At 33.4% G+C, this 72,089-nt stretch overlaps 1 protein-coding gene across 1 annotated transcript; it reads right to left on the bottom strand.

The window, feature by feature from the left end:
• Window positions 1-27,449: 27,449 nt before the first annotated feature.
• LOC145164124 (cysteine-rich receptor-like protein kinase 2) lies at window positions 27,450-57,768 on the bottom strand. Its single transcript, XM_079082848.1, has 8 exons — window positions 57,368-57,768; window positions 30,596-31,017; window positions 30,088-30,207; window positions 29,861-29,976; window positions 28,411-28,621; window positions 28,073-28,304; window positions 27,841-27,994; window positions 27,450-27,692 (listed from the first exon to the last, which is right to left on the bottom strand). Exons 1-8 carry the CDS (start codon window positions 57,766-57,768, stop codon window positions 27,450-27,452), a joined length of 1,899 nt encoding a protein of 632 aa, XP_078938974.1.
• Between the last annotated feature and the right edge of the window lie 14,321 nt (window positions 57,769-72,089).

Below are 72,089 nucleotides of genomic sequence, written 5' to 3'. Positions count from 1 at the left end.
ATAAAAATACGATCCAATTCCAATGGATCCTATGCCTATTCAACATTTTGTTGATTTTTATAGTTCATTTTATGTTTGAACATGCAAACGTTTTGTTCATATAGAACTAAAAATGTGAATCAGATGCCCATCTTCCCAAGATTTTAAATTGAAGCTTTCTTCATAGAATCAGTAATTTGCAATTTCTTTACCCAATGAATTATATCTATAACATGGTAAGAAACTTGACTAATACACAATTAGGATGAGATTGTTACACCTGGACTGAGTAGGAAAAATTGGAGAGAGTGAGAGAGTGAGAGAAAGAGAGCTCACCAGTTATGAATAGAGGGAGATAGATATACTCAAAAGGCACTCCCAATTCATGTAAGCATTTCATCGAACAACCGTTGTGCACATTCTATAGAATGGGGGAGAAGATGAATTGTGTCCCTAAATGTTGGTCATAAGAACATACATTCAACTATCCATGTAACCTGCTTCAAAATCTCATCCAATCGATGAAATAACAAGGGGCAAACCGATTGAGAGAGAGAGAGAGATATCTGACGATGTGAGAAAGGAGGTGGCGGCGTCAGTCGGTGAAATGGGGGGGGGGGGACGTGGGAACAAACATTGTCGTAAGTAAGAAGTAAGGCTTTCGCCAGGACCACTATTTTTGATGAATTCTTCTCAGACTTTGTTGATAACGTGATGACTTAGGTATAGACAATGTTGGTCGCCGAACTTGCCATTTTCCGGATCCTTGAAACTCTCAGCTGACACAAAAACCCTACATAGTAGAAATTGGATTTGGCGATGATGAATCGGAGATTGGGGAAGGTTTAGGGCTTGCAGATGGTGGATGAGAATGACGGTGAAACGATGGGAGAGATTGGTTTACATCCGTTTATATGTGTAATGGTATGCGTGTCTCGTATTGCCACTCATATTTTAGGGTAAATTAAATTTTTACCCTTGTAGTTTGATGACATGTATTGCCATTAAAAGTAACTTGTGGTTTGATGACATGTGTTGCCATTAAAAGTAACTATGGTGGTGTTTGTTTTTTTAAAACCACTTCTGACCACTTATTGTTCCGCCGTGCAGCACACGCGCAACACTTGGCTCTTCACATATGTTTGTTTTTCAGAAGACTTCTGACTTAAAAACTGTTGCGTGTATGCTGTGTGGCGCAACACTGAACCCTCTGCTTCAAACCTATTCACACCTTACTTTAAATTATTACACCAGTCTGCAGAGGTTAAAAAACAAACAGACTTATTATTAAATGTTGCAGTCATTTGGTCCCCATCTTCTGCTACAGAGGGTTGTAGAGGTGATATGTCACAACTAGCAAATTTAGGGTCAATTATAGTCTAGATTGTAACCATGTTCAATGAATATACAATGTAACCTTACTACCATGGATTCTTGCAAAATCAAAAAGGGGCCTTATAAGCTAAGGTACACTTGAAAAATTCACATTGAAAATATCTTTGAATGATCAATGCAAATCAAACATGAATCAAATAGTTATAATACAAGAACTTGTATTTGTGCCACAACCTTGAACACACGAATTCTAAGGCCACCAAAATTGAGTTACCTATTAACTAAGAACTGAAATCACCAAGTTAAGATACCCTAGGACCGAAAATACAATTGACTAAGTCCATTATGGCCGAAAACTCCATGAAAGGCCCAATAAGGCCGAAAACCCAAAAAGGGAACCCATTAAGACCGAAATCAAAATGGTTGGGGACTTAGGACCGAAATCACCATGGAAATGGGATGATTTCGGTCATGAAAAAGTAGTTTCCAGAGGCTAGTTTTCTATTAGATTTGTTGTACGTCAAAGATTTACTTGGGAGAAGGGATTCAGCTTTACACAATTTTACCCAGCAAACAACTATGCAGAACATTCCAATGACCATCAAATATCAATACCCCTTCTTTCCATTTAAGTCACATCCAGAGAAACATTCCTACCATTCTCCAACATTCATTCTTTTTTGTCTCATTCCCTCTTAACAGTCCATCTCCATACAACCAAAAATTCTCTCAAGAACAAGCTAAGTATTCTTCAACAATCATCATCTAAGTGGTCCTAGATTTTTGGTAAGTAATTTCTGATGGGTTTTATGCATAACAAACAATCCTATGTGTGCATGCAACCCTAATTTGAGGATCTATGTTTTCACTATTAGACATACAAGCATTGAACACAAAAAATAGGAACCCTAGGAGGCACATGTAATTTTCAAAATTAACATATAATTAGGGTTAGGATACATTCCTTGATTGTTATATTGTAATAACAATCAAATCCTTGAAGATCTTGAACTTTGGTAGCAAGCGCCACAAGTGTCGCGCCTCTAATGGCTCACAAACAAACCTAGCAACCAAGGATTACTATGGAGAGAGAGAAGTAGAGTAGAATTTCGGCCCTTAGCCTTTCTTGGAGTGCCTTAGACGAAATCCAACCATATAGGGGTTTATATAGGTGATAATGAAGGTTTAGGATAAGACAGATGTATCTTAGATAACCCTAATCCCTTAACTTCCTCCCTAAGCCTTCCAAGGCACCCTTAGAGCCCAAGGAAACCCTAGGACACTCTAGATTTCGTTCCCCACCTCTAAGGGAGGTTCTAGAATGCTCAATGCACAAATTTTGAACATTGTCACCTTTAGTCCCTACAGATTCAATTAATTCCTTTAATCCCAAAATTAATTCAAAATTAATTTCTGATTAAATATTAATTAAACAATATGATTTCTCATTAATATATTATATCCATAATATATTAATAAATCATTTATCTTGATTATTAATTTATTAACCAAGCAATAAATTAATAAATCATTCTTCTCTCTCTAACAATTATCCTATTCAATTGCCAGGTTTGAAGGCAACCCAAAAGGACATTGCTACTATCAATTCAAGTACATAACAATTATAGTTATGGGCTTAGACACCTAATCCAACAGTCTCCCACTTGGATAAGTCTAATAACTATAATTGCAAGTATAACTTCAAAAATTGACAAGCAAATTTTAGCTACCAAAAGTCGCTGTCGAACTCTGACCTAGTCAATGACGTGTCCTTAGCTAAGGGATCATATATTCCTCTATTCTCAAGATATCGTATGAAATGAGACATGGATTTCAATCATTCTCTCTGTTCATGTGTTGTTTCCTGATTTCCGATTTATGACGACTGACTAATTGAACAGATCAAATCAGTCCAGGCTTGGCCAAGCGCTTTGGGTGTCATCACTAAATCATCGAGGGGCCCACAAATATCACTTTTATCCCCTTAGGGTAAAAGGAACGGATAAACATCGACTCATATGCTTGCTCTATATACTCATCAAATCACACACAACAATGCGTTTTATAACACCAAGTTACTGGTGCGTTTACGTATTATCAATGTGCAACCGATTTGCAAACTGTAACTCATATCTCTTTGTTTCAAGAATATAAGATATTATCGTCTCACAATCACTCGTGATAAAATCCATGAAGTGATTCAAGTGAGCGTGGGTTTAATCCAATACTCTAATCTTATAAAGCACTCATGAACTCTGCAACAAACTTTTGCTATGTCTAAACACTTTAGACAATCTACAGACGGACTCATGACAGTCTTGCTTCATACCTACTCCTAATGTATGAGCGAGTGTGGATGTTTGAATAACCTAGTTATTCTGGAAGTCAAAACATTCAAAGTGAAACACAATAATAATACTTAATCCTATATGACCCCAAAACTTTTGAGTATAAATAAAACACCTTTTATTTAGTCACCATATTGATTACTCATTATTCATTGTATACTGTTTCAGATAATCAACTTGACACTTGAATTATAACAACAGTTGTCCCATGCACCAAGCATGCACACTATGTTTACCTATGATCCTTTCTTTGTGAAATAGATCAATTGGAAAACATTTCCAATGAAACTCATTTCACAATCCCCAAAACTCATTGTTAGTGTAAGAATATAAAATTCTTGCCACTATTAGCATATGTTAGATTCTAACATTTTATGCAACGATCCTTTCGTAATGTCACTGCACAAAAGTCACCAAGACTCAGCCAATGAAATTACAAAGTTCTCTATCGGAGATTGTTTCAAGACAATTCCATAGACGTGAAGTTTCACATTCAAAGTACATTCCTTTGAACATCCTTCTTGCATAAAAGTTCCTAATCTCGACATAGATTCTTAATATCCAACTCCCATTTATGGAAACATTCCATATTTGCCATATGACAACTCATTCTAAATAGAATCTTATCTATTCATAATAATGTCGATATGGTCCATCCAATACTATACTTCCAAATACTCACAAGCGACAAATCCTTAGGAAATATTAGATCGTCCTTTGACAGTTGTTTAATCATTTTAGTCAAATCCGGTTCTAGTCCCTTTTCCCTCTTAATGCTCTAGGCATTTGGAAAATTTTAGAACGGTCAAATATTATAGCATATGCAATCGATCCTATACCCGAAGCGTATGGGACACGATTTATAATGTCTCACATAAAGACGTGATACTAGACTAGTCCTCTGCTATAATATTTCTAATTGCCATGTTCTCAAAATTTTGATTATGAAAAAGAGATGTTGTAATCATAACCAAATTTTGAGAATGCAATTATCCTTTCCATATATAGAATTTCCTTATGTTGAACCATTCCAACATAACATTCATATATATTTGACTAAATTTGACTAAAAACTCACAATCTAAGCTTTTAGATTTGAAATGAAGTATAATATTCTCTCCCTTAATTATAGTAAAACAACTCTTCATCCCTTGCAACTTTGCAAATTGAAATTCTTGTTTTCTATAATTAGTATTGTTAATTCGCAAATCATAATAATCATGCTCCCACTAACATGATAATTATCTTCTTACCAGTATAACACTTATGCTCCCACTAGCTTTGACATGTATTCAGAAATAAGTTGGACTTCTAGAAATCAATACTTATTGACTTTCTTACCGAAGTTCATATTTCTGATACAAGATGCTTCGATAAGCTTTTATCTAAGCTCATACACCTTTTAGAAAGCTCACATGTGTGTCTAAACAATTTCAAAACTTATAGTAATAAGTCTTAATTGTTCAAACCAATTGCCAAATCTCACAATTCGAACTATGAAGAGGGATGGCGTAATCATAATCGAATTTGAGCATATAATTTACACAACTTTTATCTCCTTAAATTCTTTCTTAGTGAAAGCATTTCCTCTCAATCATTTTCATGAATTTGAGAGAAACCTTATGACACTTAGATTTTATGGTGTATGCGTTCCTATCCATGTGAGTTTGCCATAACCATAATCGTAAGACAAGGTTTATGAAAAAATTAAAATCATATTGACTGAACTCGTTCAATCTCAATTTCTTGCCTCATGGTAGCACGAGTTCCCACCATGTCTTCCAAGTTGATAAGCAGCTCACCTATTCAAATCAATGTAATTTCCATTGATCAAGGTGCTTTGCTTTTATGCATTCAAATGAGAACTCATAGAACTCACATGCATAGCTAACTCAATTGGAATGGAAAGGAAATAAGATTATGTCAACCACGATAGGCTATAAACCTCAAGTCGTGTGCTAGTGATGATCAACTAGGTTTATTCTTGATATGTTCCTGAAACTATTCAATACCATTAAGACTCCCACTGACTCCTTGACATATAAGGTTCTCTTATCAAGAAACATTCATTGACAAACATATATTCAAGAGTTAGTGTAGCTTTTAATCAAGTTTAACACTTCACACAATTGGTCCTAGTTGGTCTTTGTCTTCTACAAGACATCACAACTTACCAATTTCAAATGTGCAAGAATAAGAAAACTTTTTCAAACTCCACATTTGATAAGTGTTATAAACCTTCTTAAGACATGTCACTCAAGTTACAATCTTGGAGTATGACTCTAAGACTCGATATTTGAATGAAGTATGATTCACCTTTTGACTTAACCATTTCAACAATTCCGGTTCCTCTTCTTAGACATACTAGTGCACTAAGATTTACTTGGAGGAATAATTGTGATATGGTTTCACAATCATTAAGATGCTCATACAACATGATACTCAAGTACTCTCCCATATTTTCAGATTGGAGAAACTTTTATCTTTCTGCCTAATCGATTCTTCTTATTCGTTCTACCATTCATTGAAACTTTTTCAACAACTTAGAATTACACTTAATCTTATAAGTATAACCATATTTACTAAACTATAGTAAATCATGACGAATAATTCTATTGTTCTTTGTGGTGGACTTGACCAACGCACAACCAAGTGTACCTAATCTCCTAGTCCTTTACTTGACTCTTTGTCAAGGAATTAGTCTCAATTTTGCCAAATACAAAGGTCCTCATTCTTCACACAACACAAGTTGTATGATTCCAAGTTTCTGTCCAATTGAAACTTGGGTGATGAGAAACTTTCTCTATTTGGTAAACTTTAGACACTTACCACAAATAACATAATTAAGAATCAAATCCATTCACAATATTGCTAACAAGAAACATTCAAACACCAATTTTCACGAAAACCATTGCAAGGAAACATAAATAAGACAAAATCAAAATTTATTTTATTGCGGAAAAATCTTGTCCTTACAATGCGATTACAAATGAAAACTGTGTAAATATTCCTTAGCAATCTATCCTAACTCTAGAATAGCAGCTCAAAAATCCGATCTTCGAATCCATGCAATCGAAATCGATTTCTTCATGATCAGATTCAGCTCACTCCTTCTTTTAAGCTTCCTCTCTTTTCTTCGATCCTACAAAACATCAAAATGTAATCTTATCACATCATGTATTAAGAATCAAAAAATAGGAACTTATAGAGTTAGTTAATGGATTTTACCTGAAGTAGAGCCATACGTCTTGACTCTCCCATCTCTTAGATCTCTCAGGTAGTCAGGGCAGCTTCGTCTCCAATGCCCCTTCTCTTGGCAATAAAAGTAAATAGACTCTTTCGGAACAGCACATGGAACAATCTCAGACCTTGACTCTCTCTTATGGTCAAAATTTTTGACCATGGCAGGCCTCTCGTTGCCATTGCCTATGTCCGTGGAGGTTTGGAAGGCAGATCCACCAATCAACTTTGCTTCTCCAGTGCGCCAAATCATTGCTGATTCAGCAGCAACAAGCAAATAGGTGAGATCGATGAGGGTCACGTCGTGGTCCATCATATAGTACTTTCTAACGAACTCACTATACGTGTCAGGAAGCGACTGAATAACCCAGTCAACAGCCAGCTTCTCACAGACAACGACTTCCATCATTCTTAACCTGTCAATGTGTGACTTCATCTCTAAGACGAGTGCACACACCGACTTTCCCTTTTCGTGTTTACTTGCCAAAAGGGCTTGAGTGAGCTTGAACTTTTTCAAGCCTTTGAGCTTGTGGATCAGGGAGAACAATAGGAGGAGGTGGAGGAAGTGAAGCATGATTTCTATTTCCACGATCCAATCGTAGAATATCATCTTCAAGTGGAAAGCTTTTTTCAAAGGATTCAGGAAGACCATAGTTGTCAGAACTAAACATCTACAAAACGAGAGAAAATTCAAGTTAGTTGATTGAGTCCTTAATAAAACACCCAAATGAGATATTAAGGCTAGGACCCAACACAATGTTTTACAACATGGAAGAGGGATGCCGTAATCCAGTTGTAGAACATTTGAAGGTAGGTAAATGACGATTTACCAATTTCCACCATGAAAAACGAAAAAGATTTTAAGTTTTAAATGAATTAAAACTCCTAGATCTTTTGAGATTCATTGAACTTTTCAATGGCATGTTTAATCGCGATTATGCCCTTCATTTGTGACTGGGATGCCGAGGATCACAAATAAGGTGTGAATAACCATGCGAATGCACTTGGTGCCCTAAAGTAACTCCATGGAATAGCATCATTTTCACATTTTACCTAAAGTAACTAAGATTTGGGAATTTGTAAAAGTGTTTAGTTACTTCGTATTATACTTATAATGGAAGGTTGTGTCCTATCCTACCCATTCGGCTAACGACCCTCCACTAGTCAAGAGTGCGGTGGGTAAGAGTGGATACCCAATGGCGGTCATTTTACAGGCCGCTTCCTTAAACACCCCTTATAGACCAACTTCGTGAATGAGGCCTACTAACGGTAAGACTGACTCTTTACTTATACATATATAATATTAGACTTTTAATTTTATATAGTATAAGGATGTATTTTACACTTTTAAAATACTAGGTGTTTTTATTAATTTTCTCTTTTAATTAAACTTTTAATTAACTTAATAAAACCATAAGGGTGTAATTTGAACTATTTTGATTTAATAATTATTCGAAAATTAAACAATTAATTAAATTATTAAATCAAATAAGGATTACCAATTTAAATTAAATATATTAAATTAATTTAATCCTATATCCATGGATTTCGAAATTTAGGCAGGGATATCTTTAATTATCCAATTAAACAATTAACAAGATAATTACCAAAAACAACAACCTACTAACTAATTCCTTAGATTTCGAAATCTTTTGCTTGGAGTGGAAGGCAAGGCTTTCAAACTTGCCTAAAAATAAAAAATCCTAAGGTTAGGAAACCCTAGATTTCGACTCCAAGGTGGCCAAAGGAAAGGGTTTGCAAACCCTTAGGGATTTTCTAAAAACATGGTTCTTAAACCCTAATTTGCGAAAATTTAAAGGCCTTAGGGTTTAATAGCCATAAACCCTAATTTTGTCTAGTTCAATCAATTGCACCAAATCTAATTGAAAACAAAAAACCATATGCACTGATACCACTGATGGGTTTTATGCATAACAAACAATCCTATGTGTGCATGCAACCCTAATTTGAGGATCTATGTTTTCACTATTAGACATACAAGCATTGAACACAAAAACTAGAAACCCTAGGAGGCACATCTAATTTTCTAAATTAACATATAATTAGGGTTAGGATACATACCTTGATTGTTATATTGTAATAACAATCAAATCCTTGAAGATCTTGAACTTTGGTAGCAAGCGCCACAAGTGTCGCACCTCTAATGGCTCACAAACAAACCTAGCAACCAAGGATTACTATGGAGAGAGAGAAGTAGAGTAGAATTTCAGCCCTTAGCCTTTCTTGGAGTGCCTTAGACGAAATCCAACCCTATAGGGGTTTATATAGGTGATAATGAATGTTTAGGATAAGGCAGGTGTATCTTAGATAACCCTAATCCCTTAACTTCCTCCCTAAGGCTTCCAAGGCACCCTTAGAGCCCAAGGAAACCCTAGGATACTCTAGATTTCGTTCCCCACCTCTAAGGGAGGTTCTAGAATGCTCAATGCACAACTTTTGAACATTGTCACCTTTAGTCCCTGCAGTTTCAATTAATTCCTTTAATCCCAAAATTAATTCCAAATTAATTTCTGATTAAATATTAATTAAACAATATGATTTCTAATTAATATATTATATCCGTTATACATTAATAAATCATTTATCTTGATTATTAATTTATTAACCAAGCAATAAATTAATAAATCATTCTTCTCTCTCTAACAATTATCCTATTCAATTGCCAGGTTTGAAGGCAACCCAAAAGTACATTGCTACTATCAATTCAAGTACATAACAATTATAGTTATGGGCTTAGACACCTAATCCAACAATTTCGAGAACTCCTAGTGTTTTTACACCTTATTATGTAAATTTCATCCTCTTTACACACAAAATTTGTGTGTTAACCTTCTTAGGGTATTATAAGCTTCAAGGAGTTCATCAAGAGCATCTTAGTGTCTAGGCTTGAAATCTCTTCACAACACTTCAAATCATCCACCAAACCAAACCAAGGTGAGCTTCATACCCCTATTTTTCGAGTTTTTCATGCTTTTAGGGCGGGGGGGGGGGGGAAACACAAGTCAAAACATGTTTATCTTATGAATATTGGTTAGATTCATCTTTATTATTTGAATGTGAAATAATATTTGCATAAGATATGGTTAACACTATTTTATCTACAAAAAATAGTGTATATAAGTTGATGTACAGAAATAAAACTCATTATGTAATATAGGTACCAACAAGAAAATATGAGTTGCAAAACTAAAAGTTTTGGTAATTCTTTTTGCTAAAAATAGCTTTTCTAGTAAAAGTGGTCATATTTTTAGTCATCACTGTTTTGGTGGGTCAAAACCCAAGAATATTATGTTTTAACAACATATATTACTACTAGACAAGATTTCAACTCGATATTTATATAAATTTTATATAAATAGTTTACACCAAAATCGTACAAGGAAAATTATTGATAGTATAATTTGTGTGTCATAAAACTCATGTAATAAGTTTTCAAATAGTGAAATTACTTTACTGTACAAGAAAAAGGGAGTCGTAGTTCACGTAAATCCGTTAATGCTTTAGTGATACATATTTACTTCACCGTACCTACCTAGCGTACACTTTAAGTCCTGCATTATAACCAGAGTCTCCTGGAGGGAGAGCGAGATAGTTGTGTATAGATCTATACGGGATTGACAACCCCACACCTGAGTTGTTCGCTACAACTAGACGAGCCAGTCTAGGGTGACAAATATCTTACGAATTTTGACGCCTGAAGAACGTCGTACAGGCATAACAGTCACATTTAGCATGGTTATAATAACTCACTCAGGGATTAACAAAACTATATTGGTTTACGGGAAGCTTACACTTAACCAGTTTTATAAAATATAAAACTACATACTAGTTTTCAATATACTATTCCCGTCTTAGGATTTAAGGCTAGAGCTTTTCATACATCAGAAAATATGGTATTTTCTGGGAACTTAGATTTACAAGATACAAAGTAGATGCATACATACATTTTAGTCTTTGGTACAAGACATACAACCATTTTTATAGAAAATATCGGATTTTCTGGAAACATACAAAACCTTTCAAACAAAGTAGATACAAATCGTTTTCATACAAAAATGCTTATGAACTCACTAACTTTATAGTTGACGCTTTTCAAAATGACTTGTATTCTCAGGGAACCAGTAAGCAGGTACTTAAGTCATTGTATGTTGTGTGGGTTGCTATGTTTCATTTATATTCAATTTTTATGATACTATACAATGACGTCATCCGCCCTGGACGTTTCTGCCGTCCTGGTTCGGGGGTGTGACATGATCCGCAAACTTTATGCAGTTTCGCTTCGAAAAAACAAACATCACCTATATGTTGGTGACTTTTTAGGGTTATTTTGATCGTATCTTGTTAGTAAGTATATGTTGGTCACTTTTTAGAGTTAGGTGTTATGAACAAAAATTATATATAGTTAGTGACAACCTTTTGTGGTCACTGAATTTTTTTTCGTTTTGTATTTCAATGACCATATTGTTTCATCACAGCCTTTCCACATGACGTTTAGGTGGGTTTGAATAAAGAAGAATACTCAGTGACCACTATTTTTGGTCACCAAGCCTCTAATGCAGTGACCATTTTTTTGTCATTGGGCCTCCAATACAGTAATCATTATTTTTGGTCACTAAACTAATTATGATATTAACATGTGATTTTTTTTCTACGGTTAGTGATCGGTGAGTGACAACCATCATAGAATTGGTCATTAAACTTGTAGCATTACAAAAATTCAGTGACGAATTAATAAATAGTCACTAAATTATGATATTAGTAACCAGATATAGGTGGTCACTAAATAATTGGTCATTAATGAGGAAGCATCTGCTAGTGCTAATATGGCAGGTACTTGCTTATTTCAAGCTTTTAATTCTTCAATAAATTGTCAGAAGTGGATTGTTGATTCAGGAGCTAATCAACATATGATTGCTTATGAATCCCTTCTTAATGACACTGTTGATGTGTCTAAATTGGATCTTCTTGTTAGTCATCCTAATGGTACTTCTACTAAAATTGACGTCTTTGCTAAAATTGACACTGTGGATGTGTCTAAATTGGATCTTCTTGTCTAAATCCTTAACATTGTTTGACGTCTTTTCTGTTCCAGACTTTAATGTAAATTTGTTATCTGTTCATAAAGTCTGTAAAGACAGTAATTGTGAGGTCATTTTTAATGAACATAGTTGTAAAATTTAGGGTTTACAATCAAAGGAGATGGTGGGGAATGGTAAAGAATCCAGAGGTCTCTATTGATGGGTTTTGTGCATTCTAACACTCCTAAGGTGTACATGCAACCCTAGAAACCTTGGATCTATGTTTTACTAAGATACATGCAAATTTGATTTTCCAAGGTTCTTAACCTAACTAGCATGGCATGGGGAACTTTGAAACATAAAAGCTAGTAGAAAGAACATATCTTTTTGTTGCTTGGATTCCTTGAGAACTTTGTGAGCCTAGCACCTCAAGTGTGATGCCTCAAATGTTTCACACAACACCACAACACTTGGAATAACTTTGAGAGAAGTCCACACTCACTCAAAATCGGCTAGCCCTCTTATTCTACATATAGTACCGATTTTGGTAGCCCATGGGGTCCTTTTATAGTTGTGTCACAAGTAGGGTTACATCATGTAAACCCTAATTGACATGGCTTTTCATATTCCATGATCCATGGGTTTATAACCTCCATGGAGTATCCATGGAGCACCTTATGGATTTAGCCCAATCCAATAAACCATGGATCATTAACCCACTATAAAAGAATGGATAATTTACACAATCAACCCCATATATTTAATTAGTCTCCTTTTTGATCACCAAATTAATTCTAAATTAATTCTTGATCAAAACTAATTAAATAATATTATTAATATATTAGAACTTATAATATATTAACAAACCATAAGTGTCCTTTCTCTCATTTAGTCTATCCAAGTGTTGCAATGCCATACACCTAAATGGACCATGCCAACCGGGTCAAGTACATTCCAGAAATAGTTATGAACTTAGACACCTAATCCAACAGTCTCCCCTTGGATAAGTCTAGTAACTATAACTGCAAGAATGACTTCAGGAACCGATCAGCAATCGTAGCTCTTTCAAAGTCTCGCGGAACTGAGATGATGATGATACACCATTTAAGATAAGTGATCATATAATCCTCTGTTCTAAATATCAGCCGAACAAATACATGGAACAATGTCGTACTTATTGTCCAGCAGTTTGTTTCCCGATTTTCGATTTGTTTGACATAGAACTTAATCGAACACATCAATTTAGTTCTGACCGGGTCCGGTACATAGGTCACAACAAAATCATCGAGGGGCCCAAATATCGCTTCTAATCCAAGAAGGAACAGATAAACTTCGAATCATATGCTTGTTCTACTACTTGTTGAATTATAAACAAAGGCACGTTTTATAACATCGAGTTACCAATGCGTTTTCGTACAATCAATGTATAACCAACTCATAGTCAACAACTCATATCTCTAGGTTTGAAGACTTATATGATATTACCGTCTCACGATCACTCGAGATAAATTCCATGAAGTGATACAAGTGAGCGTGGGTTGAATCCAAAACTCAAAACTTATGAGCACTCATGAATGTTGTAGCTACTCTTGCTATGTCCAACACTTTAGACATCTACAAGCCGGCTTCATGACAGTCTTGATTCATATATATTTCCAAAATATGACCGACTGTGGAGAATTTGAATGATATGATATACCATAACATAATTATTCTGGAAGTCAAAACATGCAAAATGAAATGATAGTAAACGATTGACAGAACATAGCAATACTTTACTTATAAATAAACAACTTTTATTTATCATCAAATGTCAATTACACTTTACAAATTTCAAAGCTATCTAATTTCTAAAACTAATATCATCCTTTAGCCCTATGTGCCTCGCATGCTGAAGATGCTTAACCCTACCCAGTCCCTTCGTGAGGAGATCTGTTGGGTTCTCATCCGATGATACCCGCTTTGCCATGAGGAGCCCTTCTTCTATTCGATGTCTTATGAAATGGTATTTTCTGTCGATGTGTCTGGATCTTCCGTGATCCCTTGGTTCTTTGGCTAAGGCAACTGCACTTTCACTATCACAGAAAATCTCCATAGGCTCCTTTATAGCTTGTACAACTCCAAGGTCTCCAATGAAGTTCTTTAGCCATATAGCCTCCTTTGCTGCCTCGCTTGCCGCTATATACTCTGATTCGCAAGTTGAATCAGTCAATGTCTCTTGCTTGGAACTTTTCCAAGTAATTGCTCCTCCGTTTAAGGTAAAGACCCAGCCTGACTGAGAGCGGAAATTATCCCTATCAGTCTGGAAGCTAGCATCACTATACCCTACTACTCTCAAGTCATCACTCCCACCGAGGGTAAGGACCCAGTCCTTAGTCCTCCGTAGGTACTTGAGAATGTTCTTTACCGCAGTCCAGTGAGCCTTACTAGGGTTCCTCTGATATCTGCTGACCATGCTCAACGCAAAGGCCACATCAGGACGAGTACAAGTCATAGCATACATGACCGAGCCTACAACGGAAGCATACGGTACTCGACTCATCTCAACTATCTCAGCCTCTGTACTCGGGCTCTGAGTCTTACTCAATCTGGCGTTACTCTGGATCGATAACTCTCCTTTCTTGGAATTCTGCATGCTGAACCTATTCAACACCTTATCCAAGTAGGCACTCTGACTAAGTCCAATTAGTCTCTTACTCCTGTCTCTCAAAATCCTTATCCCTAGGATATAGGTAGCTTCTCCAATGTCCTTCATAGCGAAACACTTCCCAAGCCAGGACTTCACTTTCTACAGAGTTGGGATGTCATTTCCTATGAGTAGTACGTCATCCACATACAATACCAAAAAGCTAACTATACTCCCACTAGCCTTGACATATACACAAGATTCATCTTCGCTCCTCGAAAAGCCAAACTCTTTGACTTTCTCATCGAAACAAAGATTCCATCTGCGAAGTGCTTGTTTCAATCCATAGATGGATTTCTCAAGCTTACACACTCTATTAGGGTACTCTATACTGACAAAACCCTCAAGCTGACTCATGTAAACATCCTCAGTCAACCTTCTATTAAGGAAAGCAGTGTTGATATCCATTTGCCATATTTCATAATCATGAAATGCAGCAATGGCTAACATAACCCTAATAGACTTAATCTTTGCTACTGGTGAAAAGGTCTCATCATAATCAACTCCCGGAGTTTGAGAAAAGCCCTTTGCAACCAGTCGTGCCTTATAAGTGTGTACATTACCATCCATGTCGGTCTTCTTCTTGAAGATGCGTTTACACCATACTGTCTTACGACCTGGTACATTGTCAACCATGTTCCAAACTTGATTGCCATACATGGACTGTATCTCGCTGTCCATAGCCTCTTTCCATTTAGCAGCCTCAGGGCCTGCCATGGCTTCCGTGTAGCTGTTAGGTTCATCCAGACTTACCACTGTATTATCACTGATAAGTATATCACCTTCCGCAGTAATATGGAAACCATAGTAATGCTCAGGTGCATTCCTAACTCTCGTGGAACGCCTCAAAGGTACAGACTCGTCAGTCGGATCAACAGGAGTTTCCTCCTCAGGTTGATTGCTAGGGTTTGAGGTTCCTTCACCACTTGACTCTTGAATTTCTTCAAGTTCAATTTGCCTCCCACTGTTTCCTTGGCTTGAAAACTCTCTCTCTCTCTCGAAAGACCCCTCTCCTTGCTACAACGACCACATTATCATTGGGTCTGTAGAAGAGGTAACCGAAGGATTTTTGTGGGTAGCCGATGAAAATACACCTCTCACTTCGAGGTTTGAGCTTATCGTGAGTCTCGCGCCTCACAAAAGCCTCGCAACATTAAATCTTGATGTGGTCCAGATTGGGAACTTTTCCAGTCCACATCTCGTGAGGTGTTTTGGCAACCTTTTTAGTAGGGACTAGATTAAGGATATGGGCGGCAGTCTCTAAGGCATACCCCTAAAATAAGATTGGTAGTGAAGCTTGACTCATCATGGAACGAACCATATCCAACAAGGTTCGATTACGCCTCTCAGCCACACTATTAAGCTGTGGTGTTCTGGGAGGTGTCAATTGTGAGACAATCCCACATTCCTTAAGATAGTCAAGGAACTCTGTACTAAAATACTCACCACCTCGATCGGATCGAAGCATTTTAATGTTCCTGCCCAGATGATTCTCCACTTCCTGTTTAAACTCTTTGAACTTTTCAAAGGTTTCTGACTTATGCTTGATTAAGTAGACATATCCATATCTACTATAATCATCAGTAAAAGTCACATAGAAGTGGTTAGCATCCCTTGTGGCGGTTCTGAAGGGTCCACACACATCAATATGTATGAGATCCAACAAACCCTCACCCCTAGCACACGTACCAGTGAAGGGTAACTTTGTCATTTTCCCAAGAAAACAAGATTCACAACTATCATCCGACTTTAGGTCAAATGAATCCAAGACTCCATCCTTTTGGAGTTGGCCTATGCGTTTCTTGCTTACATGTCCAAGACGACAATTCCATAAAGATGCTTTATCCAAGCTAGTGGAAGAATCAATACACAACACATTATTTCCTAGGTTATCTACAACCGACACAGTTTCATATACACCATCACAAGGTAATGCTTTAAAATAAAGAACATTATTAAAGAAAGCATTAATACCACCACATTCATTATCAAACGAAAAGCTAAAACCTTGTTTGTACAAACCATGAAAGGAAATAATATTTCTCGCCATTTCAGACGAGTAACAACATTTATTCAAATCTAATGTTAACCCACTACTTAGCAACAAAGAATAATCTCCAATCTTGGTGACAGGTGTAACTTTCCTATTCCCCATGATCAAGTTTATCTTCCCATGCTCCACATTCTCGCTTCTTCTTAGTCCCTACAATTTAGAACATATGTGAATACCATAACCTATATCAAGTACCGAAGAATTAGAATATGGTGAGTTATTTGACAATATTGTGTAAATACCTGCATGGCTGGGTTTCACTTTCCCATCCTTAGCATCTTGCAAGTACTTTGGGCAGTTTTGCTTCCAGTGTGCCTTTTCATGGCAATAGAAGCATTCAGCCTCATTAGGATTGGCAGAAGGAGTGACAGAACCTCTTTTGGTTCCACTTGAAGAGGAGCCATCAAGGGACTTTCCCTTGGTACCCTTCGAAGGGCTCTTCATCTTCTTCCCTTTACCTTTCCCGATAGCCAGAACAGGGGCGTTGTTAGGAGTAGAAGTAGTAACAACCGATTTACCTTTAAGACCACTTTCGGCGATCTTCAAAAGTCCTTGAAGTTTGCTGAGTGTAACTTCCTCCTTGTTCATGTGATATGTCATTCAGAATCGATCATAATACGAAGGTAAGGAGTGCAAAATGATGTCAATTGCCAGCTCCTCGGGGAAGTTCACATTCAATTTCAGCAAACGGTCCACGAATCTTTGCATTTTCTGCATGTGGCCCGTGATGGGTTCACCATCCTTCATCCGGGTTGTTATCATGGAGGAGATGATTTCATATCGCTCTTGACGAGCACTCTGATGGTATCTGTCCATCAAATCTTGGTGCATCTCAAAAGGATAAAAGTCCTCATAGGACTTTCGGAGCTCGACTGTCATCGTGGCCAAAATGATACATGCCACCTTAGTGGCATCTCTCTCATGTGCTCGGAATTCAGCTACCTCCTCTGGAGTAGCAGACGACTCATCAAGTTACTTAAGCTCCTTGTCGAGGACATATTCCGTGTCCTCATACCGAGTAACCATCCTGATGTTCCTGATCCAATGCATAAAGTTGGATCCATCGAAGATGACTCTCCCACAAAGGTTCATGAGAGAAAAGGAGCCGATAGGGTTTGAGCCAGAAGCAGCATTGTTGGAAGACATCTGAAAAGAAAGAAGGACAAGTTTAGATTAGATATAAAGATAGTCCTTAATATGACACCAAAATGTAATATTAAGGCTAGGACCCAACACAATATTTTATAACTTTGAAGAGGGATGCCGTAATCCAAGCTATAAAATATTTGAAGGTAAGTGAATGACGATTCACCAATTTCCACCATGAAAAACGAAATAAATTATTAGGTTTTAATTGGTTTTGAAACTCCTAGATTCTTTTGAGATTCATTGAAATTTTCAATGACATGTTTCAATCTCGATTGTTCCCTTCAAGTTTTGGGACTGGGATGCTGAGGATTACAAAACAAGGTGTGAATTAACCATGCAAATTACTTGGTACTCTTAATGTTTATCACCTAACCGATGTGCCGGTTAACCACACGCGCTCCACCGATCTATGATAAAACTTAAGCCACCCTTTTCCTACCTTGTTAAGTCCAGGTTAGTGTGCCGGTTAACCACACACACTCCACTAACGACTTAAGCAAAGTGCAAAGTGTAATTTCATGGGTTAGCACCATATTCACATTTTCCTAAAGTAACTAAGATTGGGAATTTATAAAACGTTTAGTTACTTTATAATCATCATACTTTTAATGAGGATTAAAGTCATTGTCTTACCGGTTCGGCTAACAACCCTCCACCAGTCAAGGAAGCGGTGGGTGAGAGTGGACACCGATTAAGATGCCATTTTATATGCAACAACCTTATACCCCCCTTATAGACCGGCTTCGGGAATGAGGCCTACTAACGGTCAAACGACTTGTTCTTATACATACATACATACATACATACATATATATATATATATATATATATATTATTAACTTATAATATTATAAAGTATAAGGGTTGAATTTTGTCACACCCCAAAACCAAGAACGACGGAAACGTTCTGGGGCGGAGGACGTCATGTACAGTATCACAACAATGAATAGTAGTAAACAAGCAACAACATCATCCATTGCATTAATAATATAATTTTAATATAAGTGTGTTCTGACAATTTAATAGACACCAAGAATACAAATCAAAATGAAAGATGAGTCTTGAACGAGCTCCATCTTCTCTAAACCCTGCATCGGTACCTCTCTACTGGTGACCTGAAGATACAAGTTATTTTGAAAGAGAGTATCAGCTTTATAGCTGGTGAGATCATAAGTATTTTAGTGTCTGTATTTGTAAGAAAGTATTTGTAAGTATGTGAAGTGTAAGTATGTAAAAGCTCGTGAATGTTTGTAAAAGGTTTGAATCTCCTAGAAAACCCTATGTTTCCTACTAAAAGTAGCCTTCTACCAAGGCATCTAGTATCTGTGTGTGTGTCTCTTGTAAGAGTATGTATTTTCCCAAATCTAACTATCATTAACCAAAAGTATAGTTTTTACATTATTGTTTATTGTGTGAAGATCACAAAGGAAATGTAATGGGAAAATGAAATAGTACTGTAGTGTTGTATTAAGTAACTACTGCTGTACTAACTACCTTAAACCAATTGTAATTTAAAGTACCATGTGATCGGCCTGTATCCTACTACCGAATCTATAGAAAAATGACGATGTAAGATGTCGTAAGAAATGACGTTTGGCACCCGTAGACTTGCAAGTCCCACTGTAGCGAGCAACAAGGTGTAGGATAGTGAATCCAGTATAGATCTATACGCAAACTCATACGCTCCCCAATTAAGGATATTCTGGATACAAAACGGCCATGACAGGTGATGTCATGCCCCGTTACGTGGCTCACATAACTGAAGAAATGTATATGTAATGTATGTGCTAGCTGTATTGTATGTTCTCCCTCTGTCTAGTCTGTATTGTAATGTACTGTGTGTACTAGCTGTATTGTGTTCTCTCTCTATCTAGCATGTATTGTAATGTATTGTGTGTACTAGCTGTATTGTGTGTTCTCTCTCTCTATCTAGCATGTATTGTAATGTATTGTGTGTACTAGCTGTATTGTGTGTTCTCTCTCTATCTAGCATGTATTGTAATGTACTGTGTGTACTAGCTGTATTGTGTATTCTCTCTCTATCTAGCATGTATTGAAATGTATTGTGTGTACTAGCTGTATTGTGTGTTCTCTCTCTATCTAGCATGTATTGACTCATGTATGAACTGACTCATTGTATGATTCATTGTTCTAGTAATAGTATTAGTAACTCCCTAAACTACACCTATAGTAGCTTACCAGTAGTATGATTTGAATGTATAAACATGTATGTATGCCTTTGCTACCCAAAGGTTTTGAATAGAAAGAAGGAACTTTTATATCTATATACATATACATAATATATAACTAGGATTCAAACGACCTTCGGACAAATAACCGATACCTTAAGTCCACAACCAAACGAGGAACAGGAGGTAAGGTGAGTTATCGGTTCTAAGTCCTTTCAATCCTACTTATATAACTATATCTATAAAGATATACATTTAACAGAAAATAAGTGTAAAAGAGTTTAAGTAAAAGTATTTGACATGAAAAAGGGTTTTGTAGAACAGTTTGAAGTAAAACAGTTTGAAAAGTAAGAAATACACTTGTTTGGTAGTTATTAATCACATGTGATTGATATAATAACTATAATAGATCAACTTGTATCCCCCCATAAAAGCATTTAAAAACATTTAAAAGGTTAATTAAGGGGTATGAACTCACCTGTAGTGACTGGTTTGGATGAACGGATTGATATAGGATGCTAAGTGTCAAGTGAAGACTTGAGCACACACAAGGATCCTAGTTAACATATAATGACACATATATGTATCCAATTAGTTATAAAACAACTAATTAACCAAGTTAAGACATCCTAAGACATGTAAAACACTTGATTTAAGTGCTATAAGTCCTAAGGATTGCATCTAAGGGTGGTAGGACTTGGCTATTGAGTTTAGGGTTCAAGGGGACCCTTTATTGGAGTTTACGGTTTTGTGACCATTACCCCTTGAGTTTACGGTCGTAAACCCATGATTTTACGGCCGTAAACTCATGGTACTTATACCATTTTGCGATTTTAAGCTTTTCAAGTCATAAGGAAGCATCCTACTTCATGTATAAGCCTTAGGAAGTGTTTGTGGCATCATTTCACTCCTAAATGGAGTTTACGGCCCATGGACCACTTCTCCATGTGTTTACGGCCGTAAACCCCTATGGTTTATGGTCTTTTTGATGTTTTAAGTCCTAAGCACATCAAGGATGAGATCTAAACTAGTTTACAAGGCTTGGTAGGGACTAGGGCACACTTTGGCCCCTTTATTAGGGTTTACGGTCCAAGAACATCTTGAACCGTAAACACCTTTGATCTAGTGTTTCCTTGCGATTTCTAGATGTTTTAGGAGTGTAAAAAGTCTTATGACAAGCCAAGGTAAGAGTACTTACTATGTAGAAGCTTGAAGAGGTGCTAAAAGTCCAAGAACACTAGTGTGTGTTCTTGGTGTTCTTGGTGAAACTAAGAACACTTGAAGATCTACACAAATGGAATGATTTCATGGATGAAATCTTGTAAGATCACTAGATTAGGGTAGATATCAACTAAAAAAGGAAGAAAACACTAACTTTCTTGAAGATTTTTGAAGAACTTTGGATGATACTTGAGAGAGAATTGGTTCTAGACTTGGAAGTGTGAAAAAAAGTTAAAAATAAACTAAGTGTCACTTATATAGTCATTAGGGTTTACGACCCTAATACCATTTGGGCCGTAAACTCCAAACTCTTGGAGTTTTTGGAACTTTATTGATGCACAATAAACCCTAGGGCATCCTCTCTCCTGTTATCTCCTGAAGTACTAACTTCAAAACACTCAAACTTATTCCAAAAAGCTTGAAAGTTAGCAGAAACTGTTTTGACTTCTATTGAATTGAATGGTTGTATAGGACAGAAATTTCGGGTTGTCACAAATTTTAACTTTTAAAATTCTAGGAGTTGGAACTAAAGTTTATAAGGTGACTTTACATGTTCCGAAACTTGAGGGCAAGTTTTTGTAACTTTCAAAACTTTTCAACTTTTATAACTTATGAGTTAATGGTTTATTAAAATGAAAGACTCTTCATTTTTTGTAACCTATGTGTTCATTAATGGACTTTAAAAGAAAGACTTTTGGTAATCCATAGCTTGAGGACAAATTATGGATTCCATTAAAACACATCAAGATCAAGAATTAAACTAACAAAATAATTCCTATGATCTACCAAACTCATAAGTTCATGAACATTCATATCAACAATTTCAAGAATCATAAACAACACATACAAAACTTGAAATTTTTATAATAGCCATTGTAAATGGATTAGCATAACCATTACACCATCTAAAACAAGTTTTATAAGACCAAAACAGCTTAGGGTAATGTTTCTAGTCCATTTCCAGCAGCAAAACTCGAGAATCTGCATTCAGGGCCTCCTACTCGTCGAGTGCAAGAACCTACTCGACGAGTAGGATGAAATAACACATGGACTCGTCGAGTCCCCCATGTACTCGGGGAGTTCACGCCGCAGAATGCATAAAACTTGAGTTTTTTCAACAATTTGCATCAAGTATCAAGAAAACAAACCTGGCTCTGATACCACTGATGGGTTTTGTGCATTCTAACACTCCTAAGGTGTACATGCAACCCTAGAAACCTTGGATCTATGTTTTACTAAGATACATGCAAATTTGATTTTCCAACGTTCTTAACCTAACTAGCATGGCATGGGGAACTTTGAAACATAAAAGCTAGTAGAAAGAGCATACCTTTTTGTTGCTTGGATTCCTTGAGAACTTTCTGAGCCTAGCACCTCAAGTGTGATGCCTCAAATGTTTCACACAACACCACAAAACTTGGAATAACTTTGAGAGAAGTCCACACTCACTCCAAATCGGCTAGCCCTCTTGTTCTACACATAGTACCGATTTTGGTAGCCCATGGGGTCCTTTTATAGTTGTGTCACAAGTAGGGTTACACCATGTAAACCCTAATTGACATGGCTTTTCATATTCCATGATCCATGGGTTTATAACCTTCATGGAGTATCCATGGAGCACCTTATGGATTTAGCCCAATCCAATAAACCATGGATCATTAACCCACTATAAAAGAACGGATGATTTACACAATCAACCCCATATATTTAATTAGTCTCCTTTTTGATCAAAACTAATTAAATAATATTATTAATATATTAGAACTTATAATATATTAATAAACCATAAGTGTCCTTTCTCTCATTTAGTCTATCCAAGTGTTGCAATGTCATGCAACCCAAATGGACCATGCCAACCGGGTCAAGTACATTCCAGAAATAGTTATAAACTTAGACACCTAATCCAACATCTATTACATGAATAGTGTGCCTTCATGTAATTCTACTAGGATTAATAGTTCCTCATCCATTTGTTGTGTTTCTAAACTTACATGGCATAACAGACTTGGTCATCCTTCTGATCAAGCTTTAGTTTCCGTAAAAAACCAACTTAATTTTGGAAATGAAGCACTTCCTCCTTGTGATGTGTGTCATCAAGCTAAGAAAACTAGAGAGTCCTTTCCGGTTAGTCAACATGTCACATCTAAACTTGGTGAGTTAGTCCATCTAGATGTATGGGGTCCTTATAGAGTGACTAATATAGAATGATTTAGATAATTCTTGACTATTGTGGATGATTTTAGTAGAGCTAATTGGGTTTACTTGTTAATGTCAAAGGATGAAGTTTTTTATTGTGTTCTTGTTTTCTTTAAGATTCTTTATAATCAGTTTGAAGTTAAAATTAAAACAGTTATGTATGATAATGGAACTGAATTTTTAAATCATAAAATGAAACAATTGTTTGAGTCTAAAGGAATTTTGAATCAAACTTCCTGTGTTCACGCTCCACAACAAAATGGAGTTGTGGAGAGAAAACACAGATCTGGTCGTGTTGTACACATGCCAATTAGAGTTAGTGACTATGTTGTGGAAGGAAGACATAAATATGGAATTGAAGATCTGTTAACTATTCTTCTCTTAATAATGAAAATCTTTTCTTTGTTTCTAATCTTAATAAAACAATTGAACCAAAAACTTATAGTGAGGATACTTTAGATCCAAATTGGATAAAAGCAATGAATGAGGAATAGAAGGCCCTTTATAGAAATAATACTTGGGAAACTACTGATCTTCCTAAAGGAAGAAAAGCCATAAGATGTCGTTGGATTTATAAAATCAAGTATAAATCTAATGGTGAAATAGATATGTTTAAAGCTAGACTTGTAGCAAAAGGATACAGTCAACGAGAATGTATTAACTATGAGGAGACATTTTCTCCTGTAGCTAAAATGGTTTCTGTAAGAATTGTTTTGTCCTTAGTTGTTCATCATTCTTGGCCTTTATATCAAGTTGACATAAACAATGCTTTTTTTATATGGTGATTTGTCTGAAAATGTTTATATGGAACTTCTTGAAGGATATCATTGTAAGGGTGATACCAGAGTTTGTAAACTAATAAAATCTCTTTATGGACTTAAACGGGCTCCTAGGAAGTGGAATGAAAAGTTATGTCATTCACTTTCAATTTTTTGGGATTAAGCAAAGTATAAATGATTATTCTCTGTTTGTCAGGAATCATGAAAATACAGTTGTAATTTTGTTAGTTTATGTTGATGATATTATTCTCACTGGAAATAGTAATGTGGAGTTGGAAAATGTTAAAAAAAAAAAATTAAAGTCTCAGCTTTTTTTATTAAGGATTTAGGAGAACTAAAATATTTTTTGGGAATTTAGGTTATTAAAACTGATAAAGGAATTTGTCTAAATCAAAGAAAATATAGTTTGGAATTATTGCACGAGTTTGGAATGCTTGCTTGTAAACCTGTTAAGACTCCTCTTGAAGCAAATCTGGTTATTAAACGTGAATGTGATTTGGATAGTTCTGATTATGTGGTCAATATAACTGAATTTCAGAAATTAATTGGAAAATTGATTTATTTGACTATGACCCGTCCAAATATATCATATGTTGTTCAAATTTTAAGTCAATATATGCATAAACATTACAAGTCCTATTTGAATATTTCATTCAGACTCTTGAGATATCTGAAGGATACTCTAGGTATGGGTATTCATGTAACAAGACATAGTTCTCTAAATCTTATTGTATTTGTGGATGCTGATTGGGCTAAATGCATCTTCAGTCGTAGATCAGTTACTCGTTATCTTGTATATTTTGGAGGTTCTCTTGTATCCTGGAAAATCAAGAAAAAAAGTACAGTTTCTCATTCTTCCACTGAATCTGAATATAGACCTTTAGGTTATGTGGCTTGTCAAGTGATATGGGTTTTGAAATTGTTGTTTGATTTTGGGATAAAAGGCTTAACTCCTGTGAATATTTTTTGTGATAATGAATATGCCATTAAGTTGGCTTTAAACCCTGTTTTTCATGAAAAAAACTGAACATTTTGAAATTGATCTCCATTTTGTTCGAGAAAAAAATTGAAAATGGTGTATTAAAATTAAATAAAATTGATTCTTTAAATCAAAATGCAGACATTTTGACTAAAGTACTTGGATTTGCTAAACATGAATATATTTCTGATCATCTTGGTCTTATTATGTGTTTAAAAGAATTAATGTTCAATTTGTGTGTGTGTGTGTGTGTGGGGGGGGGGGGGGGGGGCGTTGAAATGTATCACTCATTATCATCAAACAAAACATTAATTCTTATTGAGGGTAAGTTTTGTATATTTCTTCTTTCTGTTGGATATTTTGTGTAAATTGTTATGCATGATGTCGGGTTTATACGCGGGTCTTGGGTTGCTCCATTGAGTAGCTGATGGTTTCTTTACCCGATGTATATAATGTGTAGTTGTTGATCATTTGATTCATTCATTCACTTCATCTCTATAGAAAACTCTCTCGTATTAGGGTTTGTTCATATTTAGGGTTACATAGATTAGAAGGTTGTTCTTCTGTGAAATTGATCTTCAGGTTCTTGTAATCGTTTGAGTGTGAGTGTAAATGTAGTGAGGATTTCCTGTGTAAGTTGATGTATGATCGAACTGGTTTATATTGAATAAACTGTTCAAGTTGGGAATCGTTGGTGTTTTTTACTTTATTTACAAGAAAGAACAAAATTCTCCAAAGAGATGAGCAATTCCTACTCTTATACCACTTGATGAGTGAAGAATTCAATGGACAAATAAAACGCAGAAATTAATGAACACAACAATGTAAATATTAATTGTTTAGCTATTTGATTGATGAGGATCTGAGTTACAATTTAAAGGCTCCAATAAGAAAGGTTATGAGCACAAAAGAGTACCCGAAGCGTAACCTAATCTAATGAGTAACGTCATTATATATAGATAAGGAGGTGTAGTCAACTAACTATACATAAAACATGGACATACACAGTTGAATTCCCTAAGTGCTCACACTATCATGCACTAACTTGTTAGGAGCAAGATAGTACACGTGATCACTTTACATACCGAAGGAGCATAATATGCTATATAACCTACTTTGGTATCTACATAGCCTTCATAAACCTAAAGTGTCTTCGACAATCTTCTGACTTCGGCAAGTAGAAACTTCGGATAAAAAAACTACTTTGGATTTCTTCACAAAAATTGAAATCAACAATATGTAATCATGTAATGTCAGTTGCTTAGGTTTCTCTCTTATGTCATAAGCTAATTCTTGGTGTTAGTTATTTTTAGATAGGTGTTTCTAGTTCTTGTAATGTTTTTTCTATCTTAAAATATTGTATCTTTTTCCACTCCAACCTGATTGTTTTGTTTATAATTCTCCCTTGTCTTTTAAAAATTTGTTCTTTGCTTATTCTTTTAATTATTACAACTCCAAACAAACCTTCCAATCATTTAACGATAGAAATATGTAGAACCAAGCTTCATAGTTATGTCTAAAAGGATTAGTATAGGAGGTAACCAGTAGGGTAGGCAAATTCAATAAACCATAAACCAAATCCTTGAAGAGATTATAGTTGTTAACCAAGCATAAGAATGTATGTTATAATGTGTCCATATTCATCCTCTACATGAAAAGTGTTGGAAAATAATCTAATTATATATGTCCTTGGACCATTTATGGAGTGAAATAGTTTATTGGGTAAAATTGTTATTTGCATCATAAGGTTTCCCTAAATGACTAATTATATCCCAGAATTATGTTTTTTGTTAACCAATTTGATTAATTGAAATATAACAGAGACAAGTTATCTGATATATATATTTCCCCAAAATATTCATTTTACATATATGCCATCAATTTTTATGGAATGATGATGGTTCTCCATTCTCTACATAATGGATAATCCAACACCCAAATCATTCTAATGAATCGTGTAATATTTCTCATCCTGGAGAGTGCATCATTTTGGCGAATTAGTGGATCATAAAGCAATATATTCACATATTTCTCCAACCATAAGTTCTTATCTGGTTTGTCACTTAACTTGATTGAATTTATATTGAATTAAATGATAAGTCGATATAAATGGCTTTAAATCTCAACAAAAGGTCTACTCATGTCGCAAAGAGATATCACCTATATTATGATTTCAGATCTCCTAAGTGTTCAAAAGTACGTTCATTTCCCCGAAGAATTTTAAACACCATACTGTCAGTTGTGGTTTACCTCTCATCAGCCCTCTTTATCCAGAGTGATGAATGTAGAATTGTTGCCAACCTTTCTTCGCACCAATGATCTTTCATTTGAAAGCATTAACACGACTTGTGACATGGTTGGTCTAATACCAACCGGTGATTGCGTGCATGTTAAAGCAATTTCAATTATCTTCTTGACATGTTCTTGTTCACTTTGGGCTAGATTTAAGTTCTCATCAATGACCTTTAGATGCATGTTGTTCTCATACGACCTCCATGCCTGGTCATATTTCATAGCAAAGAAGAAATATAATTATCAACCACTCTATAAAATTGGTTCATCAATAGAACATAGATACCTAAGCTTTATACTCAATTACTAATTTTCAAATCATTGCTCCTTAAAATTTTATAAGGTTGTATCTTACATCTTCAAGGAGGTAATGCATGTCGGATCTGTGGGAGTTCATATCGTTGCACCTTCGACCACTAATGATTTCAAGGGCCACGACACCAAAGCTGTATGTATCCACCTTCTCTGATAAATGTCCATGAGTTGCATATTCTGGTGCGGTATAACCCCTATATTAACATTTAAACAAATTAATTCCAAAAGAATAAAGGTTAACGAATAAAATATCAAATGCTAAATAAACTCACAAGGTCCCAGCAAATTTAGTGCTGACATGGGATTGATCTTCACTTTGAAATCTTGCTAATCCAAAGTCTGCAATTTTTGGCTGAAAATATTCATCGATGAGAATGTTTGCTGATTTTATATCCCTATGAATTATTTTGATATGGAATTCATGGTGTAAATGTGCAAGACCCCGAGCTATCCCAAATATGATATCAAACCGTTGTTTCCAAGTTAAACTTCCTCTTGCTTCACCTGTTTGTTATTAATTTACATTACAGCAATGAAATTATAACCAAAATATATAAACAATCAATCATGTAATTCTCATTATCTTCATAATAAATACCAATCAACTTACCCCACAAGAATCTATCAAGGCTACCTTTAGGCATGTATTCCAGGACCAAAAGGAGCTCTGGTCCTTCACTTGACCATCCAAGAACACGAACTAGATTACGGTGACGAACGCTGCTCATCAGTTTAACTTCATTGTCAAATTCTACTCTTGCTCTGCCATGTCGTACAAGGAGTTTCTTCACGGCCACAACATTCTTGTCGAGTAAAATTGCCTACAAAAAAAAATACAAGACTTCCATATAAATAACAGGAAAAAATTTATGAAATTATGTAATGGTTTTTATGTATGAAAAAAATTACATAAACGGTCTTTGTGTAAATTATATATATAATGGTACTTTTAAGTATGACAAAATGGTCTCTGTGTAAGTAGTAATGGTCCTTAAGAATGAAAAAATTATAGAAAGGGCCTCGATGTAAAAAACAATTATGTAATGGTCCTTAAGTATGACACATTTATAGAAATAGTATTTGTGTAAGATAAACTTATAGAATTGGTCCCTGACTAATAAAAAAATTACATAAATGGTTCTTAGGTAAAATAAAAATTTAGTATTGGTGGTTGAGTAAGACAACGTTACTAAAATGGTCCATGTATAATAGAAAAATTACAAAATTGGTCCCTATGTAATAACGATATTACATAAATGGTCCATATTTATGATAACATTACAGTAATGTTTTCGTTGTAATATCAAAATTATTGAAATGATCCTTATGTAAGAGAACATTACAAAAATAATGATGAAAATATATGATTAATAAATATGTTGTAATACCAGACATCCCACTAGCTACAGTCTTAACAAAGATACACATCAAACATGATGATCAAATCTTAAACTTTTAAGACCAAATAAATTAAGTTATAGGAAATCTTATATCAAAATGTTTGTCCTAGTTGTGTTAGAACTTCTTTGTAATTACAAATGCTATGTTTTAGTGCATTCAAGTATTCATTTGAAAATAAAATGAGTTGCCTTGTATCCTTAACTCCTCATTTGCTTTTAAAAAAAATTGTAAGTTATAATGGCTTTAATTGCTTTTAAAAGAAAATAATATGATGTGTTAAATATTGCATTGTAGTATGGAAAAAACTATTGTAAAAAAATTGTTATATTCTATAAAGTCCATCATGAGGAAAGAAAATTGTTATACATCTATAATACTTTTGATGAACAAATTATTTAAAATGTATCTAATTTTTTTATGTAACAAATTTTATAAAACATGACTATAATTTCATCAAAAAATTAAATATTAACCTCTTTAATTTTTTAAATATTAACCTCTTTGATACGATTGTTTAAAAGATTTAAAAGTAGTTAAAAATGAAACAAATTTAATTTAGGTATTATTCTTACAATTCCAATGAATGCTTTAAAGAATGATCATTTACATGTAATGTTTAGCAATTCAAGCATAGTAGTTATTAATTATCCTTGGATTACCTTGTACACTTCACCGAATCCACCTTTCCCTATTTTGTGTTCTTCGCTAAAATTACCAGTTGCTAATTGCATATCTTTGTAGCTAAAATTTACTGCCACTTGTAGATCAGAAGAATCTATTTGTATACAATTGTGGAGATACACACAATTAGATATTATTAGTCTATGCAATCACACAGAACAAGCTAGCTCAATATAATGGACTTGAATATAAGTTAAATGACCACCTTCTTGGTGTGATTTTGACCTTTTTCGTAGTCGAAACCATAATGATATAGCAAGGATAAGAAAGATCACGCCTATACCGACAATTACTGCAACAAGTATTCCTACTTTGCTTGAACTCACTGCAATATACAAATCAACTTAATATGATACTAAATTCCCATGACTATATGTGAGGGTAAATATATTTAATGTTTTGTTGTTGTAAAAATTATGTGCGAAACATGTTTTAGACCACTATATTATACTTTGGTCTTTGTTTAAAAAGCCAATAAATTTGTAAAAATGAGAAACTAGAACATGTTTGGGTAAAGAATGCCGATAAAAGTCTTTCTACAATATGCAACCTACTCATGTTGTTTTCTAGTATTTTGGCAAGTAAATTAATTTTTTACCATCAGTATACGAGATATCATGGTTGAAATACTAATGAAAACTGAAATAAGAATGGGAAAGTATAGCCTTTTTCTAGAAAAATTCAAATCGAAGAAGTTACACCCAAATACGTACCTTCATTTAGGAAAGGTGTGATGTTGATTGTCTGGTTATCTTTAAAAAACGGTGTGGCAGAATACCTCATAAAGCACCCCATCTCAATTGCTCTGCCTTCGGTATTGGGGAGACAATCTTTTATATTGTTATATGCCGTATTCAAGCAGTCTTGGCAAATGGTCTGAGTTGTGTTTTCAACGCATTGTGCAATTGCATATAATGTTACATTCCCAGTTGAGCTTGTCCGTATAGATGATACGTAAAAATCCGATGTTCTTGGAGTTGCAACTCGAATATCCGATAAAAATTCCTCCATGAATATGTTAAAGGTTGATGGCTCAGATGTTGATTGATTACCACATATTCCAGCTGAAGTAATTCCGATTCCTACATCCTCTATAACTGTTGGATCATCATAGTAGTTTTGGTAGTTCTGATACCTTAACGAAAGAGAGAGAAAGAGAGACAGAGCATTAAGATTTTAAAGTGATAGTGTTATTCCATTATATTAAGATCACATATGGTTCAATGTAGCTGTTGGTTTTGCAATTATTCCACACATTTTCTTTGTTTAATTTATTAATCAACCAGCACAATTTTTCAATTCGAACATAAATAGTACTTATACACATGACTCCGTGTGGACTAATAGACTTTGTTTTAGATGCAATCCATCATGATTAACACGAAATTGGTATTCAAGACGAAAAATAATTTTTAGTTCTCTCTTGAATAATATATAATTATTCAATCACTGCTTACTTAAGCAAGTATCCCTTACATGAATGAGTAACAACTCCAAGGCCAGAAGGAGTACCCTCAGCATATGGTGTGGTGCGGTACTCCTTCCATTTTCTATATTTTCTCTCACAAGTTCATTAATCCAGAAGGCCATCATCATCATTGCCTTCTTCAGATAGGTTGACATTACGAGAAGCAAAGTTTATAGGTTGACATTACGAGAAGCAAAGTTTTATCGGGCATAATCGTCTTGTAGAAGACTATTTTGCCGATGGTCTCGTGTACACTAAAAGTTTAGAAAGCAGTTATGGGTGAGGAAAGAGTTATTTCTATGTATTGTTCATCATTTGAAAGGTCGGTTTTGATATTTTCAATTGAAATGGGATGCGAGATATAGGGAAGATTGTTCTCCAATACAAAATTATAAAGCCGCAATTCGTCAGTTAGCATACAACATGGGGGCAGACTCATGGAATGAGTTATAAGGATGTCTGAGCTAACCACACAAAAAAATGTTTACAGGTTTGATAAAGTTGAGGTTTTGGTTTACGGCTATCAATATTTATGCAAACCTACAATCAATGATGTCCACCAAGATTGCATGAAAACAAGCATGGTTTTCCTAAAATGCTAGGTAGCATTGATTTTGATTGCATGTATTGGGCATGTGCATTGTTCCTTAATGCATGGTGTGGTCAATACATACGAGGTGATCATAAAGATTCGAAGATAGTTTTAGAAGCAATCATAAATCCCATGATCTGTGGACATGAAATGCATTCTTTGGCCCTGCATGAGCAAAACAAACATCAATGTTTTTTACCGGTCGCCGACATTTAACGACCTCTATCTTCGAAAGGCACATGATGCGTCGTATCAATAAAATCGAGTATCATGTATGGGTGGGGTATTATTTTACTGATGGGATATATCATACATACCTTATTTGTCTTTATCAAATCGTTCACATGTCCAGACAAACAAAACAAAATAAAGTGTAAGACGGCCCAATAAAGCAGCTAGGACGGGCGTAGAACAAGCATTTGGTCTACTTAAGACGTGTTGACAGATACTAAAACTAATGGAAATCTCATATGAGGTCTGAAGCTTGATAAATATAATGTATGTGTGCATCATATTACATAATATTATTTTAGAAGACGAAGGAAAACTGATATGCCGCTATGAGAAAACATAAATGAAAGTACATGATTGTGACATCAAGCACACCTTTCGTGATAATTTGGTGGAACATATTTACAGGTCTAACATATTTATATGGTTGAGGATTGAGATAAAGTTTTGTGTGGCGATTCAGATTTGTCCGTCAAGGATTCGAACGATGATTTAGAAGAAAATTTGGCAAAGTATTTTATTTATGTTTTCTTATTTTTATTACATTATTTCTATTTTTAAGTAATGAAATATTCTATTTTTATTAATTTTGTTTTTATTAACCACTTTTAATTAATTTTATTTATTTAATTAATAACTGTTTTTTTAAATTATAGTAATTTTATTTTAACAAAAAATTAAGTGATGGTAACTACAGTGTAAGGGTGAGGGAAAATATACGAAAATGAGGTGACGCTGAGGTGGCAGGGAAAAAAATAAGCGTGAAATGTAACCACACCCTTTGACTATTTATCATTGTTGTAAAAATCCTAACTAGATCCCGACTAATCCCTAATTAGTCCCTAAGCGCTACCCAACCGACTAGAAGGTGTCTAGCGATTAATCTCTGCATATATAATGAACGAAACTATAGAAAACGATGAAATTTGAACACTTTGAAGAAGTTATATCTCAATAGACACAGTTGGAGAAAATATTAGTGTTATATTAATCATATTAACCTATTATTTTATGATATTAGTGGTATTTCCGAACCCTGTCATGATATTATTCATATTTAGTTTTTTTTTTAAATTGAAGGAAATTTTAATTTATGGTCCCCGATTATTTCCCCGATCAAGCCCGCATAGCTGATTAATCCCTTAACCGGACTGACTAGAAAACGTCGAACGCTTTTTAAAACCTTGCTAATTATATTAGTATTTAAGTCTGTTTAGTATCTAAGGTTGTTGGGTATTAATCGTTGGATCTAGGGCTATGCTAATGTATTTCTTAAATTTATTGTGTGCTAGAATGCACAAATAAAAATTAAATAAAACTAAATGATTATTTAATTAAATAAAGATAGATATTAAATGACTTCCATATTTGTACGTATATTAAATGATACTCATAATTATAATTCTCATTTTATGGAAACTAATTGAATTCATTATTAATGTCAGCAATAACATTCTTTTAGAATGAATTCGCATGTAGGTTTTTATATAGGGATTCGTGTTTTGTTTCAAGACACATTCACTTAAAATACAATAAAGTTGCATATAATATGAAGAACGAGAGTGTATTCTACTATAATACACTCTCATTCTACTAGAATACAATCTCATTCTTCTAGATACGAATTCATTCTGAAAAAATATTATTGCTGACATTAATGACAGATTTAATTAGTTTCCATAACAAATAAATTATAAATATAAATATCATTTAATATATGTATAATTATGGAAATCATTCAATATCTATCTTTATTTGATTAAATAATAATTTAATTTTTACTAAATTTTTATTAGTGCATTCTAGCACACAATAGATGTAACAAACATTTGAACCTACCTCTATGTATATGCTTAAGAATAAGTTTTTAATGATATTTTCTAATAATATATGATCATATATGGACACAACTATAATAAGTAAATGCTAATTGAATATTTATACATATTCGATCTTAATTAATAATTATAACTTTTGCAATTAATTGGAAATTATTTATTTTATGAAAATATTAATTTTCAATGTTAATTATCAAAATGTATCATAAGGTATGATTTATTATGTCATGTATATCGTTTTGGACCAAAATGTGTTTTTGTCTTATATGAATGCATAAGACTTTATAACTTCTATAAGATCGAATAATTTTTTTTCTAAAACTCTTTTTTTCTTATAAAAACCAAGGAGAAGAAAGGGGACAAGGACTAGCTTCATTTTTTATTATTTTAACAAGCATCACATTCTTCTAAAAGAGAGTCTTGAAATAATCATTATGCATGGGATGTTAGGGCATGGAAGTTCTAAAATGATTAATACCTAATGGGTAAAGAGATAAGATAAAAGGCTTTCATTTTGGTCCTTCTTCCTTATTTTCAAACTATGAGTTATGCTTCTCCCTTTTCCCTTTTCCTTTCCCCATTCTCTCTAGTTTTTCTCTTAAATGTTAAGACAAAGATGAAGAAAAGTTGATACTTTATTTTACTCTCATTTAAGACAAAAGCTTTGTTTTTGTTCATAAAGGCTTAAGAGTCTCTTTAAAGCAATAAGAACTAGCCTTCTAGTTTATTTGGTTATTATTCGTGGATTATTTCTAGAGGGATTCTTCTTTGAATTCTTGTCATCACTTCATCAACTTTCAACCTTCCAAGAGAAATCAAAGTGTTTGAAAGATGTAATTCTTTCTTTCTATGGTCGTGTTAATTTTTCGATACATAAAAAATGATCCTTGATGGGATAAAATAATTTTATGTTTATTCAATATTTTAATACTTCCATTGTTATTTTTAGTGTTCTTAGAAAATGATTTTTTAATAAATTCCAACATTAATATCTATGGTCTCTAGGTATTGAACCCTCCTTTAAACATTCAATAGATGAATTGTTACCTATGTTAATTCATGACTACGTACGACTAGCTACTTCCATATGCTGATTCTTTAACAAATCAGCTCTCCAATTTATATTACCCTTCTACCCCACAATCGTATTCTACAAAGGGGATGATGTAGTATCTCTGTCGACCGTATTGTTCAGTTTTACTGTGGAGCGGTTGAGATGTAAATGAATTCAATAGGCTAGAATGGTTAATGGCAAAGGAGATGATCGAATATAGCGAATAGGTGTCGATGTTTCTCTAGCTTGTCGATCACTAGAATATGAGGCGCATGGTCTGAATAAGATTAAGGAGCAAGAACTCGATGATTTCAAGGTGTGGGAGATGAAAAAAATGTTGACTAGAGGTTGGAAGTGGGCATGCACGACATTGATGGTATTGGTACTTTGTTGATCTGGTTTCATAAATTGTAAATAGTTATTAGGTTTTGATTATTCAGTTCACCCAACCTTTAATGGGCTAAATGTTTTTTTGATTAAAGTTATTTAAAAGGGAAACAAACATGGGTCGAAAATCCACCTTAGACCATCTCCAACCCACTTTCATTTTCTCTCCCAAAAATGAAGTAAAAAATAGGGTAATATTGTTTCATCTCCAACCCTGCTCCATTTTTTACCCTAAAAAGTATATTTCTAGTATATTTTATTCTTCCAACTTACATAGATTGTCAAACATGTCCCTTCTACTAATTTGGTTTTAACAAATATATAATCTATATTTTTTTCATTATGATAATATTAAATAAATAAGATTATATTTATAACACACTTATAAGCTTTTGCAAAATACGTTATCTTTTTTTAAAATTTCAATATGTATTTAACTTTTTATATGAATTTGATGAACAAAAAACAAACTTTATATTTATAATTAATTAATATAATTTAATATATAACAAAATATTATAAGTATTAAATATTACATTTAAATTATAGTTAGTAGGTAAAAATAAACTAGAAATGTATAAATATATAAACAGAGAGACTAAAACCGACAACGTAAAGTTCATCCTCATTTTGGGAGAAATGAATAGTAGAACACCATATTTGGTGTAATACTATTCATATCCCCCAAAATGGGGGAATAAATAGGGGAGGGTTGGACAAGAATAGGGAAAAAAATGGGGGGGAAATGGAGAATGAGAATGGGTTGGAGATGCTCTTAGGCTATCCGGTGAGGTTAATGAAAGATGCATGGGAGGCTGACGTGGAGCCCCCCAAGACGCGTGAACACCGCCCTCAGGGCCGGTGCTCTAACTGAGTAGTAGACGCGAAGACGGATGGAGACAGGTGATTTGATTGGCCATTTGATTTTGACCGTTGGGGAGCGGGGGTTGTTCATTTTCGACCTTTACTATATAAAAAAAATTAAATCATTCAAGTATTAATAAATTTCTCTATATATACACATTCATTTTACATTTCAAACACACACACACACACACACACACTCTTTCAACACAAACACACATATTCAACAAAAATACTCTTTCCTCGTATATTTTTATGGACCCAAATCAAAATACCCCATCCACCCCAAACACTCCAAATGATCCTTTAGCAAATCTTAGTTTCATGTAATTGATAACATCTCCAATCCAACAACAACCTTTATTCACCAAGCTTTCATACCACCCACAATACTGCCAACAACAACAACCACCACAATTTAATCAACCCCAATTTCAAGCATTTCAACCACAACCTTCTCCGCAATTTCAACCTCAAACTTCTCAACGTCAACAACTTTCACAACTATCTCAACCTATAAATCTCGACAATGACGACGACGAAGAACGGGTTGAAGAAACACAACCAAGTCGTAGAAGGAAAAAAAATCAAAAGATCCAAGGAAAAAAGAAAAGTACTCAATGGACCGAAGATGAGGAGCAAACTTTAGCTAAAGCTTGGATTTTCATATCACAAGACGGGGATGTCGGCAACGCGCAAACGAGTCAAAATTTTTTGTAATCGTGTTTTAGACCACTTCCACGCGTTGTTAGGAAGGCAAACGAGCCTGACATACGACTCGGTCAATGCAAAATGGCGTGACCTTCAAGCGACTTGGACCAAATCTAACGGCGTATTTGACAATATTAAAAATATGCATAGAAGTGCTAGCAACGATTTAAACATTTTATCAACCGCGTTGTACCAATTGAAAATTACCAACAATGGTAAACCATTTGCCAACCAAAAAACATGAGAAGTTTGTTGTAATGGTCCAAAATGGGTCATTTATCTGAATACGGCGCATTGGGGATCTACCACCGGCTCCAACAAAAGGGCGAGAACGTCCGATTCGGACATTGGTGTTAGCCTCGACCTCAATGATGAGTTCGACGTCACCGAGGGGAGGGTCCACCGGACGTCCAACTTCGTCGACCACCGGGAAGGGAAAAAGCGAGAAAAAGGGGGCGTCTTCAAGCGGAAAATCAACCAACGAGGACGTAGTAGCGGAGAAAATAGACAAAACTCTAAGTTTTTTAGAAAAGAAAATTTGCATCAACAGAGGAAGCTCGTCGGCGAAAAATGGCATTCACCGATCTTAAAATTTTAAACACGATTTCACAACCAAATCCCGACCCAGAAAATTTATGGGCGTATTTAAAAATTCAACAAGATGTTCTCGACAAATATCGCAAATAGGTTCTATGTTTTTTATGCATTTTAGTAAATTAAGTTTAATTTTCTATATTTTTTTTTAAGTTTTTTTAGTAATTTAGGTTTAATTTTCCATGTTTTTTTAAGTATATTTTAGTAATTTAGGTTTAATTTTCTATGTTTCTTATGTTTATTTTAGTAATTAGCTTTAATTTTCTATTTTTTAGGTCTTATTTTCTATGTTTTTTAATTAATATAATGTGGTTTCAATTAATGTAAAATATTTTATTATGTTTTAAATTGTGTTTTTATTTAATTTAATCATATAAAAATTAAAAAATAAAAAAGGAAAATTGTGGAATGGTAACAATTTCAAATGTCTACTGGTTGGTGGTGAAGCTGACGTGCCGCAGATGTGACAACGTGTTTTCGGTGGATTAATGGTGACCACTCTTCATAGTCTTATAGACCTGTAATATTTAGATTCATTTTATAGCCCGAAGTAAATAGTGACATATTAATCCATTAAAAAGATCAATTTTAGATAAATTAACTATAAATGTTTCATATGAATTGTACTTAACAAGTACATAACCTGACTAATTGGAAACAATGCTTACAATCAGACTTTGGTGTCGAAAACGTTGTGCATATATATATATATATATATATATATATATATATATATATATATATATATATATATAGGGGACGATTCAAATAAAAACAGTAAATAGCGTGAAAACGTAAAAACACTTTTTTATATTATTATTCTGTAATGAATTTTATATCGACAACTTTATGTCATTATTCAGCAAAGAATAAATAAATAGTTAAAGGTTAAAATTAAAATTAGAATTTACTACAAAAATGCACATATATAATAAGTTTATAATAGAATAATAACATTGTAATGAATATATGACTAATCGAAAGTTAATATTTATATTAGAATTACTTCAACAATACACATATACAAAATTCATTACAGAATAATAACATAAAAATAATGTTTTTAATCACACTATTTACTGTTTTTTATTTGAACTTACTTCTATATATATATATATATATATATATATATATATATATATATATATATATATATATATATATATATATATATGAAAAAGTTCAATAGAAAACCATAATTATTGGTTCTTCAAGGAACCAATTTTTTTTTCTCAATTTCTAGAGCTTATTCTTTATCGAAAAAAAATTCTAAAAATATCTAAATTCATATATTAACATTGTGAATGTGAAAAATATTTTTCGGATTCACCGTGTGAATCCGGATTCACATTGTGAATTTTCAAAGATTCACATTGTGAAGTTGACGTAAAAAAAAATTCGAGTTTGATATCATTGAAAAAAGGATAAAAAGTTATGAATTTCTGTATTTTTAGTTTTTTTTTTTTGATAAAAAATAAGTTCTAAAAGTTGAAAAAAAGATTGGTTTCTTGGTTCCTTGGTTAATTATGATTCTCTATTGAACCTCACACTATATATATATATATATATATATATATATATATATATATATATATATATATATATATATATATATATCTTCATCTATTTGACAAAGAAACCTAAACTTTTTTTTTACAGTAAAGTCCTAACTATCGCCAGTTTTTGACACTTTTACCATTTTTTCCGGTTAGCTGGTAATTAGGACTTTAATGTAAAAAAAATAAAGTCTAAGACTTTCTTGTCCAATCGTGAATTAGGACTTTACTATCAAAAAATAAAGTTATGAGTTTTTTGTCAAATCGATGAAAAATATTAGGACTTTAGTGTGTCAAATCGATGAAAGTTATGAGTTTTTTGCCAAATAAATAAACTTTGAGATTTTTTTATCAAATTGATGAAAATATTGTGACTTTAGTGTGTGTGTGTATATATATATATATATATATATATATATATATATATATATATATATATATATGTATATATATATAAGGATAGGAGACCATGCATATTATTCACTATATATATATATGTGGCATTTGAATTTATTTAAAGTGGTTAGATTTCTAGGTAATCATCAATATGCACATGCATGGTTAACTACCCTTAATATGGTACATGTGTAATGGTTTAGAAGATGCCTATTTTGGAATTTGAACGAGCATTGCCAATTTATAAGGTGCTTTATGCTAATTATACAACATCTATAATTTTGATTGAGCATTAAAAATGAATAATGCAGATTGTCGACTGTACATGAGCCTAATTTATGACATCTTTGTGAGTGTTGACTAGAGATTGATTTGGGAATGACAAGATTGCATATATATTGTTTATTTGAATTTGTTGAACCATTTCCCTTGAAGTGTTGAAATTTATGGAAATTGTTTACATCGCTAAACAATTCCTTTGATATTGTTGAACATATTAGAATATTTAGATATTGGAAGTATGGGTCTAGTGTACCCTTGATTTTGAATTATGGAACTATTGAGCTATCTGACTTATGGAACTATTGGGTCTAGTGTACCCTTGATTTTGAATTATGGAACTATTGAGCTATCTGACTTATGTTTAGTGAGCTTTTGAATTATGGAACTATTGACCTATGAAATTTCTCCATATTTTGATAACTATTTTTGTTGGTTTGATTTTGAGTTTGGTTGATCGCCATCATCTAAAACTCCCAAAAGAGTTAATCTTGTGTATACTCAGGCTTTCCGATAACACTTTTATTTTTAGATTAGAGATTTTTAGAGAATTCTTTTTTTGAAGAAGTACTATCTGATGACGTAAATTGGTACTAGATTAGCTTTTGAGCTATTAAAAAGTATTTTGGAGTTGGAGACCATATCTCCTTACTTTTAAACTTAAAAAAACTTTTTGTATTATATATATATATATATATATATATATATATATATATATATATATATATATATATATATATCTCCCTATCTAATAAACAAAACTAATTTACCACGTGTCCCTTCAGAAACACTCATTTCTTCCAAAGTTAAATACCATTTTTGCCCCTATTTTGTTTCAGCTTCTATTCAATAAAATCACGTCATTAGATTAAAACATAACAACTGTCCATGTTTGAAATACATACCCGATTAATAGCAGCTTTTTATGGTATTTGATTTCATATATAAGGTATGATATCAATTGCAATTAATTTGATTTATTTGCTCATTTTAATCATATTCGGTTCTATATATACTTCAAACATATTTAATCATCGTTTCCTTTACGAAATTTCAGAAAGCCAAAAACAAAAATTGATTTCATAGTTTGGCATTAACATACTCATTTGAATCAGCCGCTTGAAGGATTCCACATGCCCTTCTCTCAACCTGCAGCCATAATCGATGGTTCCACTTCTGAGTTTGATTTTGGCATATGGTGACCTTTTTTTCAATTTGTGGCGGTCAACAGATCTCTAGGTCGTCACCGCTTCTGTCATCATGTGACTAAAGAAGTGTACCCTTCAATTCGGAAACACCATTTGATTTTTGAAGCTTAGCGATGGATAATCGAGGTATTTAGGTATGGACAGACCGTACAAGAATCCAACATAGTATAAGCAGAAGCAACTGAAATCTCCTGTTATAATTTTCTTTTTGTTCACTGTTGCTTAAAGTTGTTTCATGAATCTTAATCCTCCACCATGTGTTTTCTTTAATTTTTACTCATTATCTGCATCAAACCCTTTTCTTCTTGCATCGTGGCGTTGTTTCTCAACGAGTTCATAACGGAGTGAGAGGGGTTTTTCCCCCTATTTGTAGCCCTAAAATAATGTTAAGTTCGTGAACTGGGTCGAATTCTCTTCTCAACTCAATATCTTCATCTTCTTTCTTACTAACTTGGATTGGCACGTATATGTTTGTGTTTATGCCTTTGTGTTTAGATTATGGTTTTTTTCAAATATTGTAATTCCACATCTTTCCTTTATACTTTCTTGAAGCTAAGGAGTTAAATTTGATACCGCCAAAGACGTCCTTTGGCTGCTAAACAGGTACATTGTGTCTGTATTTTCTAATCTCAATTGATTTTCCTGTAGGGTTACATTTTTCTGATTTGCAATCTGTGTGTGAGTAGGTGAAATATTTATTGCTGGTAAGGATAATATACACTAAAGTCCCAATATTTTCAACAATTTGACAAAAAAATCCAAAACTTCATTTTTTTACAGTAAAGTCCTAATTCACGATTTGACAAGAAAGTCATAAACATTATTTTTTTGACAATAAAGTCCTAATTACCGGCTAACCGGAAAAAAAGGTAACATGTCAAAAATTACTGGTAGTTAGAATTTTACTGTCAAATAAATAAAGTTTGAGATTTTTTTTATCAAATTAATGAAAATATTGTGACTTTAGTGTGTGTGTATATATATATATATATATATATATATATATATATATATATATATATATATATATATATAAGGATAGGAGACCATGCATATTATTCACTATATCTATGTGGCATTTGAATTTATTTAAAGTGATTAGATTTCTAGGTAATCATCAATATGCACATGCATGGTTAACTACCCTTAATATGGTACATGTGTGATGGTTTAGAAGATGCCTATTTTGGAAATTGAACGAGCATTGCCAATTTATAAGGTGCTTTATGGTAATTATACAACATCCATAATTTTGATTGAGCATTAAAAATGAATAATGCAGATTGTCGACTATACATGAGCCTGATTTATGACATCTTTGTGAGTGTTGGACTAGAGATTGATTTGGGAATGACAAGATTGCATATATATTGTTTATTTGAATTTGTTGAACCATTTCCCTTGAAGTGTTGAAATTTATGGAAATTGTTTACATCGCTAAACAATTCCTTTGATATTGTTGAACATATTAGAATATTTAGATATTGGAAGTATGGGTCTAGTGTACCCTTGATTTTGAATTATGGAACTATTGAGCTATCTGACTTATGTTTAGTGAGCTTTTGAATTATGGAACTATTGACCTATGAAATTTCTCCATGTTTTGATAACTATTTTTGTTGGTTTGATTTTGAGTTTGGTTGATCGCCATCATCTAAAACTCCCAAAAGAGTTAATCTTGTGTATACTCAGGCTTTCCGATAACACTTTTATTTTTAGATTAGAGATTTTTAGAGAATTTTTTTTTGAAGAAGTACTATCTGATGACGTAAATTGGTACTAGATTAGCTTTTGAGCTATTAAAAAGTATTTTGGAGTTGGATACCATATCTCATTACTTTTAAACTTAAAAAAACTTTTTGTATTATATATATATATATATATATATATATATATATATATATATATATATATATATATATATATATATATATATATATATATATATATCTCCCTATCTAATAAACAAAACTAATTTACCACGTGTCCCTTCAGAAACACTCATTTCTTCCAAAGTTAAATACCATTTTTGCCCCTATTTTGTTTCAGCTTCTATTCAATAAAATCACGTCATTAGATTAAAACATAACAAATGTCCATGTTTGAAATACATACCCGATTAATAGCAACTTTTTATGGTATTTGATTTCATATATAAGGTATGATATCAATTGCAATTAATTTGATTTATTTGCTCATTTTAATCATATTCGGTTCTATATATACTTCAAACATATTTAATCATCGTTTCCTTTACGAAATTTCAGAAAGCCAAAAACAAAAATCGATTTCATAGTTTGGCATTAACGTACTCATTTGAATCAGCCGCTTGAAGGATTCCACATCCCCTTCTCTCAACCTGCAGCCATAATCGATGGTTCCACTTCTGAGTTTGATTTTGGCATATGGTGACCTTTTTTTCAATTTGTGGCGGTCAACAGATCTCTAGGTCGTCACCGCCTCTGTCATCATGTGACTAAAGAAGTGTACCCTTCAATTCGGGAACACCATTTGATTTTTGAAGCTTAGCGATGGATAATCGAGGTATTTAGGTATGGACAGACCGTACAAGAATCCAACATAGTATAAGCAGAAGCAACTGAAATCTCCTGTTATAATTTTCTTTTTGTTCACTGTTGCTTAAAGTTGTTTCATGAATCCTAATCCTCCACCATGTGTTTTCTTTAATTTTTACTCATTATCTGCATCAAACCCTTTTCTTCTTGCATCGTGGCGTTGTTTCTCAACGAGTTCATAACGGAGTGAGAGGGGTTTTTCCCCCTATTTGTAGCCCTAAAATAATGTTAAGTTCGTGAACTGGGTCGAATTCTCTTCTCAACTCAATATCTTCATCTTCTTTCTTACTAACTTGGATTGGCACGTATATGTTTGTGTTTATGCCTTTGTGTTTAGATTATGGTTTTTTTCAAATATTGTAATTCCACATCTTTCCTTTATACTTTCTTGAAGCTAAGGAGTTAAATTTGATACCGCCAAAGACGTCCTTTGGCTGCTAAACAGGTACATTGTGTCTGTATTTTCTAATCTCAATTGATTTTCCTGTAGGGTTACATTTTTCTGATTTGCAATCTGTGTGTGAGTAGGTGAAATATTTATTGCTGGTAAGGATAATATACACTAAAGTCCCAATATTTTCAACAATTTGACAAAAAAATCCAAAACTTCATTTTTTTACAGTAAAGTCCTAATTCACGATTTGACAAGAAAGTCATAAACATTATTTTTTTGACAATAAAGTCCTAATTACCGGCTAACCGGAAAAAAAGGTAACATGTCAAAAATTACTGGTAGTTAGAATTTTACTATCAAATAAATAAAGTTTGAGATTTTTTTTATCAAATTAATGAAAATATTGTGACTTTAGTGTGTGTGTATATATATATATATATATATATATATATATATATATATATATATATATATAAGGATAGGAGACCATGCATATTATTCACTATATCTATGTGGCATTTGAATTTATTTAAAGTGATTAGATTTCTAGGTAATCATCAATATGCACATGCATGGTTAACTACCCTTAATATGGTACATGTGTGATGGTTTAGAAGATGCCTATTTTGGAAATTGAACGAGCATTGCCAATTTATAAGGTGCTTTATGGTAATTATACAACATCCATAATTTTGATTGAGCATTAAAAATGAATAATGCAGATTGTCGACTATACATGAGCCTGATTTATGACATCTTTGTGAGTGTTGGACTTGAGATTGATTTGGGAATGACAAGATTGCATATATATTGTTTATTTGAATTTGTTGAACCATTTCCCTTGAAGTGTTGAAATTTATGGAAATTGTTTACATCGCTAAACAATTCCTTTGATATTGTTGAACATATTAGAATATTTAGATATTGGAAGTATGGGTCTAGTGTACCCTTGATTTTGAATTATGGAACTATTGAGCTATCTGACTTATGTTTAGTGAGCTTTTGAATTATGGAACTATTGACCTATGAAATTTCTCCATGTTTTGATAACTATTTTTGTTGGTTTGATTTTGAGTTTGGTTGATCGCCATCATCTAAAACTCCCAAAAGAGTTAATCTTGTGTATACTCAGGCTTTCCGATAACACTTTTATTTTTAGATTAGAGATTTTTAGAGAATTTTTTTTTGAAGAAGTACTATATGATGACGTAAATTGGTACTAGATTAGCTTTTGAGCTATTAAAAAGTATTTTGGAGTTGGATACCATATCTCATTACTTTTAAACTTAAAAAAACTTTTTGTATTATATATATATATATATATATATATATATATATATATATATATATATATATATATATATATATATATATATCTCCCTATCTAATAAACAAAACTAATTTACCACGTGTCCCTTCAGAAACACTCATTTCTTCCAAAGTTAAATACCATTTTTGCCCCTATTTTGTTTCAGCTTCTATTCAATAAAATCACGTCATTAGATTAAAACATAACAAATGTCCATGTTTGAAATACATACCCGATTAATAGCAACTTTTTATGGTATTTGATTTCATATATAAGGTATGATATCAATTGCAATTAATTTGATTTATTTGCTCATTTTAATCATATTCGGTTCTATATATACTTCAAACATATTTAATCATCGTTTCCTTTACGAAATTTCAGAAAGCCAAAAACAAAAATCGATTTCATAGTTTGGCATTAACGTACTCATTTGAATCAGCCGCTTGAAGGATTCCACATCCCCTTCTCTCAACCTGCAGCCATAATCGATGGTTCCACTTCTGAGTTTGATTTTGGCATATGGTGACCTTTTTTTCAATTTGTGGCGGTCAACAGATCTCTAGGTCGTCACCGCCTCTGTCATCATGTGACTAAAGAAGTGTACCCTTCAATTCGGGAACACCATTTGATTTTTGAAGCTTAGCGATGGATAATCGAGGTATTTAGGTATGGACAGACCGTACAAGAATCCAACATAGTATAAGCAGATGCAACTGAAATCTCCTGTTATAATTTTCTTTTTGTTCACTGTTGCTTAAAGTGGTTTCAAGAATCCTAATCCTCCACCATGTGTTTTCTTTAATTTTTACTCATTATCTGCATCAAACCCTTTTCTTCTTGCATCGTGGCGTTGTTTCTCAACGAGTTCATAACGGAGTGAGAGGGGTTTTTCCCCCTATTTGTAGCCCTAAAATAATGTTAAGTTCGTGAACTGGGTCGAATTCTCTTCTCAACTCAATATCTTCATCTTCTTTCTTACTAACTTGGATTGGCACGTATGTGTTTGTGTTTATGCCTTTGTGTTTAGATTATGGTTTTTTTCAAATATTGTAATTCCACATCTTTCCTTTCTACTTTCTTGAAGCTAAGGAGTTAAATTTGATACCGCCAAAGACATCCTTTGGCTGCTAAACAGGTACATTGTGTCTGTATTTTCTAATCTCAATTGATTTTCCTGTAGGGTTACATTTTTCTGATTTGCAATCTATATGTGAGTAGGTGAAATATTTATTGCTGGTAAGGATAATATACACTAAAGTCCAAATATTTTCAACAATTTGACAAGAAAATCCAAAACTTCATTTTTTTTACAGTAAAGTCATAATTCACGATTTGACAAGAAAGTCATAAACTTTATTTTTTTGACAATAAAGTCCTAATTACCGGCTAACCGGAAAAAAATGTAACATGTCAAAAATTACTGGTAGTTAGAATTTTACTGTCAAATAAATAAAGTTTGAGATTTTTTTTTATCAAATTGATGAAAATATTGTGACTTTAGTGTGTGTATATATATATATATATATATATATATATATATATATATATATATATATATATATATATATATAAGGATAGGAGACCATGCATATTATTCACTATATCTATGTGGCATTTGAATTTATTTAAAGTGATTAGATTTCTAGGTAATCATCAATATGCACATGCATGGTTAACTACCCTTAATATGGTACATGTGTGATGGTTTAGAAGATGCCTATTTTGGAATTTGAACGAGCATTGCCAATTTATAAGGTGCTTTATGCTAATTATACAACATCCATAATTTTGATTGAGCATTAAAAATGAATAATGCAGATTGTCGACTATACATGAGCCTGATTTATGACATCTTTGTGAGTGTTGGACTAGAGATTGATTTGGGAATGACAAGATTGCATATATATTGTTTATTTGAATTTGTTGAACCATTTCCCTTGAAGTGTTGAAATTTATGGAAATTGTTTACATCGCTAAACAATTCCTTTGATATTGTTGAACATATTAGAATATTTAGATATTGGAAGTATGGGTCTAGTGTACCCTTGATTTTGAATTATGGAACTATTGAGCTATCTGACTTATGTTTAGTGAGCTTTTGAATTATGGAACTATTGACCTATGAAATTTCTCCATGTTTTGATAACTATTTTTGTTGGTTTGATTTTGAGTTTGGTTGATCGCCATCATCTAAAACTCCCAAAAGAGTTAATCTTGTGTATACTCAGGCTTTCCGATAACACTTTTATTTTTAGATTAGAGATTTTTAGAGAATTTTTTTTTTGAAGAAGTACTATCTTATGACGTAAATTGGTACTAGATTAGCTTTTGAGCTATTAAAAAGTATTTTGGAGTTGGAGACCATATCTCCTTACTTTTAAACTTAAAAAAACTTTTTGTATTATATATATATATATATATATATATATATATATATATGTGTGTGTGTGTGTGTGTGTGTGTGTGTGTGTGTGTCTGTATATCTCCCTATCTAATAAACAAAACTAATTTACCACGTGTCCCTTCTGAAACACTCATTTCTTCCAAAGTTAAATACCATTTTTGCCCCTATTTTGTTTCAGCTTCTATTCAATAAAATCACGTCATTAGATTAAAACATAACAACTGTCCATGTTTGAAATACATACCCGATTAATAGCAGCTTTTTATGGTATCTGATTTCATATATAAGGTATGATATCAATTGCAATTAATTTGATTTATTTGCTCATTTTAATCATATTCGGTTCTATATATACTTCAAACATATTTAATCATCGTTTCCTTTACGAAATTTCAGAAAGCCAAAAACAAAAATCGATTTCATAGTTTGGCATTAACGTACTCATTTGAATCAGCCGCTTGAAGGATTCCACATCCCCTTCTCTCAACCTACAGCCATAATCGATGGTTCCACTTCTGAGTTTGATTTTGGCATCCGGTGACCTTTTTTTCAATTTGTGGTGGTCAACAGATCTCTAGGTCGTCACCGCCTCTGTCATCATGTGACTAAAGAAGTGTACCCTTCAATTCGGGAACACCATTTGATTTTTGAAGCTTAGCGATGGATAATCGAGGTATTTAGGTATGGACAGACCGTACAAGAATCCAACATAGTATAAGCAGATGCAACTGAAATCTCCTGTTATAATTTTCTTTTTGTTCACTGTTGCTTAAAGTGGTTTCATGAATCCTAATCCTCCACCATGTGTTTTCTTTAATTTTTACTCATTATCTGCATCAAACCCTTTTCTTCTTGCATCGTGGTGTTGTTTCTCAACGAGTTCATAAGGGAGTGAGAGGGGTTTTTCCCCCTATTTGTAGCCCTAAAATATTGTTAAGTTCGTGAACTGGGTCGAATTCTCTTCTCAACTCAATATCTTCATTTTCTTTCTTACTAACTTGGATTGGCACGTATGTGTTTGTGTTTATGCCTTTGTGTTCAGATTATGGTTTTTTTCAAATATTGTAATTCCACATCTTTCCTTTATACTTTCTTGAAGCTAAGGAGTTAAATTTGATACCGCCAAAGACGTCCTTTGGCTGCTAAACAGGTACATTATGTCTGTATTTTCTAATCTCAATTGATTTTCCTGTAGGGTTACATTTTTCTGATTTGCAATCTGTATGTGAGTAGGTGAAATATTTATTGCTGGTAAGGCTGATATACACTTACAAAAGACACTATGAAGAAGTTGATAAATAGTAAATCCTGACCCTAATTTCAAACTTGCTGCTCAGGAAGTTGAAGGCAATGAAAAACAATGCCACTACTTATTTATTTATTTATTTATTTTGCATTTCTTAATGACTATGATGCTCTAGGTGATGTGTATGAAATGAAAACTGATTTGGAACTTTTATTACTTATGTAAAATATTGATTAGTAGTATAAGCACCAAACCTAATTTTGAATTGGCCATATGTTGATAGGTTTAGGGGATATTTTGTTCTTTCTGGTAATTGATCCATTTGGTGCTAGCTGTGTGGAATTCGTTGGGCTATTATTTATAACCATAGTCATAATGTGTTCATATTTATATCTGATTTCCTGCAGCTATCTGGTATAACTAATCCATGTTAGTTTCTATTTTGGTGAATATCATAAAGTTCATTACCATTTTAGGTTGGTAGCGTGGCTTCTCTTGAGTTTAATAGCTCCAGTTTTACCGGGCTTGGGAATCATCTATTGTGAGTGTCCCCTTCTAAAGTTTGTTGTTATAAGTTTTTTCGTCTATTTCGGTGCAAGTGTATGTTTTGTAGTTGGTAATTGTATTTTTTTGGTTTGTTTGTACTATTTTTTTGTGCCAGTTTCTTGCTGGGATATTGTTAATAAATTAAAATACGGAGTATGACTGTTTCTCTGTAAAGGGGTTTGACTCATCACATCTAACCCACAAGGTGTTGAGTTAAAATCTCTTTGTTGTTAAGTTATATGTCGTTCATATGAATTAGTGAATTTTGACTCTTATAAATTTCAACACTAACTTGGTCGGTTGATCATTGAAAATCTCTCCAAAGTCATAATGTGTTTATATATGTTTATTATATTACTAATCTCCATATCTCCATATTCATTTTTGTCATTGTGTTATCTTCTCAGCTTAAAATATTTTAAAGTGAACTTCCAAATTTGCCCTTATGTCTCTAAAAATGTGTCGGACATCGCACCATTATCCAAAAAATTAGTAACATGAACCATTCTTGTCATTTATAGCAACATATTTTCAAAGTACATTGTTATTTTTGCTCTTTTATGTTATCAACACATGTGTTACATGTGTTTTAACCTATAAATGTATCTTAAAATTATATTGTTCTATAAATGATAATTATATTAAATTTCTTCACATACATAACATATAAGGGATATTCGAATAAAAATATATATAAATCTTAAATAATCAATATAAAAGTCTAAAGAAAGTTATATCTTATTATTAGTTTAAAAAAATTTATAAAACTTTTACCCGTGGTTTCCACGAGTTGTAACCTAGTATATATATATATATATATATATATATATATATATATATATATATATATATATATATATATATATATATATATATATATATATATATATATATATATATATATATATATACACACACGCGCGCGTATTAATAAATCTATTTTACAATAATCTTATACTCTTATAAAATTTAGGATTTTGACTTTTTAATGTTTGTAGGTAATCAAATGCTTTCAAAACTACACATATATTTAATATTTATAAGATTAAATTTCTGATGTTAAGTAGCGTGCTCCAGGAAATAAATAATAATATATATTTTTTTAATATTTGACATTGGTCCTTTTTTTTGTTTTCTTATTTATGTTCCTTTTTTTTGTTTTCTTATTTATGGTGGGATAGATCTTTGCTATTTGGACCTTTTTACCCTTGTGGGGTGTTTTTCTTATTGTTTTTAGTTCTCTTGCTTTTGTTTGTTTGATTCTTCTTCTTGCTCATTATTTTACTTTGTTCCAACTTCCTTCTTGTGTGTTGTTTAATAAAGTCATAATTGATAAAAAGAAGTCATTAATCCACATTTATATTTGTTAAAAGAAGTCAAAACACCCGGTTGTAGAAAATGGGTCATATAACTTCCTAGTAAGCGTGTTCTCTAGTAATACAAATAGAACCCGGTTGTTTTCTCGAGACCGGGTCATATACCTATACGACTAAAAGTCCCGGTTGTTATGCTGGGAACTGGTTTCCTTAAGTGAGCATATATCCCGGTTTGTTAGAATGTACCGGGTCATATTGGTTGTTCCCTTTTAGGTCCCGGTTTTTTAATAATATATCCCGGTTTTTCTAGAAACCGGGTCCTAATTGGCGAGTCCTATAACGCTTTTTGTAGTAGTGATAGATACATTAATTTTGTCGAATCTTACATCTTCTCTAATGTTTAAACACTTACAGTTTTATGTTTTATTAAAAATAAATAGCTTCTGTTGTGACCTAAAAAGTTTTTGAATAAGATAACTATATTATAAAGATATGATTGTCAAAAACCGAAGGCAAAAAGCTGCACATATGTGATAGAAATTATAAGAACAAAACAATTGCATTTTATTAGAACATAAAATATGTGTGGGTACGAATACTACTTCTCACTCTTTTCTATAATATATATTTAATATGATCAACTGTACTTTTGTAAGATCTTATTCTTTATGTAGAAAAAAAATTGTTTTTTAATAGACTAAACTGCATAAATGGTCCCTATGGTTTGTTTAAAATTGTCACTTTGGTCCAAAAAGGTTTGGACTAGCACCACATGTCCAAAGTTTTCATTTTATTGCTAGTTTGGTCCAATTCACTTTGAACTTTTTCATAATGACGATTTTGCGCTTACTTGTTTCTTTTTTAGTTATTTATTTATTTAAATATTTTTCTGTTTAAAAGAAAAAAATTGCATTTTTGTTTATATAATTTTTTTATAAAGAAATAAAAATAAATAAATAAAATATGCAATCTCTCTCTCTCTCTCTCTCTCTCTCTCTCTCTCTCTCTCTCTCTCTCTCTCTCTCTCTCTCTCTCTGGCATAAGAGAACAATTCATTTTTTCTTTCATCGTAACAAAAATCACTCGTTTGAAGGAAATAGTTAATCACCATAGCATGTTCTGCATCCCACCCTTCTATGCATCGATTCACCGTTCATCATCTACATGTATGCTTTGCTTTTTTGAAACCCCTATGTGTAGTTTATGTTGGTTTAGACTAAAAGACTTCAAAAATCACCCCCTTTCCCTTTCGATTTTAGGTTTTAGGTCCAAATGAGAAGAGTACAGGGAATCGGAGATGGAGAGATGGGGGTTTTTGTGCGTCGATCGAAAAAAACCAGAATCAATAGAGAAGAACGAAGATATGAAAGATCTAGGGTTTTCTGAGGAAGATAGAGAATGAGAGAGAAACAGATTTTCCTTTGAGGGTTTTCATATTTGCGTTAGGGTTTCATGACAGTGGTTGCAACACTTATGGTCGAAGGTTTCTTAGTGGGGAAGATGAAGATGATGCTAGGAACCATTCGATTTAGGCAGATACGTCGGCAATATCGGTTGCCATACGCCGGAGTCGCCGAAGACATTCTCGTGCCAGACGTCAAAGTCGCTGGAGATGGAGACATGGTGTATGAGCGGTCGAAGACGGAGAGTGGCGTATCAACGGGTTTTTTTTCTCATCTCACCAAAAACTCTCCCTAATCTGATGTATGTTGCAGGTGTGTGATGGTGAATAACAATCGAAGCTCTAATTTTGGTGATGAGAGTGTGAGTTGAAGAATATGGGAATGAGAAGTTGAGCTGTTTCTTGAGGTTTTTAAGATCGGCGATGAAGGTACGGTTTTTCTGGTCGGCGGTGAAGGTGAGGTTTTTTAGATCGACAACAAAGTTTTTGGGTTTTCCGATCGACGTCTGTGAAGGTTCTTTGGGTAGGTGACGAGACTGGTGAAGGAGAGATGCTTTAGATCTGGCGATGGAGAAGGATGTTCTTGAGTGGCAGAAAAATCTACTTGGAGATGGAGGTGGAGGATGGTGGTGGTGACTAATGGTTGTCAAAATCAATGGTTATGGGGTATGTGTTTTGAAGATCGAACCTAGAAGATGTTCTTCAGTTTAAGTGTTTATCAAACACAACCAGAGAGAGATAGATAGATAGATAGATATAGAGAGAGAGAGAGAGAGAGAGAGAGAGAGAGAGAGATTATTGTAAGAATTTTGTTCTCTGGTGGTTATTTCAAAAAGTAATTGTTTTTGTTTTTTTTAATTATTGTAATATAAAAGTAATAATAAAAAAAGTAAATATCAGGGGCAAATTCGTCATTATAAAAAAGTTAAAACCAAAATGGACCAAAGTGGCAACAAAATGAAAAGTTTGGACATGTGGTGCTAGTCCAAACCTTTTTGCACCAAAGTGGCAATTTTCAGCGAACCACAGGGACCATTTGTGCAGTTTTGTCTTTTTAATATAAGCTAAACATGTAATCAAACGACTAAACTCGGACGTGTAACCTTTCAAAAATCGGTTTGACAACACAACTTGACAAAAATAGATTTTTAGAGACTAAATATTGACTACGGGAGTCGATTGATATATACTCTCAAAAATCAGTTTGAAAACACAACTTGATAAAAATCAATTTTTAGAGACTAAATATTGACTAGGGGAGTCGATATATATATATATATATATATATATATATATATATATATATATATATATATATATATATATATATATATATATAACCCGTGAGAACCACGGTTATAAAATTAATTAAACTTTTATATTATAAAATCAAAATTATTAATCAATTATTTTAAATAAATTATTACTTAAGAGATAATTTTTAGTTATATAAAATTATAATTGTTGATTTAAATAAATACATGAAGTTATATCATTTTATAATATGTATTAATTTTCTTTTATTTTTTAATCTAATGTTATTAATTTAATATAATTAAAGTGAAAAAATATAAAATTTAAAATTTAAAACGAAAAAACAATTATTAATTATATATATATATATATATATATATATATATATATATATATATATATATATATATATATATATATATATATATAGCCTCAAATGCTGAATTTTAAGAGGTACAACAATTTACAGCATTATAAACAACAAGTTTTATGCATTGAAAAAGTAAGGGTCGGCCTCTTATTAAGGAGTAGCTGTTCTGACCTGGCTCATTCTCTTTTCTCGTCATTTTCCCATATCTCGCAGTTTCTTTTCATTATTCATATAAAATTGAAGACATATTCGAATAGAAGTTACCCTGAGTCCCTCATCACATTGATATGGCATGAGTCTCTCCAAAAACCCTAGCCGTCGACCTTTACCACAATTGATTTCATCCTCTTTAAAAAAAACCCAACTTTGGCCTCCTACTACCACTACAAATAAAATTACATTTAGCGGCACAATTTTTTAGTGGCATATTTATTTTGTACCACTAAATTATGTTTTTAGTGGCACTTCTATTTTTACGCCACTAAATGTTATCGCAAATTCCAATTTTCACCTTGTCCGCTCCTAATTCCCTCCACTCCTTAAAAATTTAAACTGTTCCACCTATATACAACGTTTCCTTGTAATCGGTTCAAAACATAAAGATTGGCTGATTTAGGGTTCTATTAAGTTTTTGCGTCTCCCTCCCTTGTCTCTTTATTCTCCCTTCTACCCTTGTTTCTCGGATCTTCAAAGACAGAAGCATTGCCAAAAACCAAGGCACAAACCAAGCTACCTTAGAGTTCGAATACATAAATGGGGTGTAAAATTGCCTTCGAATTATCATCATGTAGTCAACAAAAAATATTCAAAAACCCTAGCATATTGGGGAAAAATCAAATTTATGTTCGATCGTTCAGGTCGGTTCCTTTCGATGCTAACAACACGATTCAATTCCAATGATTTTCGTTTACTTTGATAACATTTAACTTATATTGTCAATTTCGTTTGATTTGGAAACAATATTATCGATTATTGGATTTCAATTTTGTTTTGCTTATTGGATATTTATAGAAAAGGCAAACCTCTAATTTTTGTGTTATATGGGGTGTTCGTTGTAGCATTAGGTAGACGAGATGGTTGTGTGCATTTACGATTATCGACACTTGTAGACGAAACACAAATGAATGAATAAAAGTATTTCTCTTGTTGAAAAATTAGACATTATTATTACTTTTTTGCAATTATTTCCTTCATAACAAAATATTCTTGTGTTGGTGTAGTAGATTTGATATGGCTTTAAGGAGTTAAAATGGTCCCTTCACAACAAACTGTTGCAATAGTTTCTTGGATTGGTGCAATACCAATTCTTAAACTCGGACCGACAAGTAATATCATCATTATTCACCTAAGTTATAGATTATGCAACGAAAATTATCTTTATTGATGGATACAATGGCCTTTTCCAATGTAATCTTGATCACAACACTTATGGTAATGTATATTCATTTGACTACCTATAAGTTTGTTCTCTATTTCAATTTAAAGAACTACAATTCATATTACTCAGATATAAAAATTGCAGGATTGTGGAAAGTGTTGAGGGTCATTGAAGTTAAACTTGGGACCATGTCATACCTTGTTATTAGGTGGAATGCAATTGGGACTGAAAGTTAGGCAAAGAGTAGCACCTTTAGACATGTGTGCCTCCTTAATTTGAGTATTAGCATAATATGTAGACTTATTGAACTATTTTGAGGACATTTGTATTTTAAATTTGAAAATATTGTTGTTAGACAAGTTTGAATTAAAGTAATGATATTAAGTTATATATTTATTATGTTAATTGTCTTATTATTATTATTTTATATTCCATTTAAAATTTTAAAAAATCGTAATTTTATTTATTAGAATAAGTTTTTTGTGTTAAAAATAAGCCACTAAAAGCATGAAAATAAAATTTATTTTAGTAGTTAAATAGTGGCATAAAAATAGTGCCACTAAAACTGTCAAGTGTTATAGTGGCATAGAAGAAAAGTGTCATTTAAACCTAATAAGGTTGCACCGACACAACCAAAAAGTGCCACTAAAGGCCTTTAGTGGCAACGTTTTTAGTGGCATTTTTTTTTGTGCCACTAATTGTCTAGGGGATTTTAGTGACACTTTTTTAGTTTTTAGTAGCACTTTTTCTATGCTACTAAATGTTATTTTATTTATAGTGTACGTTGTTGTTTGCTGCTCCGCCTCAGCCATCACCACTGTTCACCACCGACATATGTTCCCTTCGCTCATTTCTCCCATACGGTGAACATTACCCCCGTACCATTCAAAATTTATCCTTTGTGAAAACGCTTTCTCTCTTCTCCTTCAACAAACATAACTGTCACCACTATTTCCACTCACATCGTTCTTTCTAAATGCCCTAAACTCAATACCAGTCACCGTCGCCCACCTCTCTCTAAAGCAAGCAATTAAATCGAAGAGATATCACCCACCCACCCACCACTCTAGGAGACCGAAGGCTCACCAGCTCACCTCTTCCATTACTGCTAAATCTAAACCGCTACCAAGGTATCTCTCTTCAATTCCTCTCTCTAACTGTGTGTGTGTGTGTGTTTAACTTTAAATTCGCCATCTATCTCTTTCTCATCCTTAGGGTTGATTATACAGAGATGAAATGCTCATCCTTCCTTCATCGCATAATCAGCACACCACCTAAGCTACACCATAATTTACCCTTTTGACCCAAGCGCCACCGTATTAATTAAATTCACCCCAAAAGGACGAAAACAGTTCTCCACCACTCATTTCGTCAATGGCACAAAAAAACTTGAAAAAAAATCTAAAAATAACATAAATCATAAAATCGAGCATAGTACTATATCGGAGAGAAATTTTTTTTGGATCATTAAAATTGAATCATGGAACATTTTTATGATCCATGATTCAACTTTTATGACCCATGATTCAATTTTAATAATGCAAAAAACTTTTTTCAAATTTTTTTTCTCTTGGATATAGTACTATTCTGGATTTTATAATTTGTATTTTTTTAATTTTTTTAAGGTGTTTTTACGAGTTTTCATTCTAAAAAGAGTCATCACCGGAGTATATATATATATATATATATATATATATATATATATATATATATATATATATATATATATATATATAAAGGTAATATTTTAAAACAAATAAATATATAGTGGAGGATGCGGGATGCGCTTATATATATATACAAGCTTAGGGGAATAGGGGATGGTGAAGAAGAATTAATGACCATATTTTCGCATGCTTCTTTCCATCAGATTTCAGTCTAATCGAATACTCCATTAATTGTACAAAAACCAGGAAAAGACTATATTATGATATGTATATATAGCTAGGTGGATCTCAAGCTTCCTTTATTAGTTTGATTATAAAACTAGCTAAGATGGGAACAATTAAGTTCTAACTCCGTTTCTCAGGATCAACTAGCTACATGTAATAAATTGAAAGTGTCTATTGATTGATATAAATTAAGCACATATATATAATAACAACTCACCTGATAAAACAGTTGTCAAGAATAACATATGCACCATTCCCGCTGGTGCAACTAGCCAATGTAGAAACCCCGGTATCGAAGCACGCCAGACACTGGACTGTTGAGAGGTAGTGCCTGCATTGAGCTGTACCATAAACTGAATCTGCATTCCCTAAGGTCTGGGCTCTGGAAAAATACAAACTGTTTACCGATAAAACTCTTCTGAGTCCAGAAAGAGTGGAGTTGAGATTGGTGGAAAATCCCGATTGAGAGATCACAGCAACCCGACCACAGAAAGATCTAATTGGTATGTTAATGGTGCTACTGTTGTCTGTTGACTGTGAACTGCTTGGCGTCAAAATCATGCTTAGAATGACAAGCGTGGCTGTTAACCACCATGACCACTGGTAACTTGCTGACATTAGGAATCCAACAAAAGAAGAGAAAAGAGGGATATTCAACCTTTGACGAACAATATGACATGAAAAAGAAAAGAGTAAGAGGTATAGTTAACGCCTGATGAAGAGGTTTGGGTTGACTTTTTAAAATTTAAAATAAACAGATCAGCAAAATAACATAAAATAACACCAAGTGGACGTATGTCCCTAATCTATGGCTGCTTTACTCCTAGGTTGAACATGTAAAGAGAATATAGAAAGGGTTTCTTAAAAAAAAACCCCAAATAGAATTATTTAAACCTTTGTAATTATCAATTTCTTTATTTTTTCTTTATTTTAATGAAGTTAATATATATTATTTATAAAACTATTTTAATGTTTTAAAAATGAATTATTTAATTATCTAAAATCATATTATTATTTATTAATATTTTTATTTATTTATTTTTATATTTCGATTTTATAATTTTCTTTTAAAGTTTTGACGTGTGGTCGAATATAATTCATTTAAAATCGTTTACTTATTTTTTTATTTTTTTTAGGTTTGGTATGTTGACATTATATAAGGTTGGCTTACACCGTTTAAGAATGTTATACACTATTTAAAAAATGTGTAAAGAAATATGTTAAACATAAAAAAAAGTAAAAAGTTTAAAGAAAACAAGTAAAAAAATAATAATAATAAATTTGAAAAAATATAGGTAAATAGATCTATAAGCTGTGTTGTAAAACTCGCCGAGTTGGTCGATTACTCGGCTGCATACTCCCTACTTGGTCACTTACCGAACCTAGATAAAGAATCTGAGTACTCCCTGATCGGTCCCTTACTGAAGCGAGTGGTATTGTATAATTTGGTTAACTCGGTGATTAATATGTATAATATACTTAATGATTTATTATTTAACACACACATATGATTATTGTTACATATATCTTAAATTTTCAGTAATTATGCACGAAGTGAGACCACTATATGTTTTTCAAGTTTTATGAATGTACATGTATATAATTTTGTTACATATTTCAATCAACTTATGGTTTAACCATTACAGAAAACTAGGACTAAAATAAATTGATTTGACAATTAGGGGTTCTTTTAGTAATACCCTATACAAAACAGAAAGAGCTAGCGGACTTTATATTCCTCGATCGAAGTAATTTAAGTTTTGTTTACCCTATTTTAAATTTCATGTTGTATGTATAAATGAAAGACTTTTATCATACTTTATCTATTGGTATCCATCGTGTCATGTTAATTAACAAAGTGGTGATATTTAGGGGATGTCAATGGTGCTTATTCATTGTATTTTAGTTGATTTCATATTTTCATTTCAAGAATGTGAATAATGTTATCTAAACAAGGGTAAAGGGACATAGCATTGCAAATCTATATATATCTATATCTATATTTATATCTATATAACTTTTGTAAATAAGGTTATCCAAAACATTATGATTCAAGATAAATCATCATTCTTTCACCACATTCATTTGAAACCCCACAGCCTTTCAAATTTCAATCAATTAATCACAATAATTTTAGAGTTTTTTAACTTAACTTTTATAATTATTAAGTTAATGACATTTGATAATGACTTTTTATTTCCTCTCATTTATACATAGTGTTTATATATTAGTAGTATATAAGTAAGATTTTGTTACAAAAACATTCATGTGTTTGAAGAAGTTTGTGATTCAAATATGAAAACTTGAAAAAATGAGTTTTTTCCGAACCCATGGTTTACTTCTACACAAAATTTTCTTGGTATAATAATGTCTCAGATGAATGGTATATTGAAGATCAACAAACTTCTTTGTTATGGAAAAATATATTTTTTGTAGACTTTGATAACTTATTTTTGTAGACTTTATAAATGTTTATTAGGTTTTTGAATAAAAATATTATAATATATGTTTAGTAACAAATATTAAGACTTGAAGAAGTGAGTTTTTCCACATCCATGGTTATTTCAACACACAATTTTTCTTGGTATAATAACATTTGAGATGAAATGTATATTGAAAATCAACAACCTACTTTGTTACAAAAACATTAATATGTTTGAAGAAGTTAGAGATTCAAATATGAATACTTGAAGAAATGGATTTTTCCGCATCCATGGTTACTTCAACGCAGAATTTTCTTTGGATAATAATGGTTGAGATGAAAGATATATTGAAGATTAACAACCTTCTTTGTTATGGAAAAAAAAAAATTTAGAATTTGATGATTTCTTTTTGTAGACTTTATAAATGTTTATTTTATTTTTGAATACAAATATTATAATAGATGTTTCAGTAACAAATATGAAGACTTGAAGAAATGAGGTTTTCCGCACCCATAGTTACTTCAACACATAATTTTCTTGGTATTGAAGATCAACAACCTTCTTTGTTTTGGAAAAATATAATTTTTTTTTTTAGAATTTGATGATTTCTTTTTGTAGACTTAATAAATGTTTAATGTTTTTTTGAATAAAAATATTATAATAGACGTTAATTTTAGTACTTCTATGTTATTAAAAGTTATATTATATTTATTTGTTTATGTTATTCGTTATTCATTATATATAGAAATTAACATATATATTTTAGATGTTTGTATGAAGACTTGAAGAAATGAGATTATCCACATCCATGCTTATTGCAAAACAAACTTTTCGTGATATAATAGTGCTTGAGATTAAAGGTGAATTAAGGACTAATAACCTTTTTATGATTTTCTTAAAGAATTTGATGATTTGTTTTTATATGTTTCTAAAGTGTTTAATATAATTTTTTGAATACAAATATTATAATAGATGTTTTAGTGTTTTTTATATAATTAAAAGTTATAGTATTTATTTTTACTATTTTTTATTCATAATATATAAAAATTAACACATGTTAATGAGTATACAACTTGACACATATTATAATATTCTATAAAATCACAATTTAAATGAGATACATGAGAATGTTCGACATATATTTTTTCATAACCACTCTCATTAATTTACATAATAAATTATTATTTTTATCATTTATTAAGACATAATATTTATGTTCAAAAATATTCATAACAATCATTCACTTATATAAGTTAACAAAGTCTTTTGAATTGCAATAATTTAATGCTAAATAATTTTATATGAAATTTAAGGATCATTAATATTAAAATAACTTTTTAATACATTTAAGCGACTTAATTAAAATTTTTAATGATCATAGTATAACATTTAATAGTTATAATATTATAAACATACATCAATGATATTAGTCAAATTTTCTTATACTAGCGGTTATGCAAATAAATATGATTCGACAATCTGAAAACATTTTATATAATACAACATACTTATTTCTTTATTTTTAATAATATCTAAAGAACTTCTATAATTGTTGATTCATTATTATATAAAATTAACAAATTTTTTAATTATGTCCCAATTTTTTTGAAAGTACTGTTGCCTAAGGAGTTCAAAATTAGCATATTATATAATTAACAAATTTTTTTTATTATGTCCCAATTTTGTTTTAAAGGGATGTCAATATTTAAGATCATCATACACAATCATTGTAAAAATATATATATATATTCACCACTGACCACCTGCCTTATTATTATTTAAGAGATTAAATTAATTAATATAAATATCATTCACAGTACTTTATATTATTTTATGTTTATATAAGTATTAGTTATATACTATTTAATAAGGGGTCATCAAAGTAATATGGTTTAAGTTCATTAGTATTTTTATAATACTAATTAAAATATTTTATTTATTGACTCTCAATAATTAATATAAAAGTTTTAACAACTTTGACATTATTTAATATTTATATAAGAATAATCCTATATTATAAGGTAAAAAGATATATATATATATATATATATATATATATATATATATATATATATATATATCATCATCTTAAACCATTAATTACTATAATGCTTAAACATTAACTTTAATAGTTGTCTATATCATCACATTATTCCATATAATGATAATGTTTTACATCAACATTTCATTTTAGTTTAGAAAAAAAATACTTCAAAGTTAATGACAACACAACGACTTATATATTTTTAAAGAAATATATTTGTTATAACATTGACTATTTAGATATAATCCTATGCAACCCGCGAGAATTCGTCTAGTATATTTTATGATAGAGGCCAAAATATTCTAACCATAATCATTTAAAAGCTACACACACTATTAGAAACTTGAGTTTCAGCGACAGATTTAGCGACAGATAACTTCTCTAGCAAATTTTAGGCTTATAGTAAGGGTTTTGCGATGGATCTACGATGTTTTAGACAATTATTTTATTTATTCAGCATATAGAATACTAACAAGGATTTAGCGAGGGATCATCTACGGATCTCGCAATTGTTTATCGACGCACCCCATCCCTCGTTGATAAGTTGAAGATGAAGACATTTAGCGAGGGATTCAGCGATGGATAGGAAAATTGTTGGTTTTTGCCATCGTGGTATGCTTTTTACGAGAGAATGCCGACGGAAGCTATATTTGGGTATGCACGTTTTGTTTTTTCTATCGCCGATCTCTCGCTGAAATTGACGCAACTTGATTTAAGTTTCACGAAATTGGTGTAAGTTTCCTTCCCTCCCAAATTTTCTTTATCACTCTGGAGTAAGTTTCATGCTCAGTTAACCTAATTTCATCCTCTCCGTTCAAACAAATGATGACACCACTCACCATTGCAGCTTCCCATTTCGGTAACCGCCACACCGACCATAAAATCAAGCAAATCTAAGATTAGTCTTTGTCAACTTTCCGATTCAGGTATGTAACGCTTGACTTCAGATATGAGGTAGTTGCCAAGTGTGTAAATTTCTCTTTGGAACTTGGCGAGTTGAGGTGCTTCAACTCAGCGAGTCGAGGTGCACTTTAGCCACGGGTTTAATGAACCAACATGGCGAGTTGAGGAGCCTCAACTCGGCGAGTTGGCAGCTGGGAAGGAAACCCTAATTTTTAGGGTCTTGCACCATATTTAAAGGCCTTAAGTCCTTTTTCTGGCCTCCTTATCATCCTCCATTATTATCAAAACCCTAAATCGAGTTGTAGCCTTCATTGTCAAGCATTTGAGCCTTAGAAAAGAGTTTGGTGTTCATTTTGTGCATTGTGAAGGAGTTAGAAGATCTTGAAGTTTTTAGCATGGAGAAGGAAGTCTTGGATCCAAAATCACTCCATTTATTGCAGTCACTTTGAGGTATCAAGTTCATACCTTGATTTGTAGATGATCAGATCTCCTCAATTTGGGTTTTGTTGTGTTTTTGGCCTCTTTTTGGGATGATGTGGAGTGAAGTCATTTAAGGGGTTTGTTCTTTCTGATCTGAGTTGGTTTTGGTACCCTTGAGCTTAAAGGTGCAAACTTTATGAGGATTTTGGTGTCATGCATGCATTAAGTCAATTATTAAGTCCATTTTAAGCTTAAGAGCTTCATTTAGACATGCATGAACATAAAGTTGGCAACTTTACGTGGTTTTCCAGCTCAAGGAAGTCAGGTCTATGTTTTGGGGCCATGTCCTTATGGATTAAGTGCTTATTGTATTAAGTTGTTGGGTTTTAAGTAGACTCGGCGAGTTTATTGATAAACTCGGCGAGTTGGATCGGTTTTTCCTGACTTTGCAGTTAAATGGAAAAACACGGCGAGTTGGGTCAACTCGAACCGTTGACCTTGACTTTTTGACTTTTGTCTTTGACCAAGTTTGTCCTAAGGGGATATTTGAGGTAATCTGAATTGTATCTAAAGAAATTATGGGCTTAGGATAAGACCCATATGAGGTTGGGCCCCATTTGGAAAATTGGGCCATTGGTGGGCCTTTGTGGATCTTTTGGTTTTGGACCTTTTGGTTAATGGAATTGGGCCTCAGTTTTGGTTCATGATGGGTCAGGGGTAAAATGGTGATTTCACCCCAAGTATGGATGGTGGGCCTTAGAATGGAACCCAATTGCTAATTGGTTGTTATTTTGATCTAATAGATTGGAGGTGTCGTCAGGGCAGCAACTAGGGGTTCTGGCAGTGAACTTCAATATTCGAGGTGAGTCTCCTCACTGTTCTATGGGTCGAAGGCACCAATTCTGGCCCATTTGGTTTATGTATTATAGGAAGACCCGGGGGTAACCCATGACAGTTTATATAAAAGACCAGGAGGCGGCTCCTGACAAACTATATGCAAGACCAAAGTCTTAACTCTGACAATTAATTAGCTAAGTAGTGTAGATTGTATAGTAGTTGTCTTTGTGATCCTTGCATGGAATACCCGGAGGTGGCTCCTGGCACTTATCTACAAGACTCAGGGTTTTGGCCCCCGGCCTGGCAAGGAAGACCACAAGGCGGCTCGTGGCATAATGGCAAAACTATGGATGATACATAACACCGTTATTGATTGTGGTATATGTATGATAAATATGGTTCATTGATATGAATGTTATTTATGGTTCGATTGGTATGTGTGGTATGTCGTATTTGGGGAACTCACTAAGCTTTGTGCTTACAGTTTGTGGTTTATGGTTTCAGGTACTTCCGTTTCAAAAGGAAAGGGACTGGCTTGATCGCAGCGCATACACCTGTGTTTTCCGCAATGTGTGATCTTTGGGAATGAACTCTGATAATTTTCTTATTTTGAAATACTTTTAAATGTTTGGGTGGAGTTACAATAGTGTTTTTATTGTAATAAAAATGAAATTTTTACCCTTGATATTCAAGATGTTACAAGGTAATTCTCTTGATTCTCTTTGCTTTAGTCGTATATTAGGTTACGTTTAGTTCAGATGCACAAAATATTACTTTATGTATAATTTCCCCCTTCTTTTCTTTTTCAATCATCATCCATCTCATATTTGAGCATTACTTGTACGAATCACCATGAATCATAGCCATATGAAAGGCCTTCTTCTCTATCAGCAGGTTAATTTCTAAAACCTAGAGTTGTTTGCTTACTTTAGGACCCTAGGTATGACATCGCTTGCTAATTATATCTTTGACGCCATCTATGTATACTTCTTCACAAGTTATCTGCATCATGTAATTAATACATTCAAACATTTAACTATATGATCAGTTGATCATTTAAGTTGAACATACATGTAAATAGTATTATTCACTACGTAAGATACACATACCTATAAATAGTATGCATGCTCCCAAACGTCTATGCTAACAAGAGGAACCAAACTTGCATGATTTGTAACCAGGGGTCATGAATCACAACCAAATACATGCTTAATAGGGGTCCTGCATCACAACCAAATACATGCGTAATAATCTAATATGTCAACTGTACTTTGTAAATGTAGAAAAATCTACGTAATTTAGTCAATAAAAGGCTCAATAGGATTTGTTATGATCTCATTTATTACCATGTGGAAGTATCCCCTGAGACTGAGACATAGGAAGGGGTATTTTATATTTCAACCATATTTTGACAATACTCTATTATTAAGGTTGTCCAAGTTGGAAGATAATCTGTGACCACCGTCAATTTTTGGCCAAGTCAAAGTCAACTAAAGTCAACAAGTCAAACCGGTCAACTCATCTAACCCTTGTATATTAGGGTTTCCATTATGATTCTTATTGTATTACTCGCAATCTTAATATAAAGTATCACTTAGAGCTTTCACGTGTTCGGAAATTCTAAACCCTAATTAGGGCAAGTGATGAAACTACTCGATAAAACATTATTCCTTAACCCTCGGGGGCATATAACAATCATAACAAGACTTAACGAGGTTTACAAACCTTGGGTTACAAAGCCAAACACTCAAAAAAGGTCACAAAAGAAGTCTCTCCCAATCTCTTTCACTCTATCTCTCTCTATCTCAAATCTCTCCCAAATCTCTGCAAGAATGTGAAATCTCTCCCAAATCTCTCCAAGTATGTGAAATCTCTCCCAGATCTCTCTCTGTATGAGAAATCTCTCCAAGAATGTGAAATCGCTCCCAAATCTCTCCAAGTATGTGAAATCTCTCCCAGATCTCTCTCTGTATGAGAAATCTCTCCAAGAATGTGAAATCTCTCCCAAATCTCTCCAAGTATGTGAAATCTCTCCCAGATCTCTCTCTGTATGAGAAATCTCTCCAAGAATGTGAAATCTCTCCAAGTATGTGAAATCTCTCCCGGATCTCTCTCTGAATGAGAAATCTCTCCAAGAATGTGAAATCTCTCCCAAATCTCTCCACGTATGTCAAATCTCTCCAAGTATGTCAAATCTCTCCCAAATCTCTCTCGAAATCTCTCTCAACTTCTTATAATCACTCGGGGCATCCCAACCCTCGATTTAGTCGAAAACCGCTCGAAAACGGAAGTCTACGCGAAAAACAGCCTTAAGGAACCGAACCCTCTTAAGGAACCGAACCCTCTTAAGGAGCCGAACCCTCTCAAGGAGCCGAACACTCTTAAGGAGCCGAACCCTCTCAAGGAGCCGAACCCTCTTAAGGAGTCGAACCCTCTCAAGGAGCCGAACCCTCTTAAGGAACCGAAACCTCCTCAGAACCGAAACCCTCTCAGCCGAAATGGACCGAGGGTTCGGTCTATTTCGGTCCCCTGACAATTCCGAACCGAGACCTGACTTTCGGCTCTCCCCTTCCCACCTTCGGTCCGAGAGGACTGCACCTTCGGTCGGAGAGGACTTCACATTCGGTCCAAGAGGCGACCCTGCGCAGCCGAACCCCCACTCTCGGTTCCTCTTCTACCTTCGGTTCTAGTGCTGCTAAGACCGAGCCTTCGCGACCTTCGGCTCCAATTTCGGAATTCCGCCTTTTTGCCCGGTTTTCGACCAAGACTCCATTTTAAGCCCGTTTTTAATTATTTTAACGCGGGATTTTCACCCAAACTTGTATTTTAACATAATAAACCCCAAATATTCATATTTTAACTATATTTTGGGGAAAATCCTTGCCTAAGAATAAAATCTAATTGGTGAGATATTTAGGTGGAGTGTTGACGTATCCTTTGAACAAGGACACAAGCAAACCTCCCCATACCTTCATAGTACAACCCCTAGTCACTATTCACCCATACCTAGTCATTCCATAGTACTTTTCCCACCATTTTTCAGCCACACACTTGGTCAAGAGCTAGAAAACCCTCATCTCTCCTCACATTTCTCTCATTTTCCACCAAAGAACAAACTTCATTATCTCTCACGTTCTCTCTCTAAAAATTCGAGATTCAAAGGCTGGTCTTGGGTTTTTCCTCCACATTTAGTAAGTATCTTCCTCCTACACTTAGATATTCTACTATCATTCATCCAAATCATAGATTGCTTACACAAATATCGTCATATTTGTTGTTAGATCTTCAAATCTTCAAGCATCTCCCAAGTGTTCTTGAGTTGAACACTTCTTTTCTCCATCATCCATCTACTGAAATCACTCAAGGTGAGTTCATACCCCTACATTTTCATGTTTTCTTCAAGTTTTAGGGGGGGGGGGATACAAGTTAAAACACCAAGAACACAACTAAACTCAAACAACAACTTTCATCAGAAAAGTTGAGTCTTATTCACGGACTGTTTTGACTATCTTAAACTTAATATCTTTCAAAACTGTGTAAAATGCAATTATTTCAGGTTCATACCTTTAAAATGACTACTTGCACATCTCCATACGATTTTTCTACGATTTATGATGATTTTTACAAAACTGCCTACCATTTCAGAAACGAATTCGGACCAGTCTGTGAATATGAACATTTTAGCACAAGTTAAAGACTTCTAAAAATCATAATAAAAATTATGAATAAACTAGACACATTTTGTGAACTCTCAGAATTTATGGATTCAGTTTTCGACTTCGTATGATTTTTCTATGACTTTTCTAAAACAGTGCTGAAAGGCTAAAACTCGATAACAGCCTATAACTTTCATAACACTTTGTATTATGTTGAGCAAAGTGTATAACAATAAGTTCTAAATATTGAATGTATTTTCTTGTTATTTTATCATCATAAACTGAAATTTAGTCATTCATGATCAGGTTTACTCATTCATTTCGAACACATATAATAAACTTCAATAAGCATAGTTTATGGATTTTTACTACATGAAAAAGGTTTTACTCTCAAAATAAATGGGTTTTTCATATACTACATGATAAACTATAATAGTAATAGTTTAAGGATTTCATATCACTAATTTATTCATAAAAGGTGATTTTACTTCCTCCACGGAAGAGATTTAATATCAAACTATGTGTAAACTAGTTAACTTAGGTTGTGAGGCAATTCTCTCCCCGTACGTTCGAGTACGGGATCCCAATTCTTGTAAGTTATAACCAGAGTCTCTTGTAGGGAGAGCGTGATAATTGTGTATAGATCTATATTGGGATTGACACCCCACCCACACCTCGCTGCTAGCTACAGCCGGACCGGGAGGTCTGCGGGTGACAAGAGTCATAGTATCTTAACGTCTGAAAAACGTTGTGCAGGTTATTTCTCGTCATAGTATGGTTATAGCGACTCACATAGGTAGTTAACAATCTTTCAAGTTTACATGGAAAATTCTACTTTGAAAAGGGGTTTTACTTCTAAACTAAACGAGTTTATGTCGATTTAAACTTGCATGAATTATTTAAGTATGGTAAAATACTTGTTTATTCTCGGTCCTGGGATTTAGGACTACATAACTTTTATAAGGAAAATATTGGATTTTCTTTGGAAATACATTACTAGTATGAACATTATAAGTACAAATCACATACACACATTCGCGGTCCTGGGATTTAGGACTACATGACTTTAATAAAGAAAATATTGGATTTTCTGGAAACATACTCTGTCGCTTTTACAAGGAAAACGGTTTCTTTCTCAAACAAAACTCTTATGAACTCACCAACTTAATTGTTGACACTTTTCAAAACTACTTGTATCCTCAGGAAATCAGTGAAACAGGAAAACCAACAACATTTTGAGGATGGGTCGATAAATCGTCAAACAGTTCATTTTGTCATCATAATGTAATTGATTTTGAGACATGTAAAATTATTCTATGGTGTAACCTTTTCAATTATATTTATGATGGTTGTATTTACTTTGAGCACTATTATACTCGTTGTTGTGATATTTTACATGAAGTCCTCCACCTCCGAACATTTCCGCCATCCTTGGTTTGGGGGTGTGATAAATTGGTATCAGAGCATTGTTTATAGTGAACTAAGTATATCGAACCACATAAGATATACAAACTATAAATGCATTGGGACTAAGGTCTCTGATTTAACATTTTCAAATAACTATACTTTTAGAAATAAATAGTTTCTTGTTAAAAGTATACATGCATGCATACATACTAAGGTCAGCATCATACTAGAACAAAACAAAAGTTGTGATTGTTGAATGGCACAAGTAGGCTTGGGGATGTATTGTCAAGTCTGGGAATGACATAGCCTGATCAACTATGTCTAACCTAGAAGTGATTAGCATATGCCCGGGAATGGTTGTGGCATTGCAACAAGTCTAAAAACTTACCAATTCTATCTACAAACAAACATTGAAAAACATAAGTCAAACATTTAAAATACTATAGGAGTATTTTGTGTGACTAAAACCAACTTATGTGAAAACTAAAGATCCCTATTAGTAGGTCTATAATGACTGAGTGCATACGCTAAGGTTATACATAATTAAAGATATTATAGACTCAGAATCTATGAATATTGCTTTATTTCCTGTTCCTTGTTTGGTTGTGGACTTAGAGTAGAGTCATTTATTCGAAGGGCTATCCTATCTCAGATTATGTATAACTGGTATGCACTATGTGATTATAGACGTGACCAATAAGGATCACCCCTATAAGTAATTATAGGATTAGACGTCTATTAATTATCTCTTCTACCCCTCCTATTCTCGCACGTATAACATAGCAAGATCCTACTTACCAGGCGACCCCTACTTTCCCAACCAGGGAAATAGTGGATGGTTCTGAGAAGAATCAGAACCGGAACCGGAGGTAATCAACCCTCCATGCATAGCCAGGGTTCCCGCGAACCGTTTCGACTACATCGGACCTGTGCCCCGTTGGGCAACCGTGATCGAGGGTTGGAGTCGACAGCAATGACAACAATCACCATGTGGAGACCAATGAGGTTGCTATGACCTCAACCATGGGGGACCGACTGACAGAGCCCTCCCGGCGAAGACCCGGCAGATCGCGAACATCGGGGATTAAAATAGGGAGACTACAAACCGAGTTCGGAAACTGCGCGCTACTACAGACCCTACCATCTCACATACCCGAGACTTGGAAAGAGACTGCTATTTCAGAGACCAACTTTCTTTTTAGGACCTTATCGCCGCTCGGGCTGAGGCAAAAAGGTAACAGGGTAGACTCACGGCATTCGAAGAGAGAATGGTTGTAGCCAAACGTCGATTGGCAGAGCTGCAAGGTGCATCGACTTTGCCTCAGGCATCGCAAGGGACGGATCGTCGTGAGTAGATTTCATACTGCTCACAAGACCTTATAGATTAGGTTTATGAGTATGCGTTGGTGCTACTCTATTATATGTGTAAGCTCAACACTGCGATTTAAGCGGTTATACTAAATCGAAAGATCTATTTGCTATCAAAACTTTTCCTTGCATGGATGTGAGGTAGACCTGCATCGAGGTCAAAATTTTCTCTGAAACCATAATTACTAGAATCATATTAACAAGATGGGCTTAGGACATACCTAATAGACTCGAAGGTCTATTTAGTCTTAATTATATAACTAAGCATACATCAATTGGTCGTAAGAAGGACCTAGCTTGGATCAAATTACAAGGTTCCACTTGGATACAGAACTACTAAAATACATGGGTTTATTATATATAGACTTTCATTATGAATTGCTTTCAGAACGTCATAAGCACCGAAATATGTTACAATTTGAACTAAGATAAACTTAGTTAGAAGACTCACGACGTATAGTCATTCTAAGGACTCATTATCGTCTCACCTTTAAACATTTTGGTTGAAAGGTGCCTTCTTCGCAGACCTATAGGGTGCGATCATACCAGCACTAATGCACCGGATCCCATCAAAACTCCTCAGCTAAGTGTGTTTGGACAAACATGATCCTAAGATGAGTAAAGCTTAACGCCAGTACGAAGCCTACTTCTACCCACTACCATAACTCCGTCTCAGGAACGTTAGCAGAAACACTAAGAATAGTACATCAATGTGCAAAAATTTATATATGTGGATATAAATCGTAAGAATGCACTTGATATAATCATCCCCACTCATGAAGTCGTTTTTCATCATGAAACAGAACTATGTCTTCACCAAGAGGCAACCAACCAACTAGCAAGGCGCCAACCCTGCAGATAGACTCTGCTACTTTTCAAGCTGCAGTCACTACAGCCGTGAAAGCCGTCATGGCGCAACTCAATGCTAACAACGCCAGCAGGGGTGAAGGTGGTGTTGGCAATTCTAACCGCAGTAACAATCAAGAACGCCAACGGGTGTCTACCAACGAAGACGCCTCAGACCACAAACCCAAGAGCAAGAAACGAAAGTTTTGGGACAAAAAGAAGCGCAACCTATCTCAAAGATTCGTTAAAAGACGACAACCCATGGCCACCCCTGCCATTACAACAGTAGTCACGACACATGCCTCGACACTAGCCACAAGGTCTGTCACCCAAGCACCGGCCAAACCATATAAGGGATCACTCCCAAAGTGTAACAAGTGTGGCTTCCATCACTATGGGGTTTGCCGGGTGATGCACTGTAAAAACTGCAACAAGAACGGACATACTTCCCGCTTCTGCATGACCCAGACCCAATGCATCGCTTCAATCCCCAATGCTAGTGTAAGTCCAGTATGCCACCTATGCAGTGGAATGGGACACTTCAAGAGAGACTGTCCAAGTGAGAAGAATGACGAGGGAGCAGGAGGAGTGTGATGAACAAAACAGCAGGAGAAACAAGGAAACCTTATTAGGACTTTTGTAATGTTTCCAACAAACAAAAACGTTTAAGTACCATATGTTTGTAATGAATTTGGTATGCTTACTAAAATTTCCGTCTTTCAAAAAGTAGTTAAAATACTCTCTCGTTCAAATCAAATAAAAAACACTCATATATGACCTTAGGATCATTACCGGTGAGTCGTGACGACTTTGTGCCTACATCAGGGTTAATTATAATCAAGTACTAAAGACTTAAAGCAAATAATTCCATCCTGACTCCTGTTCCATGTCTAGTAGTGGGATTAGGGTGGAGCCATCCACTCGACGATTTCACCAATATCAAATTACATGCGACTTACATATACCGCTCGATCATAGAATGACCTGCCAGGGATCATGATATCAAGTATCATTACTAGCTATCAGAACCCACTC

Source organism: Lactuca virosa, chromosome 3, assembly GCF_052849685.1.
Source record: "Lactuca virosa cultivar CGN04683 chromosome 3, Lactuca_virosa_CGN04683_v6, whole genome shotgun sequence".
Lineage (NCBI taxonomy): Eukaryota > Viridiplantae > Streptophyta > Magnoliopsida > Asterales > Asteraceae > Lactuca > Lactuca virosa.
This window is presented reverse-complemented; position numbering and strand designations above follow the sequence as displayed.

Excerpts from the sequence above, each read along its gene's own strand:
- LOC145164124 (XM_079082848.1), bottom strand. The coding sequence starts at position 57,768 with ATGTCAGCAAGTTACCAGTGGTCATGGTGGTTAACAGCCACGCTTGTC. Across the intron at positions 30,208-30,595 it reads CACACCTTTCCTAAATGAAG|TGAGTTCAAGCAAAGTAGGA; the intron begins GTACGTATTTGG and ends TGTATATTGCAG. Across the intron at positions 29,977-30,087 it reads GTCAAAATCACACCAAGAAG|ATTCTTCTGATCTACAAGTG; the intron begins GTGGTCATTTAA and ends GTATACAAATAG.